The sequence below is a fragment of the Bos taurus genome, chromosome 14, assembly GCF_002263795.3.
Source record: "Bos taurus isolate L1 Dominette 01449 registration number 42190680 breed Hereford chromosome 14, ARS-UCD2.0, whole genome shotgun sequence".
Taxonomy (NCBI): Eukaryota; Metazoa; Chordata; class Mammalia; order Artiodactyla; family Bovidae; genus Bos; species Bos taurus.
In genome coordinates, this window is record NC_037341.1 from 73,686,000 (window position 1) to 73,746,100 (window position 60,101).

The following is a 60,101-nucleotide window of genomic DNA, read 5'->3' on the forward strand; positions in this document are numbered from 1 at the left end:
TTCGGTTTCATGGCTCCAGTCACTGTCCACAGTGATTTTGGAGTCCAAGAAAATAAAATCTGTCACTGTTCCCACTTTTTGCCCTTCTATTTTCCTTTTTTTTTTTTTAATGTAGAGTTTCAAGTCAGCTTATTTACTCTCCTCTTGCACCTTCACCTTCATCAAGAGGTGATGTTCCTCTTCCCTTTCTGCCATAAAAGTGGTATCATCCGCATATCTGAGGTTGTTGATATTTCTCCTGAGAACTGTGATTCCAGCTTGTGATTCATCTAGTCTAGCATTTCGTATGATGTACTCTGCATAAGTTAAAAAGATTGACAATATACAGCCTTGACATACTTCTTTCCCAATTTGGAACCAGTCCATTGTTCAATGTCCAGTTCTAACTGTTGCTTCTTGACCTGCACACAGGTTTCTCAGCAGGCATGTAAGATGGTCTGGTATTTCCATCTCTTGAAGAATTTTCCACAGTTTGTTGTGACCCCACATTCAAAGGCTTTAGTATAGCCAATGAAGCAGAAGTGAAAGTCAGTCATGTCTGACTCTTTGTGACCCCATGGACTATACAATTCATTGAATTCTCCAGGCCAGAATACTGGAGCGGGTAGCCTTTCCCTTCTCCAGTGGATCTTCCCAAACCAGGAATTGAACTGGGGTCTCCTGCATTGCAGGTGGATTCTTTACCAGCTGAGCCACAAGGGAAGCCCAAGACATGTTAGTCATTCAGTCATGTCCAGCTCTTTGCAACCCCATGTATATTCCAGAAAAAAAAAACTAAAAGAACTGAAGATAGTTACATGGGAAGACAGCTTTGGAGTGGGGATTTCAGTGTACTCCTTCCTGTTCAAATTATATAAACAAATTACTTTCATAAAAAATAAAGATTAAATGAAAAAAAAGCAAAATGTTGAAAATAAATATACCAAAATGTTAACAGAAGTTTTCTTTAGGAAGTTAGCTTTCAAATTTTTTATTCTTTTCTATTCTCACATTTTCTATAATAATAATTTCTTAAAAATCAAAGAGCAGAAAAACAGAAGGGCCTTATCTTTCATTTGTGTGCTTGACACTTAACATGGTGTTTTTAGTTATCTCACTTAATCCTCATCACAACCCTGTGAAGCAGATATTGCAATTTTGAATTTTATCATGAAGAAAATGAGTGATGAAACTTACAAAAGGTCATTTATGTAACTACTGTCACTTTTTTTCCTACACCATAATAAGTATCGATAATTTAAAAATAAAGAAGAAAGATGTGGATAGAAGAGAGGAAACGGTTATTTTTAAAGGTAAATGGAGATAGGTATGGGGTCCCAGTAAAAGGCAAAATTATCATACATGTAAAGGATACTCATTCTAAACCATTTATGTACACAATTTAATGTAATTAATGCATATAATTAACTGCCAATGTAATAAGGATTTGTATATCAGGCTTATAGTATATAAGTTCAAACAGGAAAACTAGATTCTTTTGCAGGAGGTAAGATGGAAGCTGCTGGTGCCCTCTCTTAGTAACTTAGGCAATGGAGAAAGTCAGTTTGGTGAGCATATAATGAATGATTCCTAAATGGCAAGCCACTCCAGTATTCTTGCCTGGAAAATCTTGTGGACGGGGAGTCTGGAGGGCTATGCAGTCCATGGAATCACAAAAGAGTCAGTCATGACTTAATGACTAAACAACAATAATGAAAGCAAACTACTTTTTTTAATATAAACTCAAAATTATATCTATTAAACTTGAAACTGTGGATTTTTTGCTATTTGATTCTTAGGATGACAAATTAGTCAAATTAAATATGGAATAAAATGAAATTATACACAAAAAGTTTTTATAAGCTTTGTTCATCTTTTCTACACAGAGAATACACACAATTTTTTTTAGCATTTCCTAGTCTAGTAATTTTATTTTTTTCAAAATAAGCATTTTATTAAAAAATTTTTTTTTCTATTCTTTTCCAAATTCTTTTCCCATTTAGGTTATTACAGAATATTGAGCAGAGTTCCCTGTGCTATCCATCCTAAATACTGCAGTGTATACATGTCAATCCCAAACTCCCAGTCTATTCATCCCCACCCCATCCTTCCCTTCTGATAATTGTAAGTCATAGAGAATATATACGTTAAACGCTGAGATGAAATGCTATCTACTAGGCGTTACTTTCTCTAAACTCTAGAAACAGAATGAACTACTTCCCCCTCCATAACCCTGCTGGAACCTTGTGATTCATTTATCACAATGAATCATAAATAATTATTTACAAGTTTATTTATCCTGTTAGATAATGAGTTTTAAGAGTACAAATGCTGTAGATTATTCATGGTTTATTTTTACTGCCAAATAAAACTTCTGGTTACAAAATAGGTCCTGGCAAAAACTTGTTTGAATCAATACTAAGTTAATGGAGTTAAAACTGAATTAATACTGAGTTAAAGAAGACAATTCCTAAGTACAATGAAAAGGAAATACCTTGAAAGGACAGAGTCCATTATTAGGTTTATTGTAAATCCCCTGTTTTCTTTTAGACACTGTCCCCATGTCACTGTGTCACTGAAGACAAAGGTTTAACATGTAACTTAAATGCTACTTCCACGATTAGGTTTCTCCTGATTTTCTCCAGTTACAAATATCTGTCCCTTTCTCTGCACTTCTAAGCACTTTTCAGTTCTATTAATAGCCTTTCACTTTCCTGTTTTTATTGTTTAAAAATTCTTTGAAGAGACAATATCCCATCTTATTCATCTTTTAATGTACAAGATCTACCTACCATTGGCCTAGCATATAATACACATTCCAGGAATGCGTGCTAATTAACAATTTATTAGACCTGAAAATATTCAAATCATTATAGATTGTCTGCATAATTTCCATTATAACCAAGATGAGGCCAGAGTAGTCTTAGGAGCCTTTGGTCTTCCTGATAAGTCCTTCTATTATGTCCCACTGATCCTTGGTGACCTACCACAAAAAGAAAAAGTCAATTTAATGAGGTTCTTGTGTGTTTTTAAAGCTTAGTATCCTCACTGTTAATATTGTATTATATTCACAAAATGGCATTACCTTCCTCAGACTGTTGAATTCCCCTGAAATAAGTACTTCCTCTCCACCATCAAATCTAATTACCTAAAAAATGATAATAAAAGCTGTGAAATTAACTTCTTTTAAAAAGTTTTCTGAACCATTAGCCACTTCTCCCTCCTAACTGGTTGGAATATCTCTCTGACACTTTCAATCCAAGCACAAGTTTTAAAGACAAAACTGACGATTAAACCTAAATTGATTTACTCTCTTAAAAATCCTCTCTCCATCATTTCTATGATTTCAAATTCTACCCAATTTTAAAGATCAGCTTAAAGGCACGTCTACCAGAGTTATTTGCATTTAATAAAATTAATTTATTAATGAATCAACTCCATAAGCTTAAACTATATTAGTATTTCTATATTATAAATAACATACTAAATACAGCTAATTAAATACTTTAAATCATATTTACATTCAACATCATAAGGATTGGTTCTACAATCCACCTTCCCACCCCAAATCCACCTCCCCACCACAAATCCACCTCCCAAAAGTGTTGAGAAAGAAAACTATGCTTACAGCTCCATTAATCCAAGAAGCATAATCACTACAAAGGAAAGCAGCAAGATTTGCAAGTTCTTCCACAGTTCCCAGCCGACCACAGGGAATTCTGTCAATCATTTCTTTTTCAAATGCTCCGGTTGGGTCCAGACGGCTAAAGGCACCCTTAGAAATTAAGAAAATAGTTAGGTAACTTAAAAAAAAAAATCCTATTTAAGAAATAAATTTGCAATAAATGGAATGTTACTAAGGCAGCCCTGTTCATATCTTACTCCCTATAAGCAAAAAGTTTTGCCAAATTCTTCCATATTCATTTTGCCTAATGCTGCTGCTGCTGCTGCTGCTAAGTCGCTTCAGTCGTGTCCAACTCTGTGCGACCCCATAGATGGAAGGCCACCAGGCTCCCCCGTCCCTGGGATTCTCCAGGCAAGAATACTGGAGTGGGTTGCCATTTCCTTCTCCAATGTATAACAGTGAAAAGTGAAAGTGAAGTCGTTCAGTCGTGTCCGACTCTTAGCGACCCCATGGACTGCAGCCTACCAGGTTCCTCATTCCATGGGATTTTCCTAAGACAGGTATAAAGAAAATCATAGACAAAGGTCTCAAACCTGGTTCTATCAGTTCTGGCTACAGAGTTTCCATACTTCAATTTTCTTTTAATTTCTTTAAAATTATATGCTTGTCGTTTGCATAAAACTCATACCTAGACTGCTAGACTAAAGCTCCTTGATGGCAAGCATCTTGTCACAACTGTTTTTATATCTTTCTCAGCACCCTTGCACACAGAAGGCACTCGGTAAATATACGTTAAATAAATAATAAAATGCAGATGACTTCCCTAGATACTGAGGTCCTAGAATGAAGTTTTGATGACTGTTTAGTCCTTTTCAGACAGTGCTTAACACAGTGATACTCTGAATCAAGTATTTTAATATGTGCATTTGGATTATTTTTCCATTAATTTTATCATTTTTTATAATTTAAGTGCCAAATAAGATATTCAGTCAAGTTTCACTTAGGCAGTGTTTCTATTTTCCACCCTTCAAACTACTTAATTAATACAACCATCTTCATGTTAATATTTAACAACCCAGAACCACCTATAAGGCCAATGTTCCTTAGCATTATTTTCCATTTATATAACAATACTGGAGTGGGTAGCTATTCCATTCACCAGGGGATCTTCCTGATCCAGGGATCAAACCCAGGTCTCCTGCATTGCAGGTGGATTCTTTACCATTTGAGGCACTAAGGAAGCCCCCTCAGTTTATTAAGTTAAAGTTAGCAAATTTCACTTGGGCCTTCAAAGCAACATTCCAGGTGGGATTAAAAATTCCTGCTTTACATGAAAACAAAAAGATGTGAGAATGAAGTTATTTGGGATAATGTGAGAGAACAGAGAGCCTGTGAACTTTTGAGCAATGTCTGTAACAGCATAAGTGATAATTATGAATTGCAATGAATATCTGATTACAAGTAAAATGTATGCCATCAGAAGAATTTTTAATCCCAGAGACATGGGACTTAGACAACATACGTAACTGAGTGTTTAAAGTGAAAAGGCACAGATATGACTCAAAGAAAATGCTACCTATTTTCTACATATAAGACCAAGCTTACATGATCAATTTAGAAAGCATCTCTTAAATTTAAAATATAGTTACATTTCCATGATTTTTTAAAAAAGGACGTCAAAGTAAGAACCTGTAAAATATAGTAAAAAATAAGAAATATATCAGATCATTAAAGCAAATCAGACAAAATACCAAAATTCAAGGCATAGAAGATCCCAAAAATATTATATTAAGACACTGAAATAGACCTTATGAAGGAGTTGTGTAACTACTATTTTCTTTCCCAGCTCCATATTTCTTATGTTGGATAATAGCAAAACCCTCTTCCCTTCTACCAGGGCTCCAAACTCTGGTATCCTTGGAAAATGCTGCATATTTCAGAATGTATCTATTAGTCATCCACTTCTTAATCACTCAAAATGTGATCATAAGCAAACCAAAACTTACTTTGGTTTTTATAGGCCCCGGCTGAATCACATTGAATCTCATTCCATATTTACCCCATTCAGCTGCAAGAGACCTAAAAATTAAAACAAACAGTACAGATTTCTAAAATACTATACTATAAATTACAAATACTATTAACCAAGACTTAATACATGCTTACTACATGCCAGAGACTACAGCTCCAGTAGGTAAGTACTACTATTATTCCCTATGTTACAGACAAGGAAACTGAGGCACAGAGAAAATAAATCATTTGCTCTGGGTCGTATGGCTAGTGAGTCAACTTCTAGCAGTCTAGCGCAAGAGTTTGTGCCCTTAATCACACTCTTCTGTACTACGTAATATTTACATTTTAGTGTCCTAAGCACTATGCTAGACTACCTACCATTCATATTTTAGTATGAAGACCAATATCAGTATACATATTTAAAAAGGGTATCATTATTTAGCACAAAGAACTGAAAGGATCATGTCTCTTCCTCACATTTTCTGGAGTTCAGTCCTGCACCTATAACGTTCAATGCAACTTTACTTACAGTACATTAGATCACAGTGTCTGCAACATTACAAGTGCCTTCATCAAGTAAAAGATGGAAACTGTGCAATATGTGCCAATATGACTCAGAGGAAGAAGTACCCATCTCTACCAGGAGTAAGAGGGAAGCCTTCCTTCAGGAGGTGGTAATTGAGCTGACACTTGAAGAAGGATTAGGAGGTTTTTGTGGGAGTAAGGGGAAAAGAGAAGAGGATGGAAAATATTGGAAGGGAGGGTGGAGAAAAGAAGACTGCCCAGGTATGTGGGCCAGTGGGTATGCAGGACAAAGGCATAACAACACGCAGTCTCCAGGACCTAAAAGACCTTATCTGGTGTGACTGTGCTACAAGGTATGGAAGAGGGCTGAAGGGAACTCAGGCTGGGGAAGAACATACAGAGTTATTGAGCATCTATTATGTGCAATTCACCATGTAGTAATATAATATCAAAAAAGCAGCACAGGCTCATGGCCCTTAAAGAACAGGAAATTGAAATATCTAATAAGATCTAGACAAAACAAATATAGATATTGTACAAATGGTGTCAAAATAGTCAAGTTCTAAGCTCTTATTTCCACTATCATTTGACCTTAAAAATGGTAATTATCTCTATTCAGACTAAGTTTAAACTGCTAAGTAAAGTACAATTTTGTCTCCCAGAGAAATGTGTATTATTAGTTTATATGTTACAAAGTACCTTAAAACTACTCAAAAGAGAGAATTGTGTAGCTCAGCAGGAACTGGGCATTGGTTATGTACCAGATCTTGCTGAGCAATGAGCAAGATGAATAAGATCTGCTTTCTTCTCTCACAGTACGCAGATCCTAGTGGGGAAGTTATACAGCTTTAATAATATATTAAAAATGGTCTACCATGCCCTTTTCTGTGCACCTTCATTTTAGAATCTATAACACAAGATGGCATTTATTAATGTGTTACTCTTCTCATTAGATTAGCATAAACATGCAAAGGGTTATTGTTGTTCAGTCACTAAGTCCTATCTGACTCTTTGAGACCCCATGGACTGCAGAATGCCAGGCTTCCCTGTCCTTCACTATCTCTCAGAGTTTGCTCAAATTTATGTCCATTGAGTCAGTGATGCCATCCAACCACCTCACCCTCTGCCACCCCTCTTCTCCTTTTGCCTTCAATATTCCCCAGCATCAGAATCTCTTCCAATGAGTCAGCTCTTCCCATCAGGTGATCAAAGTATTGGAGTTTCAGCTTCAAAACCAGTCCTGCCAATAATGGGTTGATTATCTTTAGGACTGACTGGTTTGATCTCCACACAGTCCAAGAGACTCTCATGAGTCTTCTCCAGCACCACAGTTTGAAAGCATCAATTCTTTAGTGCTCAGCCTTCTTTATGGTCCAACTCTCACATCTGTACATGACTACTGGAAAAACCATAGCTTTTCTATATTGACCTAAATCAGCAAAGTCATGTCTTTGCTTTTAATTTTGTGCCTGCAGTCACCATCTGCAATGATTCTGGAGCCCAAGAAAATAAAGTTTGTCACAGCTCCCAATTTTCCCTATTTGTCATAAAGTGATGGGACCAGATGCCATGATCTTTGTTTATTGAATGTTGAATTTCAAGACAGCTTTTTCACTCTCCTCTTTCACCTTCATCAAGAGGCTCTTTAGTTCCTTTTCAATTTCTACCATTAGAGTGGTATCATCTGCGTATCTGAGGCTGTTGTTATTTCTTTCAGTAATCTTGATTCCAGCTTCTGATTCATCTAGTCTGGCATTTTGCATGAGTATCCTGCATCGAAGTTAAATAAACAGGGTGACAATATACAGCCTTGTCGTACTCCTTTTCCAATTGTAAACCAGTTACTTGTTCCATGTAAGGTTCTAACTGTTGGTTCTTGACCCTCATACGGGTTTCACAGGAGACAAGTAAGGCGGTCTGGTAGCCCCATCTCTTTAAGAATTTTCCAGTTCGTTGTGATCCACACAGTCAAAGGCTTTAGCACAGACAATGAAGCAGAAGTAGATGTTTTTCCGGAACTCTCTTGCTTTTGCTATGATCCATTGAATGCTGTCAATTTGATCTCTGGTTGCTCTGCCTTTTCTAAACCCATCTTGTACATCTGGAAGTTCCCAGTTCATGTACTGCTGAAGCCTAGCTTGGAGAATTTTGAGCATCACTTACTACCATGTGAAATGAGCGCAATTGTGCGGTAGTTTGAGCATTCTTTGGCATCACCCTTCTTTGGGTTTGGAATGAAAACACATTTTCCAGTCCTGTGGCCACTGCCAAGTTTTCCATATTTGCTGATATACTGAGTGCAGTACTTTAACAACATCAACTTTAAGGATTTGAAATAGTTCAGCTGGAATTCCATTGCTTCCACCAGCTTTGTTTATAGGAATACTTCCTAAGGCCCATTTGACTTCACACTGCAGGATGTCGAGCTCTGCGTGAGTGACACCATCATGGTTATCCGGGCCATTAAGACCTTTTTTGTATAGTTCTTCTGTGTATTCTTTCGCCCTCTTCTTAATCTCTTCTGCTACTGTTAGGTCCTTACTGTTTCCATCATCTGCCGTGCCCAACCTAACATGAAATGTTCCCTTGATATCTCCAATTTTCTTGAAGAGATCTCTAGTCACTTCCATTCTATTGTTTTCCTCATCTACTTCTTTGCATTGTTCATTTAAGAAGGCCTTCTTATCTCTCCTTGCTCTTCTCTAAAACTTTGCATTCAGTTGGGTGTATCCTCGGAGAAGGCGATGGCACCCCACTCCAGTACTCTTGCCTGGAAAATCCCATGGATGGAGGAGCCTGGTGGGCTGCAGTCCAGGGGGTCGCTAAGAATCGGACATGACTGAGCGACTTCACTTTCACTTTTCACTTTCATGCATTGGAGAAGGAAATGGCAACCCACTCCAGTGTTCTTGCCTGGAGAATCCCAGGGATCGGGGAGCCTGGTGGGCTGCCGTCTATGGGGTCGCACAGAGTCGGACATGACTGAAGTGACTTAGCAGCAGCAGTAGGGTGTGTCCTTCCCCTTCTCCCTTGCTTTTTGCTTCTCTTCTTTCCTCAGCTATTTATAAGCCTTCCTCAGACAACCATTTTGCCTTCTTGCATTTCTTTTCTTGGGGAATGGTTTTGGTCACTTCATCACGTGCGATGTTACAAACCTCCGTCCATAATTCTTCAGACACTCTGTCTACCAGATCTAGTCCCTCAAATCCATTCGTCACCTCCGCTGTATAATCATAAATGATTTGATTTAGGTCATACCTGAATGGCCTAGTGGTTTTCCCTACTTTCTTCAATTTAAGTCTGAATTTTGCAATAAGGAGCTGATGATCTGAGTCACAATCATCTCCAGGTCTTGTTTTTGCTAACTGCATAGAGCTTCTTCATCTTTGGCTGCAAAGTATATAATCAATCTAATTTTGGTATTGACCATTTGGTGGCATCCATGTGTAGAGTGGTCTCTTGTGTTGTTGGAAGAGGGTGTTTGCTATGACCAGTGCGTTCTCTTGACAAAAATTGTGTTAGCCTTTGCCCTGCTTCCTTTTGTGCTCCAAGGCCAAGCTTGCCTGTTACTCCAAGAAATGAGAAAAAATATCCCAGAAGAGGTGGGATATGAGAGCACTGAAGGGAGGTGAAATCTATTATAGCAAATTCTAACAACAGCACAATCTAGGCATAGATATATGAAAGTGCATGATGTGTTTAAGTAAGTACAGAGCTCAGAAATATCAGTGATTAAAGCAGAGGAAAAATGGTAAAAGAATACAAGCTCGGTGAGAATGAGGATTGTTCTATTTCCATTACTACCATATCCCTCTACCTAGTAGAAGTGCCATGTACGCAAAAGGTACACGATAGATATTGATCTAACAAGCCAATGAATACAGAAAGGCCAAAGGCAAGTCCATTTAGAATATCATACTGAGTTTTGGCTTTTATTCCAAAGATGAATAGAAATATGATATAAGGTTTTTAGCTAGGGAATTATAACAGCAGACATACATTGTTAGAAAGATGAATCTGATGGGAACATGAATAAAAAATAAACTGGCAGCAGAGAAGCATATTATGGGGCTATTACAATAAGAAGAAAAGCAGTGATAAGAACTTACATTAAAACAAAGACATTGGGAAGTCCAATGGGGAACAGATTCAAAAAGCAATCATATACTGCTGAGAAAAAGCTGAAAGACCTGATAAGTGGTCACTGTCTATGCTAGTCTATTAATCCTGTATAATAGTATAGTCAGTACAATAGAAGGATGAAAGCATATTTAAGGGAGGTCAGAGAGGGTTCAAGTAGAGATACATGGACACTCCAGTCTAAGTTCCTATCAGCCCTTTTCTCAAACTTTATAATATAGTCATACTGGATCAGTGATTAAAATTAAGTAATAATTAGTTTCTCAGTCGCAGTAACCACAATGCAAGGGTTCAATGGCCGCTTGTAGCTCCTGAAGAGTACAGATCTACAGAATAGTTTAATCACTACAGAGAATTCTAATGGACAGTGCAGCTAATAGAAAAATAAGACCTATTCATGAGACCCAGTGTCTCCTGGCAAATCCAAATTAGTCATTGTTTTAGTTTTCTCTGGAAAGAAACAAAAAAGCAGGAATTCAGTTGCACAGGCTTTCAAAGCATGTCATCTTCAGGGACAAGATTAACCTGAAAGTACTTATTAGATTACTATATACCCAGTAATAGAAGATTAACAAGATAGTACTCACTTGTTCAAGGCCTCCACTCCTGCCTTGGCAGAAGCACTTGGTACTACAAAACCTGATCCAGTCTCAGCATAGATGGTGGTAATAGCAAGAAATGATGCTCCTAATATTTTTAAATGATACAGTAATTAACAATACAGCTAAACCAATTCACATCAGGAAAACATTTAAAATAATGGGATCTGGTTCAAGACGGTATAACCAAAACAGAAGAATTTTTTAAAACTTTACTAAGGCTAAATTAATGAAACAGTAATCTAATAAAAGTGTCTCATCTTTCTTTGCTAGTAATCTTGCTGTCATTCAGGATGGCCCAATCTTAATCAAAATTCTATACCAGCTGAGTCAATACCTAGGCTCAAATCTCAGAGGCCCTGCATACAGCTGGATAGGATTTCCATTAGCTATCCTCCCATTTGCTGCTGCTGCTGCTGCTAAGTCACCTCAGTCGTGCCCAACTCTGTGTGACCCCAGAGACGGCAGCCCACCAGGCTCCCCCGTTCCTGGGATTCTCCAGGCAAGAACACTGGAGTGGGTTGCCATTTCCTTCTCCGATGCATGAAAGTGAAAAGTGAAAGTGAAGTCACTCAGTCGTGTCCGACTCTTAGCGACCCCATGGACTGCAGCCTACCAGGCTCCTCCATCCATGGGATTTTCCAGGCAAGAGTACTGGAGTGGGGTGCCATTGCCTTCTCCGATCCACCCATTTAAACAGGAATAAATCAGAACTAAAACTAAAATAGCAGGGACTTCTGCCTTCAGCACCATGGACTTGCCTTCCTCCTGAAACATAAAGAAACTGTAGCAAATATATGATACAACTATTTTCAGATACTGTTTAGCAGGGAGGGAAGACAGCAATTTCTGAGAGAAGAAAGACAAATGAAATGAGCCCTAAGATCACATTTTACATAAAGGTACTATACATATACTACAGTATGTACTCCATATATATATACATATTATAGTGTATATTACAATCTATGTAGTATATATCGTATATACATATGTCATATAGACTGTGGCATGCTGCTGCTGCTGACTCACTTCAGTTGTGTCTGACTCTGTGCGACTGCATAGATGGCAGCCTACCAGGTTCCGCTGTCCCTGGGATTCTCCAGGCAAGAACACTGGAGTGGGTTGCCATTTCTTTCTCCAGTGCATGAAAGTGAAAAGTGAAAGTGAAGTCACTCAGTTGTGTCCAACTCTTCCCGACCCCAAGGACTGCAGCCCACCAGGCTCCTCTGATCCATGGAATTTTCCAGGCAAAAGTACTGGAGTGGGTTGCCATTGCCTTCTCCAGACTGTGGCATAAGGAATGGGAAAACAGTAAAATATAGCATTATCACTGTGTCTAGGAGACAGACTGGAGTTTGGGGAGAATGAGGAAGTTTGAATTTGTGAGGAGATTAACCCCAAAGAGAAAAGTATGTAAAGACAGAGCCTCATAAATCGGCATAGTCTATCCTTGAGTCTGGTCAGACACCAAAATGTACTTGTTAGGCTGAGCGTCCATAAGGCCAGGCGAAGAGTAGCTACCTGGGAGTCATAAACGGAACAATTCCCTGAGTACACATAGGCTGGGAGATAAGCGAGTCCACGTAGCCTTGTTGAGTATCAGAGCTTTCAGTGGAAAGTTCAGAAGGGCTGTGCATCAGTAGGAGGGTGTTTGTTGTTCAGCTGCTAAGTTGTGTCCGACTCTTTGCAACCCCATGGACTGCAGCACCCCAGGCTTCCCTGTCCTTTACCAACTCCTAGAGTCTGCTCAAATTCATGTCCATTGAGTCAGTGACACCATCCAACCATCTTTCTCTGTTGCCCCCTTCTCCTCCTGCCTGCAATCCTTCCCACCATCAGGATCTTTTCCAGTGAGTTGCCTCTTCATATCAGGTGGCCAAAGTAGGAGGATTTAATTAGCCCAAAATAAAGTCTACTCTAGACTCACCTGATCCACAAGCTTTTAATTCAAAAGGAAATAGAAGTGCATACACATATGGACATACCACATACACACACACACATGCACACAGCTCAATGACATAAGATTTATAGCACACAACCCAAAATCACTACACACGAAAAGACACAGAAACAACCAGGGAAAAAATCAGATAATAGACAGTCTCTCAGAAATGACACAAAGGAGAGAATCAGCAGATGAAGACCTTTCAGATGATATTGTACACTGAACAGCTACATGCAAAAAAAAAGATTAGAACATATCCTCACATTGTATTCAAAAATAAACCAAAAATGAATTAAAGGTCTAAATGTAAGACCTAAAACTATAACAGTCCTAGAAGAGAATAAGGGAGAACACTCTCTGACATAAATCATAGCAATATTTTTTTAGATCTGTTTCCTTAGACAAAAGAATAAAGGCAAAAATTAACAAATGGGACATAATTAAACTTAAAAGCTTTTGTACAACAAAGAAAACCATGAACAAACTGAAAGAAAAACCTACTAAATGGGAAAAAATACTGACAAATAAGATAACCAATAAGGGGCTAATAACCAAAATAAGTAAATAACACATTCAACTCAATATTAAATAAACCAAACAACTCAATTAAAGAATGGGCAAAAGACCTGAATAATCTATTTCCAACGAAGATATACAGATCTCCAGCAGGCATAAGAAAAATGCTCAACATTACTAATCATCAGAGAAATATAAATCAAAACCACAATGAGATATCACCTCACACCTGTAAGAATGGCTATCACCAAAAGTCTACAAATAACAAATGTTGGCAAGGATGTAGAGAAAAAGAAACCCTAATATGTTGTTGATGGGACTATAAATTGGTGCAGCCATTATTGAAAACAGTATGGAGTCCTCAAAAAATTAAAAGTAGAATTACCACATGATCCAGTAATTCCATTGTTGGAAAGAATTGAAATGAAGAAAAGGAATATACTAATTAGAAAAGATACCTGCACCCCAATGTTCATAGTGGCATTATTTACAATTGGCAAGATATGGAAACAATCTTAAGCATTCATCAACAGATGAATGAATAAAGAAAATGTGATGTATATATACACAATGGAATATCACTCAGCCATAAAAAAGAACGAAATTGTGACATCGGCAACAACATGAATGGTCCGAAAGAGTATCATGCTTAAGGAAATAAGTCAGAGAAAGACAAATGCTGTACGTTATTGCATATACTTGGAACCTAAAATCTAACATGGACCGTACCGTGTGCTCAGTTGTGTCTGACTCTCTGCGACCCCATGGACTGATGCCCACCAGGCTCCCCTGTCCAGGGAATTTTCCAGGCAAGAATCCTGGAGTGGGTTGCCATTTCGTTCTCCAAAATCTAAAATAAATGAATATATATGACAAAACAGAAGCAGGCCCATGGATATAGAGACCAAACTAGTGGTCACCAGTGAGGTGAAAAAGAAGGGAGTGGTGAGATAGGAATACAGGGTTGAGACACAAACTGCTGGGTATAAAATAAGCAATGAGGACACATTGCACAGCACAGGAAAACACAGCCACTATTTTGTAGTAACTTTAAATGGAGTATAATCCGTAACAATATTGAATCACTATGTTATACACCTGAAACTAACAGAATATTTTAAATCAACTATACTTACAATTTTTTTTTTAAAGATAGTAGAAAAGACTTCTGTTCAAGACGTCAGAATAGAAGTATGTGCGCTCATCTCCTCCTGAGAGACCACCATAATCACAACTAGTAATTGCACAACCCTCAACAGAAGGACACTGGAGCCCACCAGAAAAAGATACTCCAAAGCATATTCTTTGTCTTTGGACAAAGCTGCAGGGAGGTGGTAGGAGGGGCACAATCATGATAAAATCAAATCACAACCCCACTGGATGGGCAACCCAGAAACTGGAGAAAAATAATACTAAAGAAGTTCTCCTACTGTAGTGACGGTTCTAAACCCCATGTCAGGCTTCCAACCTGGGGATCCAACAGAGGGACTGGAATCCCCAGGGAATCTGACCTTGAAGGCCAGAGGGATACAAGACTTCCACAGGACTGGGGGAAACGGAGACTCCAGTCTTGAAGGTCACAAACAAAATCTTGTGTGAACCAAGACTCAGAGAAATGCAGCAGTAACCACCATCCCCCACCCCCCAACACAGGAGACTGAAGCAAAACTACCTGCCAGTGTTGGAGGGTCTCCTGTGCATGTGTGGGTCAGCAGAAGCTCACGACAGGAGGCAGGGAAGAGGCAGCAGCAGTCTCAGAAGGTCCCCCTTGATGTAAACCCTCTTGAAGGTCACCAGTAACCAGACCAAGAGCCCATAGACCCAAGGGTTGGATTGGCTCAGGCCAAAACACGACCAGGGAGGGGACGCAATCCCACTCATCAGCAGATAATTGGATTAAAGCTGTTCTGAGCAAGGCTCTGCCCACTAGAGCAAGATGAGTTTTTCCCACCACCAGTCCCTCCCATCAGGAAGCTTACACAAGACTCTCCATCAGCGGGCAGACAGAGGAAGCAAGAAGAACCACAGTCCCACTGTGACTAAAACAAAAGCCACATTACAGAAAGTTAATCAGCATGAAAAAGCAGGAAGTTGTGTCCAGATGAAGGGACAAGATCAAACCCCAGGAAAACAACTAAATGAAGTGGAGATAGGTAACCTCCCAGAAAAAGAATTCAGAATGATAGTGAATATGATTCAGAATCTTGGAAAAAGAACAGAAGACCTACAAGAACTAAAGAACAAACAGACAGAGATGAATAATACACTAGAAGGAATCCACAGCAGAATAACTGAGGCTGAAGAACAGATAAATGACCTGGAAGACCGAACGGTAGAAATCACTGCCACAGAACAAAATATAGAAAATAGAATGAAAAGAAATGAAGACTGCCTAAGAGACCTTAAGGACAACATTAAACACATCAACATTTGCATTACAGGGGTCCCAGAAGAAGAGAGACAGAAAGGATCTAAGAAAATATTTGAAGAACTAATAGCTGAAAACTTCTCTAACATGGGAAAAGAAGTAGTCAGCCAAGTCCAGGAAGCACAGAAAGTCCCAGGCAGGATAAACCCCAGGAGGAACACACCAAGACACAGTAATCAAACTGTCAAAAATTAAAGACAGAGATAAAATGTTAAAAGCAACAAGGGGGAAATGACAAATAACCTACAAGGAAACTCCCATTAGGCTATCAGCTGATTTCTTAACTAAACTTGTAAACCAGAAGAGAGTGGCATGATATATTTAAAGTGATGAAAGGGAAGCAACTACCATCAAGAATACTCTACCAAGCAAAACTCTCCTTCGGGTTTGATGGAGAAATCAAAAGCTTTCCAGACAAGCAAAAGTTAAGAGAACTCAGCACCACCAAATCAACTTTACAACAAATGCTAAAGGAACTTGTCTAGGCAGAAAACAAGAAAAGGAAAAGATCTACCTATAGAAAATAAACCCAAAACAAGAAAACAGTAATAGGATCATATATATTGATAATTAACTTAAATGTAAATGGAGTAAATGTACCAACCAAAAGACATAGACTGGCTGAGCAGATGAAAACATGTGCATGTAGGCACTTCCACTCACCACATCACTCTGCTTGATCCCCCAAATTGTATGTAATTATTTTATATTGTTAGGTTAATCATGTTCCCATTATGGCTTGCAACAGTAATTATCTTTCATTTTTTATTTGGCTACTGATTGTGAAAACTGATCAACATCTTTTACTATTGTGACTATGTAACCATTTCTCACTTAGTACCATGGTACCACGACTGGTCAACAGAAAATAGAAATCTGTATCACCAAAAGTAGCATTTAATAGAAAAACCTGTAATCATTTTTAAAAATCCAGATGCATATCAGTATAACCTTGGAATTCTTTGAAAAATACAAATGTCCAGGTGTTACTTGTTTTTTTTTTTTTTTTTTTTGCCAGTTTCAGATATGTGTCTAACGAGCAGCCATGTTTAAAGACAACTGAACTCTATGAGGATCTTTTACTTTTATCTAGCTTGTTTCACATTCTCTATTGTACATTCAGTGCTCCCATTTCATTTAGTTTAGGTTTTTCAGTTTCTCCACCTTCTCTTTTTTTTTCTAATGTTCTTTCTCAAGCCTTTAACAAGCATAGTAGAAAATCTTTTGTATACAAGGCTTCCCCGATAGCTCAGTTGGTAAAGAATCCACCTGCAATGCAGGAGACCCTGGTTCAATTCCTGGGTCAGAAAGATCCCCTGGAGAAGGGAAAGGCTACCCAATCCAGTATTCTGGCCTGGAGAATTCCATGGATTATAGAGTCCATGGGGTCGCAAAGAGTCGGCCACAACTGAGTGACTTTCACTTTCACATATGTATAATATATATATTTTTGAAGATTTATGAATTTTTGCCTAACTAAAAAATTTATGACATTTTGATTTCACCTGATTGACTTAGTGTGAATAGAATGCTAGATTTCTAATTTTAAAAATAGATATGCAACAAGAAACAAAGGTTTACTACATAGCACAGGGAACAAAGTCAATATCTTATTATAACCTATAATGTAAAATAATTTCCAAAATAATATATGTGTATATGTATAACTGAATCACACAAGAAAGGAATTCTACTTCTTGAAATTTAGTAATGTTTACCTTTTTGTCAGTTTTTCTAAATGTCCTATGGAAACCAAATAACAAATGAAATACAAAATTTTAAATATAGTTCTGTAGGATATAAGATTAATATAAATATAAAACTATTATATTTAAATTATTAATGACATCATTCAAGACACATCTATTCTTATTTTTTCTGTAACTGATAAAATATTCTCAGAGAAATATTAATATGTCTCACTATGATTATATATTTTTTCCTTTTCCCTTACATTTCTTCTCAGCTTTGTTTTATATATCTTTGTTTCTCTGTTGTTAGGTGTGTAATGATTTATGATGTCTATCTCCTTTGTGAATTGTACCTTTTATCATTAAAAATATCATTTTTGTTTAAAAAAACAAAAGATGGAAGAAAAAATGATATTGTAAGTATTCTAAAATATTTCAAGGAAAACATGAGTATAATTAGAAATACAAAAGTAGAACCAAATAGAACTTCTAACACTAAAAAACATCTGAAATGAAAAATCAAATAAATGGTCTTAGTTGCAGAAGAAAAGATCCATGCTCTTGAAGACACCACAAATATCAAACATGGAAAATAAAGGACAAAGAAGGGATAAAAATTGAGGGGAAAAAAAAGGCAGAACGTCAATGAGCTGTGGAAGTATCTAGCATGTTAACATATATATAATTGAAGTCCCAGAATAAAGGAACAGAAAAATCATTTGGAGAAATAAAGACTGCAAATGTGCTATATTTGGTAAAAACTACAACCTCTACAGACCAGATGGAGAAGACAATGGCACCCCACTCCAGTACTCTTGCCTGGAAAATCCCATGGATGGAGGAGCCTGGTGGGCTACATCCATGGGGTCGCTAAGAATCGGACACGACTGAGCGATTTCACTTTCACTTTTCACTTTCACACATTGGAGAAGGATATGGCAACCCACTCCAGTGTTCTTGCCTGGAGAATCCCAGGGACGGGGGAGCCTAGTGGGCTGCCGTCTATGGGGCTGCACAGAGTCAGACACAACTGAAGCGACTTAGCAGCAGCAGCAGCTAGAGACCAGATAACCTACTCTTTTATCGTTACTTCTGTTATTACCTAGAAAGGGTCTATGATCCTCTGGATCATAGAAAAAGCCAGAAAATTCCAAAAGACATCTGCTTCACTGACTATGCTAACACATTTGACTGTGGATCACGACAAACTGGAAAATTCTGAAATTCTGAAAGAGATAGGAATACCAGACCATCTTACCTGTCTCCTGAGAAACCTGTATGTAGGGCCAGAAGCAGCCGTTAGAACAGGACATGGAACAATGGACTAGTTTGAAATTGGGAAAGGAGTACATCAAGACCATATATTGTCACCCTGCTTATTTAACCTATATGCTGGGTTCATCATGCAAAATGCTGGGCTGTATACTCACAAGCTGGAATCAAGACTGCTGGGACAAATAGCAACAACCTCAGATATGCAGATGATACCACTTTAATGGTAGAAAGTGAAGAGGAACTAAAGAGTTTCTTCATGAAGGTGAAACAGGAGAGTGAAAAAGCTGGCTTAAAAACTCAACTTTTAAAAAATGAAGACCATGGCATCTGGTCCCATCACATCATGGCAAATAGATGGGGTAAAATTGGAAACAATGAAAGATTTTACTTTCTTGAGCTTCAAAATCACTGTGGACAGTGACTACAGCCACAAAATTAAAAGATGCTTGCTGCTTGGAATAAAAGCTATTAAAAAACCTAGACAGCATATTAAAAAGCAGAGACACTACTTTGCCAACAAAGGTCTCTATTGTCAAAGCTATGGTTTTTCCAGTAGTCATGTACAAATATAAGAGTTAGACCATAAAGAAGACTGAGAGCCACAAAATTGATGTTTTTGAACTGTAGTGTTGGAGAAGACTCTTGAGAGTCCCTTGGACTGCAAGGAGATCAAACCTATCAATCCTAAAGGATATCAACCTTGAAGGTTGATATTCATTGGAAGGACTGATGCTGAAACTGAAGCTCCAGTACTTTGGTCACCTAATGTGAAGAGCTGACTCATTGGAAAAGACCCTGATGCAGAGAAAGATTGAGGGCAAAAGGAGAAGGGGGTGACAGAGGATGAGACAGTTGGATGGTATCACTGACTCAATGGACATGACTTTGAGCAAACTCCAGGACATAGTGAAGGACAGGGAAGCCTGGCATTCTGCAGTTCATGGGGTCACAAAGTGTCAGACACAATTAAGTGACTGAACAACAACAGACTAGGAGGAGATATTCTAAATACATTCTATATCTCACAAAGTACTCAGTACAGAGTCTATGAAAATTTTCTACAAATCAATAATAAAAAGGTAGAGCAAAATGGAACAACAGACTGGTTCCAAATAGGAAAAGGAGTACGTCAAGGCTGTATATCATCACCCTGCTTATTTAATTTATATTCAGAGCACATCATGAGAAACACTGGGCTGGAGGAAGCACAAGCTGGAATCAAGATCCCGGGAGAAATATCAATAATCTCAGATATGCAAATAATACCACCCTTATGGCAGAAAGTGAAGAAGAACTAAAGAGCTTCTTGATGAAAGTGAAAGAGGAGAGTGAAAAAGTTGGCTTAAAGCTCACCATTCAGAAAACTAAGATCATGGCATCCAGTCCCATCACTTCATGGCAAATAGATGGGGAAACAGTGGCAGACTTTATTATTTTGGGCTCCAAAATCACTGCAGATGGTGACTGCAGCCATGAATTAAAAGACGCTTACTCCTTGGAAGGAAAGTCATGGCCAGCCTAGACAGCATATTAAAAAGCAGAGACATTACTTTGTCAATAAAGGTCCATTTAGTCAAGGCTATGGTTTTTCCAGTGGTCATTGATGGATGTGAGAGTTGGACTATAAAGAAAGCTGAGTGCAGAAGAATTGATGCTTTTGAACTGTGGTGTTGGAGAAGACCCTTGAGAGTCGCTTGGACTGCAAGGAGATCCAACCAGTCCATCCTAAAGGAGATCAGTCCTGGGTGTTCATTGGAAGGACTGAAGCTGAAGGTGAAACTCCAATACTTTGGCCACCTGATGCGAAGAGCTGACTCATTTGAAAAGACTCTGATGCTGGGAAAGACTGAAGGTGAGAGGAGAAGGGGGTGACACAGGAGATGGTTGGATGGCATCACTGACTCAATGGACATGAGTTTGGGTAAACTCCGGGAGTTGGTGATGGACAGGGAGGCCTGGTGTGCTGTGGTCCATGGGGTCACAAAGAGTTGGACACCACTGAGCGACTGAACTGAACTGAACTGAAAACTGTCAGGTTACAGCATCTATAACTGACAGGAATTTTGGCAGAAAAAAACTGGCTCCATCTTTTAAGAAGCCTGAGCTAATATAATTTTAATGAAGTCCATAGAATTTTAATTTTAATCCAATGTGATGAGTAAAAATAGATCAAAGTCTATATTACAATGAAAGACAATAATGAGAAAAGAAAGGAGAGTCAGACGGAAATCAAGAATAACAAAGACGGGCAGGGGATGAAAGAAAACAGACAAGACACGGAAATACCAAGTGATGAGAGAGACCAAGATGAAGAAATAAACAGAGAAACAAAAGTGAAGAGTTGATAGAGAGTGAGAGAGAGACAGACATATGGAGAGAAACAGAGAAATGAGTAAGAGGTATGGAGAGAGAAAATCAGACACAGTGTGGTTAACTCTCAAATACACTTGAAAAAGGATATAGTAAGAAGACATATAAAAGAGATACAAGGATCCTGGGAGAGAGAAAAGAGAGAAGTCAGCCCACACTTCTCTATCTCCCCACTCAATCATCCTTCTTAAAAAAAAATTTTTTTTAAAGCAAATTCCCTATCTCAATCATATTCACTTTGCTATAATAGGAATTGAAACATAGGGTTTCAACTTCAATAAGAGAACAGGAAAAAGATGGAAGTTGTTAGCACACGTGTAGAAAAAAGGCTAATGCCCCTCTAGAATCCTTCTGTCTGTTCCTAGATCCTTTCTCAAGCTGATTTGAGAATTATCCACGCTGTACAGAAGAAGAAATTGAATCTAATGAGACAAAAGCTTTGAACCAACAGAAGGAAACTGATCAGCTCCATGCCATTCCCCTCAAGCCCCAAAGGGCATCCTTCAAGTAACACAAGGATACTTCCTCCTTGTCCTGGTTTGGAATACTCTATCACCTCTCTGAGAAAATACCTGCACCCTTCAAGTCCCAGCCACAGTCTGATCAGGGACAGTGTCTTATTCACCTCTGTCATTTGGACATGTAGCACAGGGTATGGTACACAGAAGTCATCAGTGAGTGTTAAGTGAGTAACTGTACACTGATTCTAGAACATACTCGTTTTTCCAGTGGTCGTGTATGGATGTGAGAGGTGGACTGTAAAGAAAGCTGAGCACCAAAGAATTGATGCTTTTGAACTGTGGTGTTGGAGAAGATTCTTGAGAGTCCCTTGGACTGCAAGGAGATCCAACCAGTCCATCCTAAAGGAAATCAGTCCTGAATGTTCATTGGAAGGACTGATGCTGAAGCTGAAACTCCAATACTTTGGCCACCTGAGGTGAAGAACTGACTCATTGGAAAAGACCCTGATGCTGGGAGGGATTGGGGCAGGAGGAGAAGGGGACAACAGAGGATGAGATGGCTGGATGGCATCACTGACTTGATGGACATGAGTTTGAGCGAACTCCGGGAGTTGATGAAGGACAGGGAGGCCTGGCGTGCTGCGGTTCATGGGGTCGCAAAGAGTCAGACACAACTAAGCGACTGAACTGAACTGAACTGAACTGACTCACTTGATACCATTGCATCACGACTGGTCAACAGAAAATAGAAATCCATATCACCAAAAGTAGCATTTAATAGAAAAACCTGTAATCAGGTTTTTCTGAGTGACTGAACTGACTGTACAAGTACAGACATTGCATCATTGAGTATCCCAGGGCTTAGCACAGAACCTGCACACAGTAGGGATCCAATTAATATGTGAAAAATAAATAAACATACCTTTCTGTGCTTTGATTAGTTCCTTCCCAATTGCTAGAGTCACAAAGGCTGTGCCATTCAGAACTATGTCAGTTATTGTCTTCCAAGCATTAGGAGAGAGTCTTTCAGAGGGAGAAATAAAATTCCCTGCTGCATTGTTTATCACAATCTAACAAGTGAATAAGGCAAGTTATAGAAACTTAGATGAGGAGGAATATTTTTCCTAAAGAGCTTTTATTTCTGAAACTTAAAGCTAAAGTCCATAGTCTGTTAGGAACAATACTGTGAGATTTGGTTCAGTTTTACTTTCTGTGAGCCTTTGAAAATTTCCTATTATTGTTTACCAAATTTTGGAATTCTAATCCGTATCTCAAAATTAGGGTAGAGTCTATTACTAAAAATATACGTATAGATTAAGCATGTCTAGGATGTGATTATTTATTTCAAGGAATCTCAATTAAAGTGCCTTTAATTTCTGATATCATTTTGGCTTAATTTAGCTAATGAAATTCTTGGTTGATGACCAACTTCTTCAATAACAATAAAAATTCCACTTAGTTCTATAGTAGATATTGATTTGTCCAAAAATATCTTTAACATAGCAAAGTGCTCTCTTTGAGACTACTGGAGAAAAGGCTTCTTTCCAATATGCGAACCAAACAAAAGCAAAACATCCATGTATATCTCAGGTCTTATAAGGAGAAATCTGGAGCTTTTTTGTCCGTTTCCTTGTTTGTATTATTTTCCTCCATGAACAGAGATAATCCAAAATTATAAAGAAAAGCAAAGAGCATGAATCATTTAAACTAAATATTGTGCTCTTGGATAGCTACTCTTATTTCATAATCTTATTAAATATAGTGAAATAAGGTTTGTTCTATATGATTATAAATGTATTTTTAAAGTGTTCCTAAAAGGAAATAGTATAGCAGTCTACCTACTCTACTCCCTAGCAAAAAGAGCTGGCTTTTTGCTAGCAGAGGAGAACAGGGGCTTCTTAACATAGCACTTGCTCAGCATCAATATTTTATTTCATTAATACACCTTGGTAGGTGCTATCAACATCAAACACCTCATACTGTCGCCTCATCACCATCACACTTACATCAGGATGTCCGATGACTTTGATGGTTTCTGACACAGCGTTTTGCACCATATCAGGGTCCCTCACATCACACTGAATTGCATGAACCTGCAAAACAACAAAAACAAAAAGAGTTCTACATTTTTCAGACTTCTTAATCCAGAAGCATGAGTCACTTACTTAAGCATGTTATCATTCCGAAATCTGATTTAAATAACTTTTTAATGTACCTTATTTCCAGTTTGAGAAGATATCTGCTCTGCAGTTGCTTTCAAAACATCAATTTTTCTAGAAAGAAACACATGGTACTTTGCATGAGTTCTGAAATAACTTCATGTTATATTTTTCTTTTTAATTTCATAAATTAAGAAAGAATTTACAGTTTAAAGACATGTATTTTGAGGACAATAGAAAAGCTAAATCTATAAACAAGTTAGTTTGAGTGCATTTATTTTCCAGAAGTTACATTTAAGCAATTTTCATATATCTGACATTAATTGATAGAATTAGTTTTAAGCCAGTTAAATTTTAAATTATTTCTTTAATTATATTCTTTTCTATGTGTTTTCTTGTCCAGGCATGCTTTAGAAGGAAAATACATTCCTGGAATGATGTAAGCTTAGGTTAAACTATTTAAAAAATCTATGTTCTATATAAATCTATGTTACCAGATTTTATACCAAATTGATGGGTTTGGACAACCTAGATGTACTCAGAATCTTACAAGCTTCAGAAAAACAAACACACAAAAGCAATGTAAATCACATAGTATTACAAAGACAATAATATATTAACACACTTAAAAACATTGCAACATAAAAAAAAATGTTCTGGCCAATTTGCATTAAAAGAAACATCTGAAAGAAACTCCTTTGGGCCCTTATAAATTATACACTGACTTATCATTCAGACTATTATTTAGCCTATCTAAAAATTTTACAGTATTCCAAACTGAAAGAAAGGATAGATTTTTTGGCCAGTCTCTAAACCTCTAACTTGAATAGCTATAAGATACCAGGACATGCCTAAATAAATTCTTTCCACAAGGCCTCCCCCTTCCTATATTCATCACAATCGATGTTTTGAAATATTTGCCCGTCTTATAGGAAATGGAAGCATTCTATCCATTATCCTGGTGCAAGGTTAACTATCTACTGAATCAGTAATTATAACCACTCTCACTGAAAACAAAGGAGCCTCAATATAGTACTTTATTACTTCATACACAGAAAAAATTCTGTCGCTGAATTTGTGAAGTATATTATCAGTTCCATCATCAGTCATTACTTCTATCATCACAAATAATAACTGACTTTTTCCAAGGAGATTTAAATCATCTAAAGACTATTTCATAGAGATTAAGATGCAAATCAAACAAATCTGGCAAAAAGTGTTTTCAACATTGTAGCACAGACTTATTCCATCAATAGACTCTTGCCAGGCAACTTACTGAGACTCACTCACCGGCTCGCTATCACGCACTGTGCACCCAGGCTGGACAGACAAGTTGTCATTCCTTTTCCAAGGCCAGTGCCTCCCCCGGTAATAAATGCTACTTTTCCTTGAAAACTATTGGCTGGTAGCATCACTTTTGGAAAAGGTGGAAAGAATTTAGACTGCAAAGCTTCATTGTTTTGATATAATGTTTTTGTTCCATAACTGAAAAACTAATAGAAGAAAAAAAATTGAAATAGGCATACTTGTGTTCCCACAAAAGACATGAGTTTTTAAACTTATTCTTTAATATTGGTCAAATTCGTGGATTAACACAAACACTGTAAACATATTGGTACTGTATTTAACCAATTTTTGTACTTTTTCTGTTGGAATGTTAAGTAGCATAGTAGAATGGTTTATAGCAAGGGCTTTGGGGCTAGACTAGGAGAGAACTTTCTCCCTAGTCATACAACCTTCAGCAAGTTATTTAATCTCCATTTGCCTCAATTTCTTCTATAATTGGAAATAATGATGGAACCTTCCTCACGGTCATTATAAGGGTTTCACGAGACAATATAAATAATATACTTAGGAAATTGGATAGCACATAGAAAACACTCTATAAATGCTGGCATTGTTAGTTCATGTGTTAGCTTAAATTTAACTTAAAAAAGCTTAAAGCATGTTTGTCTTTTAACAAGAACAACTTGGAAAAAAATCACATTCCATCTTTTGAATCACTTAAGAACACTATAAAAATCCTTTATAAGGTTTATCAAATCAAATGCCTCTTCTCATGTTGTCTTTGAATAATAAATTTAAAACAGGAAAAAAATACTTGTTATAATTAAAATGGGGGAAACTATAAAACCATTTTCAACTAAAAAAGTGTTTGGACTGCCTTATCCCGTATTTTACAGCTTACCCTCATATTACTTATCGAAAACACTGCTATTCTCTCATTTTTAATTATGAAAACAAACTTTTAAGTGTGAAACACAAAAACAAATAAAGAGCTAACATATTCATTAAGTGTTTACCACGTATCAGGATTAGAAACTAATTGTCACCACCCCATGAAATAGGTGCTAATTTTACCCCATTGTACAGGACGGGCCCAGAGAAGATAAACATGTTGCCCAAGTTGCAAAACCAAGATTATAAAACCTTGCATGTTGTCTCTCTATATTCACTGAGATACTACTGAGTTTAATGATCACACTATTCGGGTATCTGATATTTCCCATCAGGTCACGGTTGTAAGATTAAAACTTCAGAATATATAATTTCCCACTAGAGCATTCTTATACATTAAATGGGCTGTCATTATTTGTCTTGAGATATCTAGAAATTTACTGTAAGGAAACAGAAGTCAATAACTTCAGTTCAGTCGCTGAGTCATGTCCGACTCTTTGCCACCCCATGAATCACAGCACGCCAGGCCTCCCTGTCCATCACCAACTCCCGGAGTTCACTCAGACCAACATCCATCGAGTCAGTGATGCCATCCAGACATCTCATCCTCTGTCGTCCCCTTCCTCCTGCCCCCAATCCCTCCCAGCATCAGAGTCTTTTCCAATGAGTCAACTCTTCACATGAGGTGGCCAAAGTACTGGAGTTTCAGCTTCAGCATCATTCCTTCCAAAGAAATCCCAGGGCTGATCTCCTTCAGAATGGATTGGTTGCATCTCCTTGCAGTCCAAGGGACTCTCAAGAGTCTTCTCCAACACCACAGTTCAAAAGCATCAATTCTTCAGTGCTCAGCATTCTTCACAGTCCAACTCTCACATCCATACATGACCACAGGAAAAACCATAGCCTTGACTAGACGAACCTTTGTTGGCAAAGTCATGTCTCTGCTTTTGAATATGCTATCTAGGTTGGTCATAACTTTCCTTCCAAGGAATAAGCGTCTTTTAATTCATGGCTGCAGTCACCATCTGCAGTGATTTTGGAGCCCAGAAAAATAAAGTCTGACACTGTTTCCACTGTTTCCCCATCTATTTCCCATGAAGTGATGGGACTGGATGCCATGATCTTCATTTTCTGAATGTTGAGCTTTAAGCCAACTTTTTCACTCTCCACTTTCATTTTCATCAAGAAGCTTTTTAGTTCCTCTTCACTTTCTGCCATAAGGGTGGTGTCATCTGCATATCTAAGGTTACTGATATTTCTCCTGGCAATCTTGATTCCAGCATGTGTTTCTTCCAGTCCAGCGTTTCTCATGATGTACTCTGCATAGAAGTTAAATAAGCAGGGTGATAATATACAGCCTTGACGTACTCCTTTTCCTATTTGGAACCAGTCTGTTGTTCCATGTCCAGTTCTAACTATTGCTTCCTGACCTGCATACAGATTTTTCAAGAGGCAGGTCAGGTGATCTGGTATTCCCATCTCTTTCAGAATTTTCCACAGTTTATTGTGATCCACACAGTCAAAGGCTTTGGCATAGTCAATAAAGCAGAAATAGATGTTTTTCTGGAACTCTCTTGCTTTTTCCATGATCCAGCGGATGTTGGCATTTGATCTCTGTTTCCTCTCCCTTTTCTAAAACCAGCTTGAACATCTGGAAGTTCATGGTTCACATACTGCTGAAGCCTGGCTTGGAGAATTTTGAGCATTACTTTACTAGCATGTGAGATGAGAGCAATTGTGCGGTAGTTTGAGCGTTCTTTGGCATTGCCTTTCTTTGGGATTGGAATGAAAACTGACCTTTTCCAGTCCTGTGGCCACTGCTGAGTTTTCCAAATTTGCTGGCATATTCAGTGCAGCACTTTCACAGCATCATCTTTCAGGATTTGGAATAGCTCCACTGGAGTTCCATCACCTCTGCTAGCTTTGTTCATAGTGATGCTCCCTAAGGCCCACTTGACTTCACATTCCAGGATGTCTGGCTCTAGGTCAGTGATCACACCATCATGATTATCTGGGTCATGAAGCTCTTTTTTGTACAGTTCTTCTGTGTATTCTTGCCACCTCTTCTTAATATCTTCTGCTTCTGTTAGGTTCATACCATTTCTGTCCTTTATCGAGCCCATCTTTGCATGAAATGTCCCCTTGGTATCTCTAATTTTCTTGAAGAGATCTCTAGTCTTTCCCATTCTGTTGTTTTCCTGTATTTCTTTGCATTGATCACTGAGGAAGGCTTTCTTATCTCTTCTTGCTATTCTTTGGAACTCTGCATTCAGATGCTTATATCTTTCCTTTTCTCCTTTGCTTTTTGCTTCTCTTCTTTTCACAGCTATTTATAAGGCCTCCCCAGACAGCCATTTTGCTTTTTTGCGTTTCTTTTCCATGGGGATGGTCTTGATCCCTGTCTCCTGTACAATGTCACGAACCTCTGTCCATAGTTCATCAGGCACTCTATCTATCAGATCTAGGCCCTTAAATCTATTTCTCACTTCCACTGTATAATCAATAACTTAGAATAAGGCTATTCACAAGTAGAAATTGAATTAAAAAATGCTTATAATATGATGTAAAAAAAAAGAGAGAGAGAAATATACAGGATGTCCTGAACTATAAATAAAAATACATGCTTAGAAAAATGACTGGAAGGAAATAACAACAGTAAGTAGTGGGTTTGATATTTGCCAAGTGCCAGGTCTACTTAGGACTTTCTACAACCCTATAAGGTAAACTGTATTGTCACAATAGAGTGGGAAAGACTAGAGATCTCTTCAAGAAAATTGCAGATATCAAAGGTACATTTCATGCATGGATGATCAAGATAAAGGACAGAAACAGCAAGGACCTAACAGAAGCAGAAGAGATTAAGAAGTGGAAAGAATACAGAAAAAAGAATTATACTAAAAAGGTCTTAATGACCCAGATAACCATGATGGTGTGGTCATTCACCTAGAGTCATACATCCTAGAATGTGAAGTCAAGCTGGCCTTAGGAAGCATTACTATGAACAAAGCTAGTGGAGGTAATGGAATTCCAGCTGAGTGATTTCAAATCCTAAAAGATGATGCAGCTAAAGTGCTGCATTCAGTATGTCAGTGAACTTGGAAAACTCAGCAGTAGCCACAGAGCTGGAAAAGGTCAGTTCTCATTGCAATCCCAAAGAAGGGCAATGCCAAAGAATGTTCAAACTATTGTACAATTTCACTAATTTCACATGTTAGTAAGGTTAAGGTCAAAATCCTTCAAGCTAGGCTTCAGCAGTACGTGAACCAAGAACTTCCAGATGTACAAGCTGGTTTAGAATGGCAGAGGAACCAGAGATCAAATTGACAATATTTGTTGGGTTATGGAGAAAGCAAGGGAATTCCAGAAAAACATCTACTTCTGCTTCATTGACTATGTGAAAGGACAGACTGGATCACAACAAACTGTAGAAAATTCTTAAAGAGATGGGAGTACCAACTACCTTACCTGACCCCTGAGAAAACTGTATGTGGGTCAAGAAGCTATAGTTAGAACTGGGCATGAAACAACTGACTTGTTCATGGAGTTCTCCACTGGTTCAGTGGAGAAAGGAGTATGACAAGGCTGTATATTGTCACTCTACTTATTTAAATCTATGCAGAGTACATCATGAGAAATGCCAGGCTGGATGAATCACAAGCTGGAATCAAGATCTCCAGGAGAAATTACAACAACCTGAGATATGCAGACCGTAACACTATAAAAAGAGGAACTGAAGAGCCTCTTGATGAGGGTGAAAGAGGAGAGTGAAAAGCTGGCTTGAAACTCAACATTAAAAAAACTAAGATCATGGCATCCAGTCCCATCACTTCATGGCAAATACAAGGAGAAAAAGTGGATGCAATGACAGATTTTATTTTCTTGGGCTCCAAAATCACCAGGGATAGTGACTGCAGCCATGAAATTAAAAGACACTTGCTCCTTGGAATGGAAGTTATGCCAAACCTAGACAGTGTATTAAAAAGCAGAGACATTACTTTGCTGACAAAGGTTCATATAGTCAAAGCTACGGTTTCTCCAGTAGTCATGTATGAATGTGACAGTTGGACCATAAAGAAAGCTGAGAGTCAAAGAACTGATGCTTTTGAATTGTGGTTCTAGAGAAGGCTCTTGAGAATCTCTTGGACTGCAAGGAGATCAAACTAGTCAATCCTAAAGGAAATCAACCATGAATATTTATTGGAAGGACTGATGCTTAAGCTGAAGCTCCAATACTTTGGCCACCTGATGTAAAGAGATTAGAAAAGCCTTGATCCTGGAAAGACTGAAGGCAAAAGGAGATGTGGGCAACTGAGGATGAGATGGTTAGATAGCATCACCAACTCAATGGCCATGAATTTGAGCAAATTCCAGGGGATAGTTGAGGACAGAGCAGCTTGGCATGCTGCAGTCCATGGGGTCACAAAGAGTTGGAGACAACTTATGGGACAAAAGCAACAACAACACTGTTACTCCAACTTTATAGATGAGAAAACTGAAGCAAACAGGTAGGTCAAGTAACTAACTTTTAGAGGCAAATAATGAAAGTAGTAAAGATTCAAATCTAAGATGTATCTGACTTCATTCATTACCTTTCACAGTCATTATGTATGACTAGGTAATGGCATAATAGAAGATTATTTGTTCTTTTTGTTAGGTTGGTTGATTTTGAGTAATTTCAAATTTTATTCAATAAATATTAATATGATTTGATTTTTAAACCAGGGGGGAAAAGTTACTGAAGGATAAAATTTGAAAATGTGTATAAAGGATAAAGAAAAATGTGCAGATCTGGTCATCTTCCAAGCTGGTCATTATATTTCCTTTAGTTTCATGTTGACAAAGCCTTGAAGGACTTCTTATCTCTCCTTGTTATTCTCTGGAACTCTGCATTCACTTGGATATATATTTTCCTTTCTCCTTTGCCTCTCGCTTCTCTTTTTCCTCAGCTATTTGTTAAGGCCTTCTCAAACAACCACTTTGCCTTCTTGCATTTCTTTTTTGGGGGGATGGCTTTGGTCATCACCTCCTGTACAATGTTACAAACCTCTGTCCATAGTTCTTCAGCCACTCTGTCTACCAGATCTAGTCCCCTGAATCTATTCGTCACCTCCACTGTATAATCATAAGCAATTTGAATGTCATAATGGCTTTCCAGTACTTTGGCCACCTCATGCAAAGAGTTGACTCAATGGAAAAGACTCTGATGCTGGGAGGGATTGGGGGCAGGAGGAGAAGGGGACGACAGAGGATGAGATGGCTGGATGGCATCACAGACTCGATGGACGTGAGTTTGAGTGAACTCCAGGAGTTGGTGATGGACAGGGAGGCCTGGCGTGCTGTGATTCATGGGGTTGCAAAGAGTCGGACACGACTGAGCGACTGAACTGAACTGAACTGAACTGAATGGCTTTCCCTACTTTCTTCAAATTGAGTTTGAATTTTACAATAAGGAGCTGATGATCTGAGCCACAGTCAGCCCCAGGTCTTGTTTTGCTGACTCTATAGGGCTTCTCCATCTACCGCTACAAAGAATATAATCAATCTGATTTTGGTACTGACCATCTGGTGATGTCTATGTGAAGAGTTGTCTCTTGTGTCGTTGGAAAGGGGTGTTTACTATGACAAGTCTGTTTTCTTGGCAAAACTCTGTTAGCCATGCCCTGCTTCATTTTGCACTCCAAGGGCAAATTTGCCTGTTATTCCAGGTATCTCTTTACCTTCTACTTTTGTATCCTAGTCCCCTATGATGAAAAGGACATCTTTTGTGTGTGTGTGTGTTAGTTCTAGGAGATCTTGTAGGTCTTCAAAGAACCATTCAACTTCAGCTTCTTCGGCATTAGTGGCTGGGGCATAGACTTGATTTACTGTGACGTTGAATGGTTTGCCTTGGAAACAAACTGAGATCATTCTGTCATTTTTGAGATTGCATTCAAGTACTCTTTTGTTGACTGTGATGATGGCTACTCCATTCCTTGTAAGATTCTTGCCCACAGTAGTAGATATAATGGTCACCTGAATTAAAATTAATTAAAATTCTCCCATTCCTGTCCATTTTGTTCACTGATTCCTAAAATACTGATGTTCACTCTTGCCATCTCCTATTTGACCACATCCAATTTACCCTGATTAGCATGCATGCACACAAAAGGTGGAGTAACACCTGAGTCTGAGTTGACTCAACACTGCCCACAACAAGTCCAGAGACCTTCCTACAAATATTGGAGGACTTTCTGAGCAGGGAGATTGACTGAAGAAAACTGTGGGCAAAGGAAAATGAAGGAATCACAAGGATATTCTTCATACTGCCACTCTCCATATATTTCTCTCTTTTTTCTCATACGTTCTTATGTTGTCCTTTCTTTATTATTCCCTTAACTTTCACTTTTTAACCTACTTTTTCCAGTTTTAAAACATCTTATTTTTTTTTTAATTCATTTCATTTTTTTCCTGTTTTGAGGGTACTATGTAGTTATATTGCATTTTCCCCCATGCTTTTATTTTGCATTTTTGCTAGTCATGTTTTTACTACACATTTTCACTTAGGGGCTTGTTTATTAGCTTGATTGCTCTCTTCTGTTTTGACTCTAGTTTTTATCCTTTTCTCTGTTTTCTCTCTTCTTTTTATAAGTGTGCGAGTTTCTTTGGGTGTTACTGGCTACTGAGTGTTGCTTTCACCATTAGTCTTGGAGTTTTGTCCCACATGGCCTATGAAGTCTTGCTGCTACAGTTAGGGGTCGAGCCTGAGCCCCCGAGGTGGGAGACCCGAGTCTAGGACCTGGGACCACCAGAGAACTCCCAACTTCATGGAACATTAATCGTGAGCGCTCTGCCAAAGGCCTCCTATCTCAACACTAAGACCAAGCCCACCCAAAAGCCAGCAAGCTGCAGTGTCATGCCAGAACTTTAGCAAAACAGGAACGCAACTTTGTTCATGAGCAGAAAGGCTGCCCAAAGCCGCACCAAGGCACAGACACCCAAAAAACACGACTGGAAACGGCACTACCCTTCAGAGAGACAAGATCCAGCTCCATGCACCAGAACACAGACACACATTCCCCCAACCAACAGACTTTCATAAGGCACTGGTCCAACTCCACCCACGAGGGGCAGATCTCACAACTGAGATGAACTATGACCTACCACCAGGCAGAAAGGAGACTCCAAACTCAGTAAGTTAAATAAAATAAAAAGACAGAAACATGCAGCAAATTTAAGGGCCATGGTAAAAACAAAAACAGAAAAACAAGGCCAAACAAATGAGGAGGAAATAAACAGCTTACCTGAAAAAGAATTCAGAGTAATGAAAGTAAAGGTGATCCAAAATCTTGGAAATAAAATGAAGGCACAGATAAATAGACTCGAGGCAGGGATTGAGAAGATACAAGACAAAGTTAAAGAGGACCTAGAAGAATTAAAGAATAGACAATCAGCAATGAACAACACAATAACTGAGAGCAGGAACCAACAGCAGAATAACTGAGGCAGAAGAACAGACAAGTGAATCAGAAAGTAGAACGGTAAAAATCAGTGAAGCAAAGCAGAATAAAGGGAAAAGAATAAAAAGAAATGAGGAAGTCTCAGAGATATCTGGGACAACATTAAGTGGACCAACATTCGAATCATAGGGGTTCCAGAAGAAGAAGAAGAAAAGAAAAGGCATGAAAAAAATATTTGAGATTAGAGTTGAAAACTTCCCTAACATTGGAAAGGAACTAGCCTACCAAGACAGGTAGGCTAGGTAGGCTCTCTCCTACCAAGAGAGCCCATACAGGCTAAACCCAAGGAGAAAAACCCAAGACACATATTAACTGAACTAATGAAAATTAAATACAAAGAACAAGTACTAAAAGCAGCAAGGGAGAAGCCACAAATAACTTACAAGGGGATCCTCCTAAGGCTAACAGTTGATTTTTCAACAGAAACTCTGCAGGCTAGAAGGGAATGGGAGGCTATACTTCAAGTGATAAAAGGAAAAAAAACCTACAACCAAGATTACTCTTTTTAGCAAGGATCTCATTCAGATTTGAAGGAGAAAGCAAAAGCTTTACAGCCAAGCCAAAGTTAAGAAAATTCAGCACCACCAAACCAACGTTACAGCAAATGCTCAAGGAACTTTTCTAGACAGTAAATACAAGAGAAAGAAAAGGTCTACAAAAACAAATAATACAATACAGTAAATGGTAATAGGATCATGGGTGTGCATGCTCAGTCACTTCAGTCATGTCTGACTCTTTGCAGCCCTGTGGACTATAGCCTGCCAGGTTCGCTATCTATGGGATTCTCCAGGCAAGAACACTAGAGTGGGTCCCCATGCCCTCCTTACAGGGGATCCTCCCGACCCAGGGACCAAACCTATGTCTCCTGCATCTCTTGCACTGCAGGCAGATTCATTACTGCTCATTCACCAGGGGAGCACAGACATAACAATAATTATCTTAAACGTAAATGGACTAAATGCTACAACCAAAAGACACAGACTAGCTAAATGGATACAAAAAACAAGACCCCTATATATGCTATCTACAAGAGATCCACTTTAGACCTAAGCACAAATACAGACTGAAAGCGAAGGGCTAGAAAAAGATATTCCATACAAACAGAAATCAAAAGAAAGCAGGTGCAGCAACACTCACGTCAGCTAAAGTAGATTCATGTTGATGTACGGCAGAAACCAACACAGTACAGTAAGCGATTATCCTCCAATCAGAAATAAGTAATTCTTTAAATGTCAATTTCGTGAAGACCAAACAATCTTATTTGTCAAGCAACTTTGAAAGTGCACACTTTTGCATTTCTAAAGGAATTCATATAGCGCACAAACAGAGTAAGCCTACAATAACTACTTTGGAATTTATTTTATCCAGTTGCTAGAAGGCATAAGCCTGTGACATGCATGCATTCTTTTCAGTGCCCAGACCCTACTGTCACTTCCGCATAATTGACATGGTTCATAGTGTCTGGAAATATAAGGGGCAGACAGGACATTATTTCCTGCAGAATAAAGAGATCATCCCACCTGCTAATGCCAATAGTGTCAGGATACTAAAAACTTTAACAAAATTGAAGAGCCCAAATTCTACCCATTCCATTCTTGCCACAGGCTTTATTAAACTCAAACTCCACACCTGTGTGGTTTGCTTGAGCACCTCTACCTGCTCCTTCTCTTAAACCGGGCACTGCACAGAGGCCTCTGATATTCTAATCTTCTGCAGAACACAGATCTCATTGCCACAGCAACATGAAGGTAAGGCTAAGCAAATATAAAAGAAAGTTAGCTGACTCCAAGCTTCAGTGGCTAGGCTGAATTATGTGGTTGTTACCAGTTACAAAACAAAAATTACATTTTTGAGTGATGATATGTCCCATAGTGATGAACATCAGTCCTTGAAAAAGTAGCTGCTCTGTGTTACAGGGTGTACTTGCTAATTTTTATTACAGTTCTTATCTGTATGCAATTAGATGTAGACTAAATAGATGTTTCACCCACACTATGCAATCAAGGAAGATGAAATCAAAGAGATAAGTTAATAGGCACTTTGAAATTTTCAAGTGGAGTTTTCACTCCTGCTTGCCTCTCATTCAAGTCATCTGTTGATCCCTATCACATTAGCCAAAACTAATATGACTAACTTTTTTGAACCAAGAAATATAAACCCTGTGCTTGAAAGAGATTTGTTGTGATTTGGGAATTTGCTTCTATGAAAAAGTACTAGAGACAAATATGATATTATAATTAGGTATACTGTTAACTCATTTTATTTTTAGCAAGTTTTTACTGAGCATATGCTATACCCAAGACACTCTTCCAACCAATGGCAATATAGTGGTGAGCAAAACAGATACACTATTCCATCCACAGAGAGATTATCTTTGGGACGAGGGCAGATAAATTAAGTGAAATATATAGTATAGTAAAAGCTAATGTGTTGCTGTGGGAAAAAAATAAGGCATAGAATATGGGTAGAGTGTTGCTATTTTAAATAGAGTGGTCAGCAAAGGTCTCACTGCAGTGACATCTGAACAAAGACCCAAAGGGAGTGAGGGGATGAGTCACATGGTTCTTTCAGGCAAAGGAAAAGCTAAAGGCAAAGCCCCTGAGAAGGAAGCCTACCGAGCACATGAAGAGTCAGAGGGCCAGCATGGCTGAAGAAGATGGAGGAAGGAGAAAGAGGGAGAGAGGTGAAGTCAGTGAGGCATAGAGGACGGGATCACAAAGGCTGAGTCAGCCACGACATGGACTGACATTCTTACTCAAGTTGTGTGGGAAACTTTCCAAAGTTTTGAGCACAGGACTGTCATGAGCTGCCTTAGGTTTGTAGAGATTTGTTCTGGTTACTAAATTGAGAAGAAAATGTAGGAGGCAAAATGGAAAGCAGGGAAAGTAGGTGTAATGTTTTGTAGGCCAGGCAAGAGATGACGACCTTGACTGAACGCCACCATAGGAGGAGTGGGAAGTCAACAAATAAAATTACTTGTGGGTGAGAAGGTCCCAGAAAAAGAAGATGCAGTGAATTACTATTTCCTCTTGCCTTAAAGTCCAACCTCAGCACACCTTGATCCATATCACTAAAAGAAGACAAAGAGGGCTCTCTCTTTAATCAAGGCTATTTGGTGGACCAAAATTTTCTGCTTCTCCCACCTTCATCTCAGTATCTGAAGCTACTTTGTGCGTTGCCTTTGTGTTTTAGAAAGAATAAGATTTAACGGTGAACTAGAAGGAAGTGGGGATGAGTCAGACAAAAGTCATTAGTCTGGGTGAGAAACAATGAGGACAGCAGAAATCAAGGCAAGACAACACTTTCCACACATTTAACACGTTGGTTAGCCTGAACTCAGAAGCCAGCCAACTGGAAATGGGAAGCAAGAAGGGGAGAGCTGAAGATGACAGAGTTTAAATAGTATAAATAGTAACTGAAATGACTCGGTTGATCTGAGAAGACTCAAGTTGGAGAATTGAAAATAACCAGTTCTGTATCAGAAATGTTTCACCTGGCATGCCTGTGGAATATTCAGGTGGAGATATCTAATCTGGAGTTAAAAATATAATTTTAAAGCATAAGCAAAATAAATCAGGGCTAAAGGTGAACGGCAACATCATTTCACAAATTGTGAAAGCCTACAGTTCTATCACAGCTTTTGATGCAAGATAGCACGGGAGTTTTCCCATTCTGGAAGGGATCACAGTACAGTTGTCCCCTTACTCTTAACTTACTTAACTTACCCAGGCATTTCTACTGTCAAAGTAAGTTATCATTTTAGGAAGAGAATATAGGACAGTTAAGTTTGCTGACTATTTTCCACCTGGAATTTTCTTTACAAACTAAGGGCTAGGGCTGGGTTTCCCTGGTGGCTCAGTGGTAAAGAGTCTGCCTGCCAATGCAGGAGACACAGCTTCAATCCCTGGCCCACGAAGATCCCACATGCCAGGGAGCAGCTAAACCCACGCGCCACGACTATTGAGCCTGTGCTCTGGAGCCCAGGAGCCACAACTCCTGAGCCCATGTGCTGCAGCTACTGACTCCCATGCACCCTAGAACCGGTGCTCTGTAACAAGAGAAGCCACTGCAAGGAGAAGCCTGAGCACCTTAACAAGGAGTAGCCCCTGCTCTCTGCAACTAGAGAAAGCCTGCATTCAGCAATGAAGATCCAGTGCAGCCATAAACAAATAAATAAAACTAAAAGAAAAAAAAAAAAAAAAAAACTAAGGGTTGCCAAGTATTAATGAAATGCCTTCTAATTGCCCGTATTCTACCTCCCTAGTCAGTATCCTTCCTCTCTGCTTACTGTCTGACTTCAAAGACTCCTATCTTCCACCATTCACAAATACTAAGGGTCAGTGCTACATCATCTCTTAGGTGGTCTCTGCCCTCCAGTCCTCCTTTACCCAGCACATCTGCGATACTGCTCTCCAGAGTACTGCAAACCTGCTTGTAGCACTTCTCTCTTTGGGATTCCCTGAATAACGTTCAGATTCCTCAGCTTCACCCAGCACAGCAAGTCATCATGACCTGGCTCTTCTCCATCTATCCAGCCTTATCTCCCTTTGCTTTCCCCTCTTTAAAATTTATACTCAGATAAACAAAATATTCAGGGTTCCCCAAATACCAACTGTGTCCACCTCTCTATCTTTACACAAATGGATCTCCACCAACACTCAACATGCATCATTCAAAGGCTAAGGCCTTCGTTAACACTCCTGACAGATTTATCATTCTCCCCACCACCTCTACAACTTAATCAAATCACCTGCATACCAGTTTAGAAGTCCTAGAGGCCACCCTTACGGCAGAAAGTGAAGAAGAACTAAAGAGCCTCTTGATGAAAGTCAAAGAGGAGAGTGAAAAAGTTGGTTTAAAGCTCAACATTCAGAAAACTAAGATCATGGCATCCGGTCCCATAACTTCATGGGAAATAGATGGGGAAACAGTGGAAACAGTATCAGACTTTACTTTTCTGGGCTCCAAAATCACTGCAGATGGTGATTGCAGCCATGAAATTAAAAGATGCTTCTCCTTGGAAGGAAAGTTATGATCAACCTAGACAACATATTAAAATGCAGAGACATTACTTTGTGAACAAAGGTCCATCTAGTCAAGGCTATGGTTTTTCCAGTGGTCATGGATGTGGACTATAAAGAAAGCTGAGCGCCGAAGAATTGATGGTTTTGAACTAGTGTTGGAGACGACTCTTGAGAGTCCCTTGGACTGCAAGGAGATACAACCAGTCCATTCTAAAGGAGATCAGTCCTGGGTGTTCATTGGAAGGACTGAAGCTGAAGCTGAAACTCCAATACTTGGGCCACCTGATGCAAAACGCTGACTCATTTGAAAAGACCCTGATGATGGGAAAGATTGAGGGTAGAAGGAGAAGGGGACAACAGAGGAGGAGATGGTTGGATGGCATCACTGACTCACTGGACTTGGGTTTGGGTAAACTCTGGGAGTTGGTGATGGACAGGGAGGCCTGGCATGCTGTGGTTCATGGGGTTGCAAAGAGTCAAACACGACTGGGCAACTGAAATGAACTGAGAGGCCACTTAACATTTTCCAGATACATCATTTACCCCTCTCTTCTCTCTGGCTCTTCTTGTAAATTCTCTCAGAGAGGAACATTTTCCTTAGCTCAGGGGCCAATGATAGAAATTTGGACTTCATCTCACACCACGCACCCAATCCACTGAGTTCATTTTAGTCCTAAATAGCAACAAAAACTGCCCTTAGGTCAGACCCCTGTCACTTTTACTTATACTCTAGGATCCCTATCTCAAGTCCCACCTGATGACATTACTTTCCTGCTTCCACTTCTGATGGTGCCATTTGCCTCCTCAGCCTGGCCCAGTCTTCCTTTCTCACCTCCTACCATGGACCAAGCAGCAAGGACTCTCCAGTTACCACTTGAATATCACCAGACTTCAGGCCTCTCATGTACGGCCATTCCCCGGTTGAGGCCATCACGGTCTCTTATCCAGAGAGAGTCTTGCCCAAGTTTCCTCCATTCTCACCCTGCTCTCAGGCCTTCAGGACAAAGCTCTGACTCCTTCCTGGGGCTCACAGGCCTCCCCTGCCTGTCTCTCACAACCCGCCTCCTTACTTGGGACCTATAACTCTAGTCTGGGTCTTCACAAAGGTCACTCTGCTGCCTAGAACTTTCTTACTCTTATTCCTTCTCCTGGCTAACTTCCACTGATCCTTCAGGTTCTAGTTTAAATGTAAAACTCCAAAATGATACACGTAAAAACTGTACACTTCTCCCTCTGTGAGTGGGAATGTCTTCTTCCCCAGTCCTGATGCTTCACTTCCCCCCAGGAGGGAAGATGTCTTCCCTCCTTAACTCCAGGCTTCTTTTGCCCCTTTATTCACTCTGTCCCCCTACAAATGGTTTATCTGACCAGAAAATTTTGAGAGAATAATAGGGCATGAGTAGTCCTTCTTAAACCTTCTCCCTCTTGAAACCAGAATTGAAAGAGACACGTTCAGAATTGAAAGAGATACCCCAATGTTCATCACAGGACTGTTTACAATAGCCAGGACATGGAAGCAACCTAGATGTCCATCAGCAAACCAACAGATAAGAAAGCTGTGGTACATATACACAATGGAATATTACTCAGCTATTAAAGCGAATGCATTTGAATCAGTTCTAATGAGGTGGATGAAACTGGAACCTATTATACAGAGTAAAGTAAGTCAAAAAGAAAAACACCAATACGGTATATTAATGCATATATATGGAATTTAGAATGATGGTGATGATGACCCTAAATGCGAGATAGAAAAAGAGACACAGATGTAAAGAACAGACTTTTGGACTCTGTGGGAGAAGGCGAGGGTGGGATGATTTGAGAGAATAGCATTGAAACATGTACATTACCATATGTGAAACAGATCGCCAGTCCAGCTTCTTTGCATGAGACAGGGCACTCAGGGCTGGTGTACTGGGATGACCCTGAGGGATGGGATGGGGAGGGGGGTGGAGAGGGGTTCGGGATGGGGAACACATGTACACCCATGGCTGATTCATGTCAATGTATGGCAAAAACCACCACAATATTGTAAAGTAATTAGCCTCCAATTAAAAAAAAAAAAAAAAAAACAACTTAGCAAGTGAACAATAATCACCTTAGGGAGCTAGCTGCCCTCAGCAAGCAAATGTTCCCCCTAAGGTGATTATTGCTAAGTCCTATATGATGCTTTGCAACCTCATGGACTGTAGCACACCAGGCTCCTCTGTCCTCCACCATCTCCCAGTTTGCTTAGATTCATGCCCATTGAGTCAGTGATACAACCTAACCATCTCATCCTCTGCCACCCACTTCTTTTGCCTTCAACCTTTCCCAGAATCAGGGTCTTTACCAATGAGTAGCTCTTCATATCAGGCGGCCAAAGTATTGGAGCTTCAGCTTCAGTCCTTCCAATGAATGTTCAGGTCTGATTTCCTTTAGGATGGACTGATTTGATCTCCTCGTAGTCCAAGGGACTCTCAAGAATATTCTCCAGCACAATTTGAAAGCATCAATTCTTTGGTGCTCAGCCTTTTTTGTGGTCCAAATCTCACATCAGTACATGACTACTGGAAATAACCATGGCTTTGGCTACATGGTCTTCTGTCAGCAAAGCGACGTCTCTGCTTTGTAATACACCGTCTACATCTGTCACAGCCTTCCTTCCAAGGAGCAAGCATCTTTTCATTTCATGGCTACAGTCACTGTCCCCAGTAATTTTGGAGCCCAAGAAAATAAATTCTATCACTGCTTCCACATTTCCCCCTTCTTTGTGCCATATTATATCATAATGTTACTAGACTGTTAAGCTTTGTGAGCAAGAATCAGTTCTTTCTTATGCTTGGATGGCTTAGTATAGTGCCTAATATATAGCAAATGTTCGATCTGCCACATAAATAAGTGAAGCCCAGCATGCCTTGGGCCCTCGGCAACCTGTTCAGCCTCATCTCCATGCACTTCTCTCTGACTCCAAAACTTCACAAACTCCACAGTGCCACGCCACTTGGCTTTTTAAAAACAGGCCATGCTCCTTCACTTCTTGAAACATGCAATTCCTTGTATTAATATCTAGATTGTCTTTGGGGCTCCATATAACTCAATTCCAAAAGTGAGCTTGGAGCCACCTCCTTCATGAAGCCCTCCCTGTCTCCTTTAGCAACACACTGTTTCGTTCAGATGTCCATTCTAATAACACATCTGCATTTTCACAGTCTGTTGATGTCTCATCATGACCCACTGGAATACAGTATTTCAGACAGATTCTGGATGAGGACCTAGTACGAAATATGCCTTACACACAGCACAGTACATGTATTCTGTCGTGTAACAGATGTTAGTTATTTACTCTGTGCTAAATGGCAACTCACTCCACTATTGTTGCCTGGAGAATTCCATGGACAGAAGAGCCTGGCAGGCTACAGTCCATGGGGCCAAAAAGAGTCAGACATGACTAAGCTACTATCATTTCACTGGGCACTATTCTAGGCCTGCCTCCAAGAAACCTATATTCTGAAATTTTGAGTTGGGTAAAGAAAGATTTCTTAGGCTTTCTGGATAGAAAAAAATAAAATAAAGAAAACTCGAAACATAAACAAGGGGGAAAAAATCTAGCTGGCTTTATACTTCTCACTGACAATATTCAGCATCAGAATAAAATGAAACAATGTTGATTAAATTCAATGTGAAAAACAAATGTGATACAGCCAAGCAAAAACATGGCTAGTCAGCCGTCTCTTTTCCAGTACAAACAGATGCCTGGGATGAAGGTGGTCAAACATTAACCCTGGTTATTTCTGACTGGCCAGTTTGCAGACATGTATTATTTTGTTTAATTTAACTATTAATATATTACTTGAATTCATATTGGCCCAGTATCATTTTTATAAAAATACTAATTACTCTTTATTTTTAAAAAAAAGTGAAAGTCCCTCAGTTGTGTCTGACTCTTTGTGACCCCCATGGACTATACAGTCCATGGAATTCTCCAGGTCAGAATATTGGAGTGGGTAGCAGTTCCCCCTGGAAAATTTCCAGGGGATCTTCCCAACCCAGGGATCAAATCCAGGTCTCCTGCATTGCAGGTGGATTCTTTACCAGCTGAGCCACAAGAGAAGCCCCCCAAAACAGGGAGGAGGCAAAGGATGGCAATGTGCATCAGAGATATCAAAGAACTGTAAATTTTTAAAAGTTCCACAAATTGTATGCTTAACCTTACTATATAAGATGAATTCTTGTATTTTCTATTCTATTCCATTTTGCTTTTCTTAAACTCATTTTGTTCCACTAAATTATTTGACAGTCCAATCATGAGTTATTATTCATAACTTAAAAAATATACAAGAAGCTATTAATTCAAGGATGGTAGTGATAGTTTCCAAGTAAAGATTGTCAAAGAATGCCCAACACTTTGTAGGCACTTAATTAGCATTTTCTGATAAACTACTGAATGAGTGAATGTTTTCCTCAGTAAAACTGAAAGCAACTTGAGAGCAAGTTTTGTATTTTTTTAACCTTTGCATTCCCATAGCCAAGCAAAGAGCTAGTTCTCATTAAATGCTGTACTGAACTGAGCCCTAGTAGCCCATAGCACAATATTGGTTAGTTAGTTAGTTCAGTCGCTCAGTCGTGTCTGACTCTTTGCGATCCCATGAATCGCAGCACGCCAGGCCTCCCTGTCCATCACCAACTCCCGGAGTTTATTCAAACTCATGCCCATTGAGTTGGTGATGCCATTCAGCCATCTCAGCCTCTATCGTTCCCTTTTCTTCCTGCCCCCAAGCACCCCCAGCATCAGGGTCTTTTCCAATGAGTCAACTCTTTGCATGAGGTGGCCAAAGTACTGAAGTTTCAGCTTTAGCATCAGTCCTTCCAAAGAAATCCCAGGACTGATCTCCTTCAGAATGGACTGGTTGGATTTCCTTGCAGTCCAAGGGACTCTCAAGAGTCTTCTCCAACACCACAGTTCAAAAGCATCAATTCTTCGGTGCTCAGCTTTCTTCACAGTCCAACTCTCACATCCATACATGACCACTGGAAAAACCATAGCCTTGACTAGACAGACCTTTGTTGGCAAAGTAATGTCTCTGCTTTTGAATATGCTATCTAGGTTGGTCATAACTTTCCTTCCAAGGAGTAAGCATCTTTTAATTTCATGGCTGCAATCACCATATTCATAAACAGTGAAAGTCATTCAGTCATGTCCATCTCTTTGGAACCCCACGGACTGTGACCTGCCAGGCTCCTCTGTCCACGGAATTCTCCAGGCCAGAATACTGGAGTGGGTAGCCAGTCCCTTCTCCAAGGGATCTTCCCAACCCAGGGATCGAACCCAGGCCTGCTTGCATTGCAGGTGGATTCTTTATCATCTGAGCCACCAGGGAAGCTCACTTCATAAATAGATATATGAGGGATGAAACATTTCTCAGATTCTTGATAACTAAAATATTTAAATCGGGGGCTTTAATTGTAACAACTTGTATTTGCCCACAAAATCATGTTTCCTGGAACAACCTGCCACTTCACAGATGTGAAAACTTTTCTACACCCAGGAATTCACACCGAAGCTTGTGTGGGCCAGGAAAGGGAGACACACCACTTACAAGGAACTCTCTTGCCTTCAAACCTCCATCCTCAAAACTTCCATTTTTCTTAAGCAAAGGAACTTCAAACTGTCAGGTTACAATTAATTTTTAGTTCATTTTCTCCCTCTCATGCTATATTGCGTAATGACATCAGAAGATCGTGGACACGGTCTGTGTGACCTTATTACTACAATTCTAACAATTTGTGTTCTTTAAAAAATCTCTGAAGACTTCTCTACTTTACAGAGCCATTATAGGATCCAAATGAAGAGTTCTTTAAGAGGGATCAGACAGTGTAGCCTTCTTTTACAACCTACAACCCAAATCTTTGTAAGAGAAAATACTATCAACAACACCCTGGCCTTGAACAAATCTCACTTTTTAAAAGGAAGTTCTCTCTTACGTCATAGACTCATAGTATTCCCTTGTGTTCAGATCTGGAATTTGAAATTTGTCCATGTTTTTCAAAAAAGATAAAAACATGGCTTCTCATTCTAACTGAAAAAAGTTTTTTTCACAATTGGCACACTGATTTTTCTACTTGGCTAAGGAAATTGTGAATTCAGGTTTAGTTTCGCTTAGCTCACTAAGGTTTCTTTTCATTTGATTGAGGAAAGGGGTTGTCTTGGATATCATTAGTCTCTTTTTCCTTTCTCTTTCTTTCCCTCTTTAGCTGTTTCCTCTTGACCACTTTAGACTATCGGTCTAGTGGAGAGATGTTGACAAAACCAAACAAAATTAGGAGAGAAAAAGCTGTGGAAGCCAGCCTGAGATGCAGCGCTCCCAGCATTAACTGCAGGCAGGGAAATTTAAACAGCTCGATTTGCTTTCTATTTTTTTTATGTGAATACGTTCATATGGGCTTCCCAGGTGTAGTGCAGAGGTAAAGAATCCACCTGCCAATCCAGGAGGCAAAGGCTAAAGAGAGGCGAGTTCTGCTCCGCAGATGGGGAAAACCCCCTGCAGTAGGAAATGGCAACCCACTCAGGAAAGACCCTGGAAAATTCCCGGGACAGAGGCGCCTAGAAGGCCACGGTTCATGGGGCCCGCAACGAGTCCAACGTGACTTAGCACTCACGCACGCCAGGTTGGTATTAATCTTTGAACAACAAACAGGTGAACGAATTTCTTCGTTTAAAAAAAAAGGACTCCAGCTAAGGCCAATGTTTCCTCTGGGCCCCGCTCCCTACCCCTCCTTCCCTTTCCCCCTCGTCCCCAGGCCGGCAGGTGTGTGCAGGGCCCTTCTCTCTATTTACATGCAACTTGGACTCTTTGCGACCTCATGGACTATATAGTCCATGCAATTCTCCATGCCAGAATACTGGAGTGGGTAGCCTTTCCCTTCTCCAGGGGATCTTCCTAAGCTAGGGATCGAACCCAGGTCTCCTGCATTGCAGGCGGATTCTTCACCAGCTGAGACACCAGGGAAGCCCGACTTTCACTGGAAACTCACAAGAATGTGCAACTTGTGAGAACCACGCAGGCGTTCAACGTGCCCCTCCACACGGGCACAAACGTACCCCAGGGCTTCTCCCGAGGGCAGCTTGGATGTGACGGCCCCTCTTCATCCCAGTCCCGGGAAGCCACAGCCCCCTGCCCCGGCCCCGCGTCTGCAGGACGCCCGCGCCTAGCTCCCCGCACCGGGACCGCGGGGCCCCACGGCGCTCCTCCCCGCGCCCGGGACGCCGGGTCTGCGCTCCCTGGACGGGGATCTTGCAGGGGACACGCAGGGCTCCCGGCCCTTTCGGCGCTGCCTTACCCGCCGGGAACCGCGGCCCCAAGAAAAGAGAAGCTGGTTTAGCACCGCCATGTCTAGCCTCCCTAGGTCTGGCCGGAAATGCGCGCGCGAAGGGAGGCGGGTCAGAGAGCCCCAAGTTGGCAAGACTGGGCTGGCCAGGGAGCCGACCCGCCTGGGCGGCTGGGGCTCCCCGCCCCCCGGGTCAGAGCCCAGGCCTCAACTACGCTTTTTTCGTGCTCTAATTATCTTTATTTTCCCCATTGTTGTTGTTGTTTTAATAGGGTATTTAATGGAGGTTCATCTGTCCCTCTGAGTGCAGGACTTACTGTGCCAGAAAAGTCCGCAGATTGCAGAAATGCAAGACATGGATACACGTGTATTTAGCGACTAAGTCCTCTCTGACTCTTTGGCACCCCTGTGCACTGTGGTGGTAGGGTAAGGGAGTTAGAGAAGGCTAGGTTCGGAAAAAAGAACCAGACAGGCACTTTACAGGAACAGATCACCTTAAATGAGGCGAGAAGGGGCAACTTGGTTGCAACTTCAAAAACGAAAGAATGGTCTCAATTCATTTCTAAGGCAAACCATTCAATATCACAGTAAATCAAGTCTATACCCCAACCACTAAGGCCACCGAAGCTAAAGCATAATTATTCTTAACAGAGTTTATCTAAAAACTCTTATCTCATTTACATTTTCTTTCCTTAAACATTTCTTCACATGGAAAAGTTTCCTTGCTGACAAATTTGTAACAGATATAACAAGATTTTATTTAGCTTATATTAAACCTAAGCAGGATGAAAATATTATGCTTAGTATTAATGACTCTTAGACATGTCTATAATAACTAGATCAAACATTAATACCCGGTATTAATTTAATACTGAACATTTCCCAGTTCATGTGAAGCTGAAAATCATTAATTATGACTTCAGTAATTCATAATTGCTAAATTTCTCTTGTATTTAGAATTGTTTCATTTGTAAGTGCTTACTTTTTTTAGGCCAATTAGATTAAAGCTCATTTACAAATTAACCCCCTGCAACATTATCCAAAGACAAAGACACATACTGAGGCATACATATATCCAAACAGACACAGCGAGAGATCTAGCTTCATTTTCTAAACTTAGTCATGAATCAGATATCACAATATTAAACTCACTAATTTGTAAATTAGTGAGCCTCTTGATGAAAGTGAAAGAGGATAGTGAAAAAGTTGGCTTAAAGCTCAACACTTAGAAAACTAAGTTCATAGCATCCGGTCCTATCACTTCATGGCAAAGAGATGGGGAAACAATAGAAACGGTGACAGAATGTGGTCCACTGGAGAAGGGAATGGCAACCACTTCAGTATTCTTGCCTTGAGAACCCCATGAACAGTATGAAAAGGCAAAATGGTAGGATACTGAAAGGGGAAGTCCCCGGGTCGGTAGGTGCCCAATATGCTATTGGAGATCAGTGGAGATATAACTCCAGAAAGAATGAAGGGATGGAGCCAAAGCAAAAACAATACCCAGTTGTGGATGTGACTGGTGATAGACGCAAGGTCCAATGCTGTAAAGAGCAATATTGCATAGGAACCTGGAATGTTAGGTCCATGAATCAAGGCAAATCGGAAGTGGTCAAACAGGAGATGGCAAGATTTAAAGTCAACATTCTAGGAATCAGCGAACTAAAATGGACTGGAATGGGTGAATTTAACTCAGATGACCATTATATCTACTACTGCAGGCAGGAATCCCTTAGAAGAAATGGAGTAGCCATCACGGTCAACAAAAGAGTCCATTTTGGATGCAATCTCAAAAATGACAGAATGATCTCTGTTCGTTTCCAAGGCAAACCATTCAATATCATGGTGATCCAAGCCTATGCCCCAACCAGTAATGATGAAGAAGCTGACGTTGAATGGTTCTATGAAGGCCTACAAGACCTTTTAGAATTAACACCCAAAAAAGATGTCCTTTTCATTATAGGGGACTGGAATGCAAAAGTAGGAAGTCCAGAAACACCTGGAGTAACAGGCAAATTTGGCCTTGGAATACGGAATGAAGCAGGGCAAAGGCTAATAGAGTCTTGCCAAGAAAATGCACTGGTCATAGCAAACACCCTCTTCCAACAACACAAGAGAAGACTCTACACATGGACATCACCAGATGGTCAACACCGAAATCAGATTGATTATATTCTTTGCAGCCAAAGATGGAGAAGCTCTATGCAGTCAGCAAAAAAAGAGACTCAGAGCTGACTGTGGCTCAGACCATGAACTCCTTATTGCCAAACTTAAATTGAAGAAAGTAGGGGAAACCACTAGACCATTCAGGTATGCCCTAAGTCAAATCCCTTATGATTATAGAGTGGGTGTGAGAAATAGATTTAAGGGACTAGATATGATAGACAAGAGTGCCTGATAAACTATGGACAGAGGTTCATGACACTGTAAAGGAAATAGGGATCAAGACCATCCCTATGGAAAAGAAATGCAAAAAAACAAAATGGCTGTCTGAGGAGGCCTTACAAATAGCTGTGAAAAGAAGAGAAGTGAAAAGCAAAGGAGAAAAGGAAAGATATAAGCATCTGAATGCTGAGTTCCAAAGAATAGCAAGAAGAGATAAGAAAGCCTTACTCAGTGATCAATGCAAAGAAATAGAGGAAAACAACAGAATGGGAAAGACTAGAGATCTCTTCAAGAAAATTAGAGATACCAAGGGAACATTTCATGGAAAGATGGGCTCGATAAAGGACAGAAATGGTATGGACCTAACAGAAGCAGAAGATATTAAGAAGAGGTGGCAAGAATACACAGAAGAACTGTACAAAAAAAGAGCTTCATGACCCAGATAATCACGATGGTGTGATCACTCACCTAGAGCCAGACAACCTGGAATGTGAAGTCAAGTGGGCCTTAGAAAGCATCACTATGAACAAAGCTAGTGGAGGTGATGGAATTCCAGTGGAGCTATTTCAAATCCTGAAAGATGATGCTGTGAAAGTGCTGCACTCAATATGCTAGCAAATTTGGAAAACTCAGCAGTGGCCACAGGACTGGAAAAGGTCAGTTTTCATTCCAATCCCAAAGAAAGGCAATGCCAAAGAATGCTCAAACTACCGCACGATTGTGCTCATCTCACACGCTAGTGAAATACTGCTCAAAATTCTCCAAGCCAGGCTTCAGCAGTACGTGAACCATGAACTTCCGGATGTTCAAGCTGGTTTTAGTAAAGGCAGAGGAACCAGAGATCGAATTGCCAACATCCGCTGGATCATCAAAAAAGCAAGAGTTCCAGAAAAGCATCTATTTCTGCTTTATTGACTATGCCAAAGCTTTTGACTGTGTGGATCACAATAAACTGTGGAAGATTCCGAAAGAGATGGGAATACCAGACCACCTGACCTGCCTCTTGAGAAACCTGTATGCAGGTCAGGAAGCAACAGTTAGAAGTGGACATGGAACAACAGACTGGTTCCAAATAGGAAAAGGAGTACATCAAGTCTGTGTATTGTCACCCTGCTTATTTAACTTCTATGCAGAGTACATCATGAGAAACGCTGGGCTGGAAGAAGCACAAGCTGGAATCAAGATTGCCGGGAGAAATATCAATAACCTCAGATATGCAGATGACACCACCCTTATGCAGAAAGAGTAGAGGAACTAAAAAGCCTCTTGATGAAAGTGATAGAGGAGAGTGAAAACGTTGGCTTAAAGCTCAACATTCAGAAAACGAAGATCATGGCATCTGGTCCCATCACTTCATGGGAAATAGACGGGAAAACAGTGGAAACAATATCAGACTTTATTTTTAGGCGCTCCAAAATCACTGCAGATGGTGACTGCAGCCATGAAATTAAAAGACACTTACTCCTTGGAAGGAAAGTTGTGACCAATGTAGATAGTATATTGAAAAGCAGAGATACTACTTTGCCAACAAAGGTCCATCTAGTCAAGGCTATGGTTTTTCCAGTAGTCATGTATGGATGTGAGAGTTGGACTGTGAAGAAAGCTGAGCACTGAAGAATTGATGCTTTTGAACTGTGGTGTTGGAGAAGACTCTCGAGAGTCCCTTGGACTGCAAGGAAATCCAACCAGTCCATTCTAAAGGAGATCAGTCCTGGGTGTTCATTGGAAGGACTGATGCTGAAGCTGAAACTCCAATATTTTGGCCACCTCATGTGAAGAGTTGACTCATTGGAAAAGATCCTGATGCTGGGAGGGATTGGGGGCAGGAGGAAAAGGGAACGAAGCAGGATGAGATGGCTAGATGGAATCACCGACTTGATGGACGTGAGTCTGAGTGAACTCTGGGAGTTGGTGATGGACAGGGAGGCCTGGCGTTCTGTGATTCATGAAGTCGCAAAGAGTCGGACACGACTGAGTGACTGAACTGAACTGAACTGAACTGAGAAACTTTATTTTAGGGGGATCCAAAATGACTGCAAATGGTAACTGCAGCCATGAAGTTAAAAGATGCTTGCTCCTTGGAAGAAAAGCTATGACCTACCTAGACAGCATATTAAAAAGCAGAGACATTACTTGGCCAACAATGATCCATTTAGTCAAAGCTATGGTTTTCCAGTAGTCATGTATGGATGTGAGAGTTGGACTATTAAAAAAGCTGAGTGCCAAAGAATTGATGCTTCTGAACTGTGGTGTTGGAGAAGACTCTTGAGAGTCCCTTGAACTGTAAGGAGATCAAACAAATCAATCCTAAAGGAAATCAGTCGTGAATGTTCATTGGAAGAACTGATGCTGAAGTTGAAGCTCCAATACTTTGTCCACCTGACACGAAAAACAGACTCAATGGAAAAGACTCTGATGCTGGGAAAGATTGAAGGCAGGAGGAAAAGGGGACGACAGAGGATGAGATGGCTGGATGGCATCACCGACTCAATGGACATGAGTTTGAGTAAGCTCTGGGAGTTGGTGATGGACAGGGAAGCCTGGCATGTTGCAGTCCATGGAGTCACAAAGAGTTGGACACGACTGAGCGACAGAACTGAATTGAACTGAATTCTAAATAACAACTAAAATAAGATAATTTTAAGAGTTTGTTCCTCCCCTCATTGCCTCATTTTCAGGAATTAGATATGGTCTAGATAAGGTAATTAGATATATAAAAGTGATTTATACAGTAGAGACACAAAAATGATTTAGACACAGCCCCTACACTTAGGAACTAGAAAGGATGGAAAGAAAAGGAAACTAATATTTGTTCAACACCTACCATACATAGTATGGTGTCTCATTTAATGCTAACAGTAATACCTCAAGATAGTTATTATTTAAACCCTATTATATGTCAGAGGATACTGGGTTACCTTTGTTAGTGTGTGATCTGGAGACAGTTTAAATCCTAGCTCTATTAAACCTATGCTCTAGCTTAACATTAGTTAGAAAATAATGGCAGATTAATGGAATTTTTGGAGAAGACAAGATGGTCTCTTAAATACTTAAGGTAAGGTGAAGGAAACAAAGAAAGAAATTGAAGATAGATTGGAGAAAGAGGTAATTCATAAGGCAAAACCTTAGTGGGAATGAGAGGAGATGGGCTTGAGAACAAATGTAGGATTTGATTCCAAACCAAAATGTCAAATCACACCATGAAACCAAATATAAGAAGGCTAGAATAAGGGACTTCCTTAGTGATCCAGTGCTTAAGACTCTGCCCTTTCAATGCAGGGGACATGGGTTTGATCCCTGGTTAGGAAACTAAGATTCTACATGCCACACAGCACAGCCAAAAATTTTTAAAAGAAGACAAAAATGAGGTATAGGTATAGATTTTAAAAGAAAAGAAATGTGTCTTATGATATGGATAGATGTAGAGTAGGATCAGAAATTGAAAGGAAGTTCTTGTATTAATTTCCTCAGTAAGATATGATGCCATGTTCTTAGAAGGAAGTTTGGAGATGACTAGATCCAAGGAGATTGGCAAAGGTGTGGAATAACTCTTTAGTTTTATAGAGAATGAATTAAAAAAAAAAAAAGAGGAAATGAAGTTGATGAATAGTGTTCTGTAGTTCAACTGATACTAGAGTTTATGAGCTTGCATTCATTTTATATTTTCAAAGACAGGCAGATTTTATCCAGAAGCCTCAGTATAGAAGGTAGCTGTATGACTGACTCATGACTGAAGCGTTGTTTGGGCTCATAGAAAAGTGAGCTATAGAGCTAAAAATGAGAGCTTATAGCTCTGAAAATAAAAGTTATTCTGAGAGCTATTCTTAGCCCTGAGACATGAGCTAAAAGTAAAAGTCGTTCAAGCTACAGATCCTGATGTCTATTCTGCATACGATGAGGATAGAAGGATACTGATAACCTGCATAAAGTGGAGCACTCAAGTGGCTGGATATCCAGAAGAAGCTAAACAGCAGGTGTAGTAGAAATAAACTTCCAGTCAGAAAGGAAGATATTAAGGTTCTGGTGATGTAAAGAACTAAACTGTGACCATCAGAGAGGTAGCATGTGTGAAACAGAAATGAAAGTAACAGGAATTGAAAGTCAAAGAAATGTGAGCCTAGCTGGTAGGATACATTGTCCAGGTGTTTCTTATAATTACTTGAGAATGACAGCAGGAATTGGGATGAAGAAGAAAATCCTCACATAGATGGTCCTCAATTGTTGTTGTTGTTCAGTCACTAAGTCATGTCCGACTTTTTGGCAACCCCAGGGACTGCAGCCCTCCAGGCTTTCTTGTCCTTCACCATCTCCTGTAGTTTGCACAAACTCATGTCCATTGAGTCAGTGATGCCATCCAACCACTTCATCCTCTCTCGCCATGTTCTATTCCTACCCTCAATCTTTCTGAGTATCAGGGTCTTTTCCAATGAGTTGGCTCTTTGCATCAGATGGCCAAAGTATTGAAGCTTCATGATCAGGGTTGCTTTCCCTTAGGATTGATTGGCATCCAAGTCAATCTTTGATCTCCTTGGCATCCAAGGGACTCTCAAGAGTCTTTTTCTCCAGCACTACAGTTGACAGTAACTACAACTTTATAATACATCTTGATAGTTGCTAGTTGTAAGTACTCCAGCTTTATTCTTCTTCAAAATTTCCTTGGCTATTCTCAGCCCTTAAATTTCTGTATAGATTTTAGAAACTGCTTTTTGATTTCCACTCAAAAATTACCTGGGACATTGTATTAAATTTCACTGAATCTAAAGATCAGTTTGGGGAGAAATGGCATCTTAGTGTCAGGGGAGTGTGTAATTTCCTCGGTTGTGTCTCGTCACAAGAAGAATTTGAAGCAATGGACGTTAATGCCCTTGGCGTGTCACAGCTCTCAGACAGACCGTGTTATAGCTCTCGGACAGATCAGTGTTACAGCTCCATGTTACCGCTCAGTTTTATTTAGAAAATAAAAGGAAAATACAGGTGTGAGGGCATACCAACCCAAAAGACGCGAAGAGGAGAGAGAGAGCGCATGCGCACGCGGGAGAGAGAGACCCCCAGGCCCTTTGGCTCCTCTCTTTATATGTTTTTTCTTCCCCCTGGGCCTGCCCTTTGTAAATCGAGCTAGCCAGGAGTGTTATTTGTTCTACCTGAGGTCCTCACTCTGGTCCTTGGACCTTCCTTTGTTCTATTTTCGCGGGCTTTTCTCTTCCTTGTCTTTTAGCCACCACCATTCTGGACTCCATTTTCCTATTCTAACTACTTAACATTAGCAATCCATGAACATGGTATATTAACTTGCATTTATTTAGAACTTATTTTAATTTGTCAGTAATTTTTTTGTAGTCAATAATGTTTTGTATCACATCTTTTGATTGGGTTCTTATGAGGTATTTGATGACTGTTGGTGCTATTATAATTATCTATTTACATGTCATTTTCTATTTATTTTCTGGAATAAAGGTATACAACTGAATTTTTTAGACATTGTGTTCAGTGACCTTATTAAACATACTTTCCAATTCTTTTAGGTTTTCAATATACATGAGTATGCTGTTTGTGAATTATGACTGTCATTTCTTCCTTCCCAATTCACATGCTTTTTCTTTTTCTCTTTTACTGTGTTGGTTAGAGCATCCAAAGCCACATTTAAAACAAGTGGTATCAGCAAATATGTCTTTATTTCATTCTTGATGTCAGGGGGGAACATTAAATAATTTACCTTAGGTATAAGGTAAGTGGAAGTCTTTTTTTTTGGTGGTAAAGTAGCTTAGGCAACTACTGGAGTATTAAGGGAGCTTCCCAAGTGGTCCTAGTGAGAGAGTTAAAACTTAGGCAGTCCAGGGGCCTTTAAGGAGTAGGTGAACTTTCTCACTCAAGCTTTCCTTAAGCCTTGTGCAAAAATGTATCTTGCCCAAGAACTGGCCTTTCTTTAGGAGCTAGTGATGACACAGTCTTACTCAAGGAAATGCTTTTCTTACACTCTATGTTAATGATTCTAATTGTAATAAATCTTGCCTGGGAGCCTGTTCCTCTGCAACAATATATCTCCCCCAGAAGCATGTTGCATAGAACATGTTCCTTTTCGCTAATCTTGTACTGAAGTTATTTCAGGATGTGTGGCTTGGGAAAGGGTCCACTGGAACTTGTAGTCTTGAAGTGTTCTTTTTATCTATTCTCGGCAGCCAGTTGAAAAGTATATAATGCCCTAGCCGCTTGCAGGGCCTTTTGCTGGAGGACTTTTCTATCTTTTCACTTTAATAAAACTTTGCTGCACAAAAGACTGAGACTGTGTCTTTGCCCCTGGAGTGAAATTTTCTCCTTCAGAGACCACAAACTCGACGCCAACCACTGTAAACTATCACTAGTGTTTAAAAAAAAAAAAAAAAAGCCCTGCCAAAGCAAAAGACGCAAGAGATGTGGGTCAGGAAGATCTCCTGGAGGTGGGCATGGTAAGCCACTCCAGTATTCTTGCTTGGAGACACCTATGGATAGAAGAGCCTGTGAGAGGGTTAGGCAGGAAAGCCAGGGGTCTCCAAATGGAGGAAATAGGCTGCAAGTGTCAGACATTTTTAATCTCTTTTAAGCGGCAGGAGGAAACAAACTAGTGTTATATTTTTTCCCCTTCTCTCAGTTCAGTTTAGTTTAGTCGCTCAGTCATGTCCAACTCTTTGCGACCCCATGAACCGCAGCACACCAGGCCTCTCTGTCCATCACCAGCTCCTGGAGTTTACCCATACTCATGTCCATACAAATTTAAAGAGTTTCTCTTAAAATTCTGTGTTGCTACAATGACACCTGGTTCTACCTGAACTTAACTTTTCTCAAGCCTTGAGCTAACCAATGCATTTTTCTTATGGAAATGTTTGTCTCAGGCTATGTTAATGTGCTATGCATTTACCCTAGTCTCTGTCTTCAAGTAGGTTCGCCTAAAGGCTCAGAACCAACTTGACAAACCAGTATGTTATACATTATTCTCTTAATCTATGTTAATGAAACCATATATTTGTATGGAAATCTGCCTATCTTCAAGATTTATGTCAATCGCTTTATGGCCTGGGATGACTCACCTGGTCCAATGTTATCTCAAAATGCATGTTGTGGGTGAGGGGCCTGGTGCCATTCTCTGAGTTTTGACACATTTCCTTGCTCTAATTAGCAGACTGCTAGGCAACCCACTCCAGTACTCTTGCCTGGAAAATCCCATGGATGGAGGAGCCTGGTGGGCTGCAGTCCATGGGGTCGCTAGGAGTCAGACACGACCTCACTTTCACTTCTCACTTTCATGCATTGGAGAAGGAAACGGCAACCCACTCCAGTGTTCTTGCTTAGAGAATCCCAGGGACGCGGGAGCCTGGTGGGCTGCCATCTCTGGGGTCTCACAGAGTTGGATACGACTGAAGCGACTTAGCAGCAGCAGCAGCAGTAGCTATATAACATCTGGCTAAAGACTAGCAGGGGGGCACTCTTTCTGCCCCCTTCTGATGCCTATGTCAGAAGCTTTCTCTATCTCTTTTATACTTTAATATAACTTTATTACACAAAAGCCCTGAGCAATCAAGCCGGTTTGAATTCTTCTCCTCCAGAGGCCAAGAATCCCCGGAGTCTTTCATGGTTCAGCAATAACCTTTCACCTGGAGGGCTACAGTCCATTGAGTTGCAAAGACATGACTGAAGCAACTTAGCAGGCACGCAAGGAGTATTAAGAGAAGAGCTTGTACCAGCATGCTACAAGTAGAACTGGACAGGACGAATAGACTCCCCAGTACTTAACTCCTTATTAGATGACAGTGCTTCCCAGGTGAAGCAGTGGTAAATAATCTTGCTGCCAAAGCAGGAGAAAACAGACAGAACAGGCTCCATCTTGAAAGCAGGACTCCATCTTGGGCCAGACTGTGGACTTTGAGCTATATGCCCAGTATCTATGGAAACGACACACCAACTGGAAAACCAGACCCCCCAGAAGGAAAGCCCCAGGGCTCGTACCTAGACTCTCCTAGTCGCCTAAAATAATACCCTACTTATCTGTGTAACTGAATAGAATCATAAATTCTATTATGCTTATTGGGGTATGATCACAGGCCCATGGATAATTGTCCAGTGTTAACTACCTAGGCTTAAGGCATATGAATCACAGGTTAACTTTGATTGTATCTTTCTTTTTCTTTGTTCCTTTGTGTAAAGTTTTCACAAAAACTGGTCAGAGTCCTTGGCTAAGAGGAGACTCTGCCTTGGGCCCGCTGGTGTAATAGACTGCACTCTACTATCTGCATCGTCCTTCTGAGTGAGTTTGTTTCCCAGAATGCGTGGCTACAACATTTGCTGCATTAGCCGGGAAACTCCTCACTTTGAGGAGACAAGTCCCATTTGGGACTACTCCAAGGCCTTGTGGCTTGAATCTTCTAGAGGAGGGAAGGTGCCTCGCCCTTCTGGAAGGATTCTGCTTCTCAATGCCCAGATCTTTCACATTAGCAGGTGGTGGACGGCAGCAGGGGAACTGAGCGCTCAGGTGAGGAGGAACCCACCCGGCAGAGTGGAAGAGGTGGCCTGATCACCCCCCTGGGAGGGACTAAAAGGAGCGGGACCCACAGGAGCCTGGAATAGGCAGGCGGCGATTGCTTGGTACACAGGTTGACGAGTGTGTTAGGGCTTACGAAGGAAATTTGCGAAGGTCATAGGAGGTGGTGTCCACGCCGTCGTGGGGAAAATTATTACCAAGCAATCGCCAGGGGATTGTTAGGAGAAGAGACTTGGTCTTTGTGTGCTTGTATTCTGCCCTCCCCAAGGAGGTGTCCCATCTGTTGTGAAATTCTTGACCCCCTCGGAATTGTCAGGCCAGAAGGAGGGGGGTACATAAGTGATTACGAATTGGCTTTTCTGGAGACAGCCTGGGACGTGGGATATTTAACACATCTGTGTTTTCATCTGCACCTGATAAAGCCCACTAAAGCAGAATGGACTTTAAAAGTTAAAAGAAACAGTCTTGGACCATGTGGTGTTCTGGTTTGGCCATGCCAACTGGCAGGTGAAAACATGCCAATCCCCCTTCTTCCTCTGGGATCTGGGAGGTAAGGCTCTTCTTACCCCAATTAGGAAGGAGGTGGAATGGCAATTTAAGTGTTTCATTGAGTAGAAATATCAGAAGTACATAGGGTACCAAGAACTTTGTAGACAGAATGAACAGGAAAAGTAGAAGAAGGTCCAAGAAGGTAAGCAAGATGGGAGGAAACTAATCTAAGGCAACTGCATTGGAGTGCACGATTAAAAATTTAAAGAAGAGACTTGGAGGCGACTATGGGATGAAGATGATGCCTAACCACCTCCACATACTCTGTGAGGTCAAATGGGCCCCTATGGAAGTAGGGTGGCCACCAGAGGACACCATGAACTTAAAAATAGTGGAAGCAGTCTACACAGTAGTCACAGGAGAGCTGGGACACCCGGATCAAAATCCATATATTGACTCATGGCTAGGGTTAGCTCAAGACCCTCCTCCTTGGACGAGGTTCTGTATCCAGAAGGGAAAGAGAAAAATATTAATGGCATGAAAATTGACTAATGATAAAAAAGAAGTTCTACAGAATTTGGACGGGGATGACTTGCCCCCTACCCCATACTGGATGATGACATGCCCACTGCCCAGTGCTCCACCAGGATGGGAGGCCGTCTTAATGCCTGATCCAGGGCCAGGTGAAGCTCCTGCAGCAGCTGCTGCTCTTCTGCCAGCTCTCTTGGAGATCGTAGAGCCGCCGTTTCAGCAGGCTCTGATCCCAGCGATGGAGACCTCTGGTCAACGCCCCCAGGATTCCACCTCAGCTGGACCTCCTAGACTGTATCCACCTCTCCCATAAGTACTGATGAGAAGGGGGAAGAAAACACAGAAATTAGACAGAGGCTGCGTTCCGCCAAGGAGTAGGGGGAAAGAAACCCACTACAGATGCCCCTCAGAGAGCTACAACAGCCTCCGGTTCAGGACGCATGGGGCACTACCGTCTGCCTCCTGTAGTCTATTATTACCAACCATTTTTCTCTACGGATATATTAAACTGGCAGAGACACGCTCCACCAAACTCGGGGGAGCCACAAGCCATGATTAGGCTAATAGAGACTATTTTTTGAACCCACTGCCCTACATGGGATGACATAATCCAACTACTAGTCACCCTTTTCAGCACTGAGGAAAAACACAGGATCCTAACTGAGGCCAGAAAATGGTGAAAAGAAATGGCATCTGAGGGTACTGCAAACCCGCAACGGTGGGCAGAACCAGCCACCCCTGATGAAAGGCCCAGTTGGGACTGTAACACAGAGGAAGGGAGGGGCCACCTGGAGAGATATCGCGGCTATTTTACAAGGCCTCAAGAGCGGGGCCCAGAAGCCTATGAGTATAGCAAAACCCTCCAAAGTGATTCAAAGGGAAACTGAGTCACCCTCTGAGTTCTACGACTATGCGAGGCCTATAGACTTTATACGCCAATAGATCCAGAGGCTGCTGGGTCTCAGATGCTGATAAATGCAGCCATTGTGTCTCAAGCACACCCCAAAAATGTCAAATGGGGGCATCAAGTGACTCATGAATTTTTATACATCCCTGAATGCCCAGTATCTTTGTTGGGAAGAGACTTACTGTCTTAATTGGGAGCACAAGTGACCTTTCCCCACCTCGAAAGACTCACTCTTTGAGTGGGCTCAACCAGCTATTTACTCTCCCTCTCGGTAACCCCTCAAGATGAATGGAGGTTGCACCATCTCCTGGAAGGGAAACCGGACTGGCTAAACAGTCAAGAGAGAGAGAGAGAGAGAGAGAGAGAGAGAGAGAGAGTTAACTCAACAATTCCCTGAGGTCTAGGCGGAAGACAACCCCACTAGGCTTGCAAAACAACAAGTCCCAGTAGTAATAGACCTCAAACCTGGCACAATTACATCAGCACTCGCCTTGGGCCTGCCAGACCTTGCTAAGCCATTTACTCTTCACGTGACTGAAAAGGACAGGTGGCTATGGGAGTGTTGCCCCAGACTATGGGGCATGGGACAGACCAGTGGCTTATCTCCCGAAACGGCTGGACAATGTTGCCACTGGGTGGCCGGGATGCTTACGGGCAGTTGCTGCGGTTGCTCTACTAGTCCAGGAGGCAACCAAGCTGACTTTGGGCTAAGATTTGATCGTAAAAGTCCCACATGAGGTCAACACTCTCCTGCGAGGGGACCCCCATAAATGGCTGTTGATATCCTGGATTACTCAGTACCAGGGACTAGTACCCCATGTTACTATTGAGCCTTGTCAGGCTCTGAATCCGGCCACTATCCTTCCTGTGGGAGAAGGTGGGCCCTCACATGATTGCAAGGAAATCCTAGAAGAAGTTTATGCTAGCAGACCTTTCTTGAGAGACCAGCCAATCCCAGACCCAGATTGGGTCCTGGACACCAATGGCACCAGCCTGGTGAAACAAAGACCATGACTTTGGGATATGCAGTAGTCATGGGAGAAACCATTGTTGGGGCTGGCTCTCTGCCATCACACTGGTCCGCTCAATGGGCCGAACTATATGCTCTAATCCGGGCCCTCCAGCTGTCAAAGGGTAAGAAGACCAACATTTACACAGACTCCAGGCATGCTTTTGCCACACTACAGGTACATGGGGCTCTGTATAAGGAGAGAGGCCTTTTGACAGCTAGTGAAAAATATATTAAAAATAAAGAAGAAATTCTGACCCTATTAGATGCCGTCTGAGAACCAGGAAGGGTCGCAGTTATACACTGCCGAGGACATCAAAAAGAGGATGCCTCCCAGGCTCGGGGAAACAGACTGGCAGATAAGACCACTAAACAAGCAGCTGAGGGTTTGGGGGTGACAAGTGAAGCCCCTATTAAAGCTCTCATATTGGCAGAGCTGCCTGAGCTAACACCGGACTCTCCAAAATACGCTGAAGCCCAAAACCAACCAGCCAAAGCGGAAGGGGCCATCGAGACTGAAAAGGGATGGTGGG

The 60,101-nt window shown here is 40.5% G+C and overlaps 1 protein-coding gene across 1 annotated transcript; it reads right to left on the reverse strand.

Annotated features, from left to right (window-relative positions):
• Positions 1–2,311: 2,311 nt before the first annotated feature.
• On the reverse strand, positions 2,312–45,819 carry DECR1 (2,4-dienoyl-CoA reductase 1). Its single transcript, NM_001075423.1, is given in 10 exon segments — positions 2,312–2,962; positions 3,065–3,127; positions 3,608–3,754; positions 5,611–5,683; positions 10,870–10,969; positions 22,496–22,643; positions 23,580–23,666; positions 23,789–23,846; positions 25,023–25,225; positions 45,751–45,819. Coding segments are annotated over 10 exon segments (990 nt in total). The 5' UTR covers positions 45,802–45,819; the 3' UTR covers positions 2,312–2,902.
• Positions 45,820–60,101: the final 14,282 nt, after the last annotated feature.